This window comes from Nicotiana attenuata, unplaced genomic scaffold, assembly GCF_001879085.1.
Source record: "Nicotiana attenuata strain UT unplaced genomic scaffold, NIATTr2, whole genome shotgun sequence".
NCBI classification, from domain to species: Eukaryota; Viridiplantae; Streptophyta; class Magnoliopsida; order Solanales; family Solanaceae; genus Nicotiana; species Nicotiana attenuata.
In genome coordinates this window covers 112324-184412 of record NW_017670348.1, presented here as the reverse complement: position 1 = coordinate 184412, position 72089 = coordinate 112324, and the positions used below count along the sequence as shown (strand labels likewise).

The following is a 72089-nucleotide window of genomic DNA, read 5'->3' as shown; positions in this document are numbered from 1 at the left end:
AACAAGTAAGGAGTTATAGTAGAGTACAAACTGCATATGCCTTTACGGTGTCGTTTCCTCTTTAGCCTTCTGTAATTATTATGGCCATGCAACTTTAACTATCTGCTGGAGGTCAGTTATCAAATCCAGTCTTTTTGTTAACTTTACCCGGCACTTTTCTTCTGTATTTCCAGATCCATAATTGTGTCCATGTTTAAATTATTGTTCCCCTCCTGTTTAAAAGACCTTACATTCGTTTACTCCATTTTTATTTAAGTCTCATTGTCTATGGTGTTTGTTTATATATCACTGTCATGTCTCTTTCCATAAATCTAGCATGTATATTCTAGTTTACAATCTCTTAAATGACCTATTCTGTGAATTTTTCTGCTATATAAACTGCAGCTCTCTTTCTTGCACCCATCAAAATACAAGTTTGAGCATCCGAGGTTTTGCTATGAGCGGCTAGAATACCTTGGCCAAAAAATTCAGGTACTATTTTTTGAATTAGTTTTCTGATAATAAAGAGGACAAAGTTAGCAAGCTAATATGCTGCAAACGATTGGCTAAAATAAGCTAGCTGTGATTCAGGAACTCCTATTCGCCTGTGCATGTATAAAATTATGCTGAGTATGATACATTTTTGTGGTATGTGCATCTGAGATGAGCTTAAATGGAACGGCATGGTCAGTGAGGATTCATATAACCGGCCGCAACTTGCTTGTGATTGGGGCATAGTTGTTGTTGTGCTCGTCTATGGCGCATAAGCTAGTTCAGAATGCTTAAGTCAGCCTGAGAGAGTGTCTCTGTAAATTCTGCTTTGTATGTCATCACCTCAGCTCATTAATCAAAAGAGGAAAAACAAAACTTGCTTCACTATTCTTGGAGGATTTTTTTGAAAAATACCAATCAATAACTTCAGCTCCAGTTGTCCATTCTTTCAGTATCAGAAATATGAAGCAAGAATGTTAATAATAGATTAAGATAGTACTTTAAACAATGAACTTTATATTCATTTATCCAAAAGCCCATAGATAGTATATTTATAATTTCTAAATATATCTATTATTGTCATTAGCAAATTCATCGAAGGAAAGCAGTTTATCTTTCTTTGTAGAAAGTTTTGGGAAATACCTCAAAAGAAAAACAAGAGAAAGTGACTGGCAAAGACAATGTTTAACTATTTATGTGGTATCTTGTTCTCTGTAATTATTATTTGATTAAATACTAATGGAATTCTGATCTATGAGCCATAAGTTCAGGTGGCAAAACATTTTTTTTATAAGATCAGGTGGCTAAACATTGTTTTACAGAATCCATAAATGGGCTGTAATAACTAATAATACAATCAGGTAAGGATGTTGCTTCAGACATAAAAAGGGAACTCAAGCTAAGGCATCGGAGTTTTGTTACGTTCTAACTTTGGAGTAGAACTTAACCAGAAGATCTTGTGAGAAGTGTTGAAAGGGGTTTTTAGAACTTCATTGGAAGATGGTAGTGCCCTCCTTGACCTCTCCATAAAGCAGTTTTTTCTATCTCCTGTAGAAGATGAGCTCACCCGTCTATGGGCACCTCTTAGGGTTAATAACCAAATCCTCCTCTGAGAGCTAGAGCTACAGAGTGTGGCAATGTCTGTAAAAAGGAAGAATTGTTGTATGGGATTACATTGCTGCGTAAAAAGGGATAGTATTGAGATTTAGTTGGTTTATTTGGTCCATCTGAAGTTCTGGATTTATATATACATGAAGGTATATATTCTGTACCCTTTGTCGGTAGTTTCTCAAGAAGTTAGTTTCAGCTATTAAAAGAAAGAATATTTTTATTGCATAGGATCTGACAATCTTGATCTTATCATATGGATTTCCTGGATTTTCTCGTTCTTGTGGACAAAGATCATATCAAATACAATGGTTCAGTGATTGTTAAACCATGATGTCTTAATGAACAATTAGGGATAGTAGCACTTGCACTGTGGGTCTCCGCATCCCAAATTGGTTCACCAGTTTAGCTGCAAAAGTGCTATATGTTAGTTACATCTTAGTTTGGCGACCGCTGACTATCCACTCTGCCTAAAATTATGGAAAGTAGTATTTTATCCTTTCTTAGAATTGCTGAAGTAGGTAGTTGTTTACTTTTTCGTAAAAGCGGTCCGTCCATTGTTAATCAAGCATTGGTTAGAGTGTAAAATTCATAAAGGTAGAAAGAGCTTAACTTCTAAAAATTGAAGCTCAGCGACAATGGTGTTTGCCCTTTTAGGTACTTGTAATGTTTCGGTCAGATTTCTTTGGTTGCATTGCTTTCTTTTGTTCCATTTTCTGGTTTGTGTTTGGGTCACGATCTCAATACAGGAAAAAGAAGCCACTTTTCTGTCCGTCGACAGGAAAAAGTACCGGTTTAATCTAGTTAAAGAACGATTGTTAATCAAGAATGGACACTCATGCCAGATAGACTTTCAAGTTCGGTGGTAGCAATAGTTGATGGTTTCCTTCTCGTGAAACAGGATTTGGTAATGGCGGAAAGGTTACTTATGAAGCATCTCGACGCTCCTGGGAGATGGTTGCAAGAGAAACACAGACGTATCTTGATGAACAAATTCTGCGGGAGATACTTGCGAGAAAAGTATCTCCATCGCTTTATCATTTATAGCGAGGAGGTTCAGGATGCATTCGAGCACAACCGTAGGCTCAGAAATCCAGCTACAACTTCTGTTCAACAAGCTATTCATGGACTCTCTTATGCTATATATGGGAAGCCGGATGTAAGACGCCTCATGTTTGAGGTTTTTGACTTTGAGCAGATCCAACCCAAGGTGGTATGAGTACTAACAGAGAGAGATTGTATTATCTGTCTAACCCAATTTGGTGGTGATGTTATATTATGTGTTGCATTAATAGGATTGAGATTTTTAGATATAAAAAAAGTCACAGGAGGAATAGCATAATACAGATTATGAACTCTCATGGTTAGTGTAGATTAGATGTATTGCTGCAGGCTTTGCATTGTACAGTGTTATGTTTCCAATGTCATATTAAAAGATTATGACAAAAGAGAGATGCTTTTCACTAGTCGAATGCAGATAGTGCCCTGTGTTCGCTTACTAATATAATAAGTTATATAAAGGAAGGATCCGACCAGATCTACTAGGTAGAGGTGAATTCAAGATCTAGATCAGTGGGTTCAAAATAAAAATAAGTACAATTTAGTAATGTGTGCATTTTAATTTTAACTTTTATGCATAGTGTATACATAGTTCGAGTTGAAAGTAATTAGTTTAGCAGACTTTTGGAAGTCACATGTGCTTGATTGTGCCAATGAGTTGATATTCTTATGGAAACAACGCATTTCACTTTAGACAGCACTAATGACAGCCTGAATTCTCTGAAAAGAGAGGGCATGATGATAAAGATACTTCCTCATTTAGTCTTCGTAGTTGGTTCCACAGTAGTGCTTCCTAAAACTTTACCAAATCGATGGGCTGATTTTACAAAAGGCACATATTTTGTGAAGAAAGTAACAAGAAAATGTCGGTTTGAAATTCTCCTCGCACTTTTTCAACCACAAGTTTCTGTTTGAAAACACTCATTAATTATCAAAGCTTTCATTGGCATCTGGAAGTAAAGAGATGTGGTTCTACCGAAGAATTCTAAATTAACATGTCATGATTCATTAATGTTTGGGAGTTACACGATTTTTGTTTAAAATACAATTTTTTAAAAATATATTTAATTATAAAAATATAACTCAAAGAAACTTTTTCTACCATTCCTAAACTAATATATATTATAAAGACGTTCAAATCTCAACAGAGATAAACTATTAGGTAAGTTTTTTTCATATGTCTAAACATTGGTGACAAAATTAAAATATATATGCTTGTGGAAGGTTGAAAGTATCCGAATGTGAAAGTTTGCTGATAGGTTATATGTGTATCCCTATTATGTTTTGATGATCTAACAAACTTATTGATAAGAACCAGATAAAGAATCTGATACACAACCTCAAGAACTTAAAGATCACCAAGTCTCCAATTGGAGAGACGGTCAACTCTTCAGGGTCAAAGGAACAACAAAGGGAACATATAGCTACCAGTTCCCGAGGAGAATGTACAAGTCAACTGCCCCAGCTGTAAAATTGCTGCCTGCACACGCTACAGTGCAGCAGTCAACTTTATGGGGAATGCCCTCTACCTAACTTGCTTACATTATTCAAGTGATGTCACAAATGAGATATTAACATCAAGCAAAGGTAACAAATCACTTACACATTCAAGAACTCATCAAGCATTCTCTCAAGCCCGTGTCAATCTTGCAAGTGATTCTCAAGGGCATCAAGAACGAAGAACAACATAACCAAGGACCAGTTCCATGTATTGAAGTTATTACATGTCCTTAGTTGTGTTGTACCTTTGTTAAAGCACTCTACCTGTAATTCCTACTTAGCTTAGTTAGAAGCATTGTGTAGGAAATCTTTATAAATCATAAACCCTTGTGTTTGTGTCTTGGCTAGAGTTAGTCGAGTTGTAAAGTCTTTGTAATAGAGATATTACAAAGTGGCTTGTAATAGAGTGTTACAAATTAGTGAGGATTAAGAGGTTAATTCCTAGGTTTAAAGTCTTTATAATAGAGTTATTACAAAGTGGCTTGTAACAGAGTGTTACAAGTTAGTGAGGGATTAAGAGGTTAATTCCTAGGTTACAATAGGTTGTAATATAAAGTTGCTCAGTAATGAAGTTGAAATTACCTACAAGGGTAGGTCGTGGTTTTTGATCCCGTGAGCTGGGATTTTTCCACATAAAACTCCACTGTGCCATTTACTTACTGCAGTGTGCGTGTGTTCTGTGGAAACTAATAGAGAACCTGGTTCTCTGTAGAGTTTGGTGGACCCTTAAATTCTATCAATTGGTATCAGAGTAGGTTCTTTCTATCAAGTTAACACCTAGAAAGGATCCTCATGGCTGCTCCTCCAAACTTCGAAGAAGGCAGTCTACTTACAGGCCACCAAGGTTCAACGGCCAATATTATGGATGGTGGAAGACTAGGATGCACGACTTCATCATGGCTGAATATTCCGAGCTTTGGGATGTCATCTGTGATGGACCTTTCGTCCCTACAAAAACCAGTGGTGACCCAGCGGTAACTGTTCCCAAAACAAGAAAGGAATTCAATGACGTTGACCGAAAGGCCATAGAAAAGAATTTTCGTGCAAAGAAAATTCTTTTTTGTGACATTGGTCCTGATGAGTACAATAGGATTTCAGCATGCCAATCAGCTAAGGAGATCTGGGAAGCTCTCCAAACAGCTCATGAAAGGACAACGCAGGTAGAGCAGTCCAAGATTGACATGCTAACCATAGAGTATGAGCTTTTCAGAATGAAGGACGACGAATCCATTCAAGATATGTACACTCGCTTCACATCTATCATCAATGAGCTTCACTCACTGGGAGAGATCATCCCCAGGAACAAACTCGTCAGGAAGTGTCGCGCCCCTTTTTCTCGCGAAATCGGGTTTCGACATTGACAACTCTTTTAAGGAAGGGTTTTAAAAAAAGAGAGAGTCGCCACCTAACGGATTAAGGTGCGTTAGGGCACCTATTTGCAAATAACTCTGATTAACCAGTTTGCGTCACCAAAGATCGGGTAAGGGCTCGAAATTACCTCGAAGAGAAGGTGTTAGGCACTCTTCGAGGTCCACAGCTGTGGGTCCCGGCTGAACTCAATTATATGAATTAGTCTAATAAAGAAGCGAGAAAATTATTTAATAGGGATGGGGGGTCCTAAGTTTTTTATCCTAAAGGATCACCCCATGCAACATAAATAATACTTTGTAACTCCCTCAAGATGGGGTGTTACTCATATTATTCAGCAGGCACAGACTATCATCTCTTGCTACCCGATTACTATCTTCAAGTTGTTACCTAAAGCGCACTAGTTCAATTATAACTCGTACCCTATGCGTGCACTACCCGTCCCTTACCTATGGTCCTGGAGGCGTTGGGACCTCTATTTTGGATGATTCTAGACTCAACTTAGGTTACTCAAAATTGTAAAACTAGGCAACATACAAAACAAGTTGTACTTTTCATAAAAGATCAGATAAAGGCTCAATTTAGCCTCCACACATTAGGCAGCAAATGCACGCAAACAGACTGGCGTATCGACAATTTTTAACAGTTAAAGGTTGTTAGGTCCTATAAACATGATTTCTATGTGATTCTGGATTTTAATTATACTGGCAGTTTATGAGAAACAATTTCTAAGTGACTATGTAATTGCCTATTGATTACAATTAAAAGCGTTTGAACCTATAAGCATGTTATCTAGGTGACTTATTCAGCAGTTGATAGTGATAACAACAAAAATGCGCAGAATTATTTAGTTACTCCTATAGGCATGCTTTCTAGTGACATTTAGCAAGACGCTATGCAGAGTTCCAATTTTAGTATTTGGCACAAATGATTGTTATCCCTATAGGCATGAATTCTACTTTTGGTGATTGGAACTGCTTATTAATTCCTAGAGATATGCATATTAACTAAGCGAGTGTGACAACTAATTAAAACCTATAAACATGATTTCTAAAGAAACAATTTTGAGTATGCTGTAAGTTGAACTTGGTTATTGCATTTCCTATAGGCATGGTATCTAATCATGCAATGGCAAACCCAAACATTTAGATAAGTTTTCAGCAGAATATTTCTTGGCGTAAAGTAAATCCTATAGGCAGGTTCTCTAACAATAATAGTGAACACCCGTAGACATGTAACTAACATATAATAGCAGAAAGACCTATCGGCATGTTATCTAACATATAATAGCAGAAAGACCTATAGGCATGTTATCTAACATACTATAAGAGAAAGACCTATAGGCATGTTATTTGACGTATAATAGCAGAAAGACATATAGGCATGTTATCTACCCCTTTTTCATACAGAATGTCAAATAAGCCCATTTCTTAATTTTATTATTGCCCCCAATTATATTTACAAATAATTATTACAGCCCAGAATCGAATGAATAAATTACAAAGCATATAGACTATAGAAAGCCTGAAGCAGGCCCAAATACATCTGGATAGGCCAGGTCCTTCAATCCACGATATCTCCAAAAGCCAATGTTCATAGTGACTAACAATGACTGATTCGCCTTTGTTTCAAAGACAAGCATACCAAGCCCAATCCTCTAGTGTGTCAGAGTTCCCAAGGGCTTCACGAACCCCGGGCAGTGCTCACACTAGAGTAGAAAGATCAGAACCAATTCAAGGAAAACTATGGGCCAAATCCTGGTGTGTCAGAGTTCACGAGGGTCTCATAAGAACCCTGAGCAGTGCTCACACCAGGAAGGCATGGCTTTCAGCCAGCAAAGAATTAGGATTCAGAAGAGTGCAGGACAGGATTGGGAAGTACACTTAGGGATAGAATCACACATAGAACAGAGACCAACACTTTGAAACTAAGCAGACTTAACAAGTTTAAAAATTAACAAAGTCACAAACTAATAATGACCAACTCATGAGCATGCTTTCACAAAAGACAGTACAGAATTCAAACTAGGGTAAGTCATAGAAAGGCAATTCATTGATCAATAATGAGTCAAGAAGCACATTAGCTAGCAGTAAGAACTAATAGCATGGTGAGCATAAAATCAGATAAATAACATGTTAATAGATTTAACAACAAACTAAGGTATACATGATGAACTAGTTTTTTAGGAAAGGTATCAAAACATACCTAATATTAAAAAACAGTCTTAAGTTACACATAATTAAGCAGGTTTTATCAATTAGTCTACTGAGTAAAACATGTCTAAAACACATAGAGCAATGAGTCCAATAACAGTAGCATACTGAACAAGTGACATAGTAGAGAAGTTTCAACAACTTACTAGTTCAGATGAAACAGAAAGAAGTTTAGCAATGCAGCAATGATCATCAACAGCAGCAAACAATAGAAGATTTCTGGCCTTGGCTTCCAGCCGGCCAGGAATCAAAACAGAATGATAACAGTATATAGTTTTAGTAGTGAGAAATACTCGACTTCTAAGTCTGTCTAAAGGGGAATGGGGGAGGGGTTTAAATAGCACTAGGCTAGGGCACACAAATATGGCAATAATCAATCAAGGAAACATTTCACGGTCAATTAAGGGAAGAAAACTCAGAACCTTATTTAAGGTAAGCCAGAAGTAACAAGTGCATAGACGCGTGAAACATATAGTCAGAGATTTTAACACAGTAATTAGGGACTCAAACAGATTTTGGGAATCAAAGACTCCTAAGTTTAGGGTAAGTGAAATTGGTCAACAATTAACGGCAAGAATCATAAAAACAGATAGACAGAATCACTGAAGGAAAAAATAAAATAAAGAATTGGAAAACCTAATTTTTAGTGTAAGTAAAACTGACTGAAATAATCAAAGGCGAAGTTATAATAAAGATGCATAGCAACATTAAAGATTTAACCAGATTTGGTTCGATTTTTAAGAATCAAAACCCCTAATTTTTAGGATAAAACTTAGTCAGAAATATCTATGAAAAATCATAATAGAGATGCACATAGATAGATATACGGAAATATTAAAGAGAGATATTTAACGAAAAATAGAAAAACTATAACAGATCTTGAAAGATCTTGATGGGTTTCCAATGTCTTAGCTTTATGTTTTGATGATCTAACAAACTTACTGTTAAAGAACCAGATAAGGAACCTGACACACTTGGTACATATTGCTAATCAACGGACTCCAGCTAATGTGAACTGCTACAACTTCAGAAGATAGAGAATCAACACAGGGACCTGATACCCTTATGTTTCCCTGACAGCAGTACGAAGTCAACTGTGTACAGCTGGAAAGTGACTGCCTGCACTCTACACAGAAAACAGTGCAGCACAGTTCTGCAGTCACTTGTCCTTTGACCAACCAAGTGATTACATCATTCAAGTGATGTCATCCAAGTTGTATTAACAAGAGCATTACAACAAAACATCACTTGAACATTTGAGAATTTACTTCAAGCATTGAAGCCATCTGATATTCGAGCATTCAATTCTCAAGTGCATCAAGAACAAAGTTTAACACTACTACAGACCAATTCCTAAATCTAGTATATTGTTGTCCTTAGTTGAGTTGTAACTTTGTAATTGTTCTTCATTGTAATTCCTAATTTGCTTAGCTAGAAGCGTTGCTTAGGAACTCCTTTGTAAAACTATAAACCCTTAGTATTTGTGTCGTGACTAGAGTTAGTCATGAGTTGAAATCTTTGTAATAGGTGTATTGAAAAGTGGCTTGTAATAGGTGTATTACAAGTTAGTGAGGGATTAAGAGTTTAATTACTAGATTGCATAGGTTGTAATCTAAAAGTTGCTCATAGTGAAGTTTAAATCCTACCAGTGTAGGTCGTGGTTTTTTATCCCCTTGAGCAGGGATTTTTCCACGTAAAACTCCCTGTCTTAGTTACTTACTGTTTCATTAGCGTTCTTAGTGGAAACTCATAGAGGACCTGGTCTCTCTATAGTTTGGTGGACTCATATAAACTATCAATTGGTATCAGAGCGGGTTCCTCCTATCAGGCTAACACCTAGGAAGGATCCTTCTGGCTGCTCCACCAAATTTTAAAGAAGGTCAGTCTACGTATAGACCACCCAGGTTCAATGGGCAATACTATGGGTGGTGGAAGATGAGAATGCATGATTTTATCATGGCAGAAGACTCTGAGTTGTGGGACGTCATATGTGATGGACCTTATATCCCAACAAAGAGTGTCGGAGATCTTCCATTGACGATGCCAAAGACCGGGAAAGAATACACCGATGCAGATAGGAAAGCTGTGGAGAAAAATTTTCGTGCCAAGAAAATTTTGGTGTGTGGCATAGGACCTGATGAATATAACAGGATCTCAACTTGTCAAACTGTCAAGGAGATATGGGAAGCTTTGCAAACAGCACATGAGGGAACCACTCAAGTAAAGCAATCCAAGATTGATATGCTTACCGCTGAGTATGAGCTCTTTAGGATGAAAGACGATGAATCTATTCAAGACATGCACACAAGATTCACTTCCATCATAAATGAGTTACACTCACTTGGTGAAGTCATTCCCAGGAAAAAGCTCGTGAGGAAAATTCTTAGTATCCTGCCTAGTTCATGGGAGAGTAAGGTGAATGCTATCACTGAAGCAAAGGACTTGCAGGAGCTGACCATAGACGAGCTAGTTGGAAATCTGAAAACCTACGAGATAAAGAGGAAGATAGACAGTGAAAGAAGAGAGCCAAAGAAGGAAAAGAACCTGGTACTCAAAGCTGAAAGCAATGACTCAAGTGAGGAGGACAGTGACATAGCTTACTTAACCAAAAGGTTTCAGAAGATGGTCAGAAGAAATGGAGGAATACTAAAAATGGGCAACTCCAGCAGACCAAAGAACTATGACCTCTGCCATAAATGTGGAAAGCCAAGGCACTTCATCAAAGATTGTCCTCTCATGAAGCAAGAGCACTCTAAATACAACCTTGATAAAGCAACAAAGAGGAACCCGGTTCCTGACAAACACTTTAAAAGGAAGAGATCTGCTGACAATGTTGTGAAGCAAGCTCTTGCAGCATGGGGAGATTCCTCCAGTGAGTCTGAAGAAGAAACTGATGCAGGTGACAGTTCCATGATGGCAGTTGAAAGTGAAGGAAATGAATATGATTCAATATTTGGTTTGATGGCTCAATCAGACGATGATGAAGATGATGACAATAATGAGGTAAACTTCAGGGATGTTCAGAGAAATCTGAAATCCTACTCCCTTAAGAAACACATGTCATTAGCAAGTGTATTAATTGATGCCTATCATAGTCTTGTAGAGGATAAAGATGCCTTGACCTTAGAACTAGGAGAAGCTGAACAAACTAGAGATGATTTGGTAATGTGTGTAGTTGATCTGAAGGAAACCATAAGCAATTTGGAGAATGAAAAAACGGTTTTAACTGAAAAATTGCTAGTGTAGAACATGAAAGAGATGATTTGGTGGTTGTAGTCGTTGACTTAAAAGAAACCATTGAGAATTTAAGTAAAAATAAGGATGCTTTAATGGAGAGAGTGACTGCAATTGAGGAGGAGAGAGATGACCTCTTAATAGTGATTGCAGACCTGAGGGAAACTATAGAGGAACCAGGAACTGAGTGTAGGCCGGGAAATTCTGAAAAAGGAAAAGAGGTAGCTAGTGAGGCACACATTAAGCTTGAAAACGAGTTGAAAGCTGTGAGAACTAGCTTGTGTGTTGAACTTGAGAAAAACAAACATCTCAAAACTGAACTGGAAAGAGTAAAAACTGATCTTGAAAAGTCCCTTAAGTGGACCTGGTCCTCGGAAGCTATTACTGCCATGTATGTTAATAATGGTGGAAACAGGCAGGGAATAGGGTTTCAAAGGGAGAGAACTCCTTACAACCCCCATAGCAAGTATGTTACCGTACCGGATAATTGGCTGTGTACCCACTGTGGGAATAATGGGCATTTCAAGGAAAATTGCCAAGCCAGGGTCCAGTCTATTCAGAAAAACAAAGTGTTTGCTGAAAGGTAACTACTAAAAGGGGACCAGGTGCCACCCATAAAAAATGCATGTTACCTGCATGGACCAAGAGAGTTCTTATTCATCCTCTTGCCTACTAAAAGGGACCCAAACTTGTTTGGGTTCCTAAAACTAACTCTTGATTTCCTTGTGCAGGAACAGTGAAAGGAAGCAGTCAACAATGGTTCATGGATAATGGATGTTCAAAGCACATGACCGGGAACACCATGGACTTTCTTTCAATAAAAGCCCTGCAAGGAGGGAGTGTATCCTTTGGCAATGGGAAAAAGGGGTACATTCTCGGAGTTGGAAAAGTCGGGAAATCACTCACTCACCCAATTGAGAATGTGTACAATGTCAATGGTCTTATATACAGTCTCCTGAGTGTTTCCCAAATTTGTGATAAAGGAAACAAGGTGGAGTTCTTGTCCAAGATATGCACAGTTACAAATCTGGTAATTGGTGAAGTGGTACTTCTGGCCAAAAGATACAAGAACATCTATGTTGCTGATTTCGAGTCTCTACAAAGTGGTGATCTGAGTTGCTTGAAAGTTGTTGATAATGATGCTGAACTGTGGCACAGAAGACTGGGGCACGCAAGCTTCTCTCTTCTGAATAAACCGATTCAGAAGGACCTGGTTCGTGGTCTGCCCATGTCAAAGTTCAAAGAACACAAAGTCCGTGATGCCTGTGCTAGAGGGAAGCATGTGAAGTCCTCATTCAAGTCAAAGAAAGATGTCAGCACCTCAAAACCACTTGATCTCCTTCATATGGATCTGTGTGGCCCTATGAGAGTGCAAAGCAGGAGAGGAAAAAGATACATTTTTGTGATAGTGGATGACTACTCCAGATTCACTTGGACTATATTTCTTAGAACAAAAGATGAAACCTTTGAAGTATTTGTAGCCTTTGTGAAGAAAATCCAAGTGAAGATGGAATCGAGAGTAGCATGCATTAGATCAGATCATGGAACAGAGTTTGACAATGCCAAGTTTGATGAATTCTGTAACGAGAATGGCATTACTCACAACTTCTCAGCCTCAAGAACTCCCCAGCAAAATGGAGTTGTGGAAAGGAAAAATAGAACTCTTGAGGAAATGGCAAGAACAATGCTAATCGACAGTGGGATTGCAAAGAACTTCTGGGCTGAAGCTGTCAACACTGCCTCCTACTTGGTGAACAGGTGCATGATCAAATCTCTCCTTAACAAAACCCCCTATGAGTTGCAGAATGGAAGGAAGCCCAAGCTGACTCACCTAAGAACATTTGGGTGCAAATGTTATGTTCTCAACAATGGAAAGGATCAGCTTGGAAAATTTGATGCCAAGAGTGATGAAGGAATCTTTTTGGGGTACTCTTCTCAAAGCAAAGCTTACAAGATATATAACAAGCGGACTCAGTGTGTTGAGAAAAGTGTTCACGTAATCTTTGACGAGTCCTATCCCTCCTGTGAGAAAATCAGCTAGGATGATCAAGATAGGGAGCCTCTGCTGGTTCCAGGTGAAGTCATTGACATGACAAACGGAAAGGCAGACATGATGAGTCAAGTGAAGGAGCCAAGTGGAGACAATGCAGCTTCTTCCTCAAGGGAACCAGGTACCACAATTACAACCACTGAAGCTCAAGAGAGAGTGGTTGATGCAAGGTACTCTACAGGTAGTTGAGAGTAGAATACAAGGGAACCAGTTAGATGTACCCAGCTCCTCTACAAATGAGCCTCAAAGGCCCAACTGGAAACACAAAAGCTCTCATCCTCTTGACAACATAATTACCCCTCTAGATTCCAGAGTGCAAACCAGATCAAAAGCCAGAAATTCCCTCACCTTCTCAGCCTTTCTTTTCCAAATAGAACCCAAAAACATCAAGGAAGCCTTAAAGGATGTAGACTGGATTACATCCATGCAAGATGAGTTGCATCAGTTCGAAAGGAACAATGTATGGCACCTGGTACCTAGACCCTCAGATCGAACCATCATAGGAACCAGGTGGGTATTCAAGAATAAGCTTGATGAACATGGAAACACTACAAGGAACAAGGCTAGGCTAGTGGTTCAAGGTTACAATCAGGAGGAAGGAATTGATTATGATGAGACGTTTGCTCCGGTTGCTCGCATGGAAGCTATTAGAATCCTAATCGCTTTTGCATCACATATGGAATTCACTCTGTTCCAAATGGATGTCAAAAGTGCATTTCTGAATGGATTTCTTAAGGAAAAAGTCTATGTAAAGCAACCTCCAGGGTTTTGAATGTCATGAACACCCTGAATATGTGTGTAAACTGGACAAGGTATTGTATGGGTTGAAGCAGGCTCCTTGAGCTTGGTATGAAAGGCTATCAAAATTTCTCTTAGAAAATGGTTTTACAAGAGGAAAAATTGACAACACCCTGTTCCTGAAGAAACGGGGGAGGAACCCGCTCATCGTTCAGGTATATGTTGATGATATCATTTTTGGGGCAACAGCTGATTCACTGTGTGAAGAATTTGCAAAACTCATGGGAAGTGAGTTTGAAATGGGTATGATGGGTGAGTTGAATTTCTTCTTGGGTCTTCAAGTGAAGCAGTCCACAAAGGGTACATTCATCTGCCAGCAGAAATACATCAAGGAGCTCCTGAAGAGATTTGATATGTAAGCATCAAAAGTGATAGACACTCTCATTGCCACTGCTACTCGACTGGACATGGATGAGTCTGGATCTCCTGTAAATCAAACCATGTATAGAGGCATTATTGGGTCTCTTCTCTACCTCACTGCCAACAGACCTGATATTGTCTTTAGTGTGGGGCTGTGTGCAAGGTTTCAGTCAAATCCTAAGGAATCTCATCTGAAGGCTGCCAAAAGAATCTTGAGATATCTTAAGGGAACACAGGACCTGGTCCTGTACTACCCCTCAAGTGACAATTTTAATCTTATTGGGTATGCTGATGCTGACTATGCTGGTTATCTTGTGGACAGGAAAAGTACTTTTGGAACGGCTCACTTTCTAGGATCATGTCTCATCTCATGGGGTACAAGGAAGCAAAACTCAGTGGCTCTTTCAAGAGCTGAAGCAGAATATGTAGCTGCAGCTTCTTGCTGTGCTCAGCTCCTATGGATCAAACAGTAATTGGAAGATTTTGGTGTGTACACTGACTGTGTGTCTCTTCTATGTGATAACACCGGTGCACTCAACATGGCCAAGAACCCTGTTCAACATAAAAGAACCAAGCACATTGATGTGAGACATCATTTTCCGAGAGACAATGTGGAGAAGGACCTTATTTGTATGAAGTTCTGTAGTACAGAAGACCAAATTGCAGATATCTTCACCAAAACATTGAGTAGAGAACATTTTGAAAGAAATAGACTGGAGCTGGGGCTATTGAAGCCTAATTGAGAACTTGATTCCCATCAGTTGGCTATGAAAGTCACCTTCAGGTAACATTAGCTAAAGTGTTTTCCGGTCAAGTCTAACTCACTTCAATACCGTTGTAGGTAGACACGTATGATGATTATAGAAGTTGCAGATGCACTGCATGGGCGGTAAAAGAGGACTGAAATTTTCAAAGACGGGTCAAGAACCTGGTTCTTGTACCACAGGTTAGTAGTCCTGTGCATTTTTTCATGCATATCTTAAAAAGGTGCCAAAATCAAATGCCATGTCATCCACCTTTTCAGACTTTACTGTCACGTCTTTTCATTTCAAATCCATTCCATCTCCTTCTGAAACGTTGCAACTTCCCACACACTACCGTCGTTTCAGAACCGGTTTCTCTCTCTCTCCCTCATAATTATCTTCTCTCATTAAAACCCTCTCTTCTTCTTGAACGATCATACTTCCCTCTTCAGTTTATCTCCAAAAATTCTCAACTGTATCCTTGCAATGGCTGAAAATAACCCGATGATTCCTTCTTCAGTTGAGATCACCCCAGAGAAAACCCTTGATTCTTCCGTCCCCGATGAACCCTCTTTCCCTATTCCAGTCTCAACCACTGAAAACACCCCCAAGCCAGATTCCCATCAACTTTCTAGTTATCATGCGACTCTCTCAGACCTCCCTCTCACTCCAAATGATGAGAACTTAGAATCCCCAAAATTCGATTATCCTTCATCTCTACCGACTGAGATTCTCACCGATCAAAGTAAGGGTGGAGAACAGGGTAAAGTTTCGCAGATTGTAGAGGTCTTAGAGGTTAGTGTTGATCAATCTCCAACAGTTCTTATTCCTGAGTTTGTGGTAACCATGGAGTCCCTAGAGAAAGAGGTTGTCGCAAACATACTGGTCGTATCTGCAAATAGAATAGTGCATGAGGTAATCTCTGGTGTGCCTGAGTCTCAGAGGAATGAGACACAAGGGTTAGTGGAAGAAGGCGCTATGCTGCTCTTTGAAAACTCTGCACCAGCAGAAACTACTGGGACTTCTCGTGAAGGACCTGACCCCTCTCCAGAGGAAACAGGTCAAGGATCCTCCTTCCAGGTCAGTTCTGCTCCTACACCCTCTCCACATTTTGCTGTTGAGCCCTTGGATATTCTGGTTCCTGAGATGAAGTCTAGTGATGAGGAAGACCAAGATAACATTGCTCTTAATGCTTTCATTGTCAAGAGAAGGGCAGTAATCACTCCTGAGTCTTCTACTAAGCGACCTAATACTAGGTTGCAAGCAAAAGAGGCTTATGAGTCTGCCCTACAAAAGAGCAAAAGGAGTAGTAAGAAGAAAAATAAGAGGTTGGTGAAAAATGGAGAAGTGGTATGTGACAAGGACATTCCTGTGGTGGAAGTCAATGAGGAAACAACAGAGGAACCCAGTTCCTTGGTTAAAAGATCTCAGAAGAAGAAGCAATCTGCTTCAGTGGAGGATGTTACTACCCCTAGTTCAAAGTTGAAAGGTGTTGTGAAAGGTGGAAAGTTGAAACATGTTGTGAGTGAACAATCTTTTTCTGATGAGGATGTGTTGGACAAGTCTAGTGGAAAAGAAAAATCGAGTGTGAAGTCTGGAAAAAGAAAGTTGGAACCTGTGAAGGAACCTGATTCTGCAAAGAGAGTGAAAAGTGAGACCAGGTCTGCTACAGAACGATTGAGGCACCAAAAGGTCTTGTGGGGTCGCACTTTTAACCCAGCAATTTCTGAGATGGCTGGCATGAGACAAGTAATTGAGATGGTTGAGTTTCAACGGTGGGGGCATTTATTCCAAATGGATGCGCCCAAGGTGTATGAGGATGAGGTCTAAAGCTTCTATGCCGACCTCTTTCCTGTTGACACTGACCATATTTGTGCTTTAGTTAATGGGGTGGATATTTTGTTTGATGTTGCTCTGCTTGGGGATATTCTTAAAGTCCCTACTGTTGGTATGTCTTCTGTGAAGGATGTGTGTGGGTCAAACTTCAGAAATGCTATTGTGAAGGATGATGCAAACCAGAAAGGGGAACGGGTTCACAAGAAAGCCTTGCTCCCTGTTTATCAGTTATTATTCGAGCTGGTGAACAAGGTTCCTCTACCCCGTGCTGAGAGGAGGTCTATGACCTCCAGATCCGACTTGTATCTGATGGAGGCACTGGATGGATTTACAGCTGTGAACTTGCCTGCCATCATGATTGAGCATATGCAAAAGGTGGCGACTTTCAAGGATGGAAACCATGGTCTTCCATATGGGTTTCTTCTTACGCACGTTTTTAAGTTCTTCAATGTGCCACTGGGACAGTGCAAAGTAGGGACCAAGAAGCAAACCTTCTCTCAAAACAACTTTGGAGAAATGTGAGTGTATCGAAAAGAATGGAGGGGTAGGCAGTACATCGACAATCTCTCAGCTCATAAATGCTCAAAACGGCGCAACTGAGGAGATTCGAATGTTGAAGGCGAGGAACGCTATCCTGGAAGGTCAGCAGGCCCAAGGGGCCCCAGGGTCAAATGAGGAGATAACTCGTTTGACCAAAGAAAATGCTGATCTCAGGGCACAAGTGGAGAACCTGAAGGAGAAACTGCTCACCGAGCAAATGTCGGTGAATGCCCGAATAGTCTAGTTCTCCAAACCCTTGCTGCAGCTTCCAAACCTCTCCTCCTAGTGTCCCCTAGGCAGGCCCATTCAGTGACCAGTTTCTTGATTTTATGTTTTTGTTTTTGATGACTATGGCAGTTGTTTTTGTTTCTTTTTTGTGATGTGAATGGGATGCACCTGTACTGCTCCCGCAGAAAACAGTCCAATCTTTGCCTTTGCTGTATAGCAAAGGCATATATTTTATAAAAACTATCCTCTTTTGCTATTTAATGCTTATGTTTCTCTATTTCTTTTTTCTATTATGTTGTGTGCACATATGTGGCATGAGTTAGCTAGGCTAGACTTCTTTATGCTGGTTGCTTGCTTGTGTATTTTTATGATGCCAAAAGGGGGAAGTATAATTAAAATAGGGATCTGAATAAGGGGGAAGCATAAAGTCAGGGAAAACTTGTGAAGTTCCTGTTGCTTCATCTGGTTAATTATGCTCTAAATGTGAGTTATCAATTTTTAAGTTTGTCATCATCAAAAAGGGGGAAATTGATGGGTTTCCAATGTCTTAGCTTTATGTTTTGATGATCTAACAAACTTACTGTCAAAGAACCAGATAAGGAACCTGACACACTTGGTACATATTGCTAATTAACGGACTACAGCTAATGTGAACTGCTACAACTTCAGAAGATAGAGAATCAACACAGGGACCTGATACCCTTGTGTTTCCCTGACAGCAGTACGAAGTCAATTGTGTACAGTTGGAAAGTGACTGCCTGCACTGTACACAGAAAATAGTGCATCACAGTTTTGCAGTCACTTGTCCTTTGACTAACCAAGTGATTACATCATTCAAGTGATGTCATCCAAGTTGTATTAACAATAGCATTACAACAAACATCACTTGAACATTTGAGAATTCACTTCAAGCATTGAAGCCATCTAATATTCGAGCATTCAATTCTCAAGTGCATCAAGAACAAAGTTTAACACTACTACGGACCAGTTCCTAAATCTAGTATATTGTTGTCCTTAGTTGAGTTGTAACTTTGTAATTGTTCTTCATTGTAATTCCTAATTTGCTTAGCTAGAAGCGTTGCTTAGGAACTCCCTTGTAAAACCATAAACCCTTAGTGTTTGTGTCGTGACTAGAGTTAGTCATGAGTAGAAGTCTTTGTAATAGGTGTATTGCAAAATGGCTTGTAATAGGTGTATTACAAGTTAGTGAGGGATTAAAAGTTTAATTCCTAGATTGCATAGGTTGTAATCTAAAAGTTGCTCATAGTGAAGTTGAAATCCTACCAGTGTAGGTCGTGGTTTTTTATCCCCTTGAGCGGGGGTTTTTCCACGTAAAACTCCCTGTCTTACTTACTTACTGTTGCATTAGCGTTCTTAGTGGAAACACATAGAGGACCTGGTCTCTCTATAGTTTGGTGGACTCATATAAACTATCAGATCTGAACCCTAGCTTTAGGGTAAATGAAGAAACGAGAAAATTTCAGAGATTCATACCATAAGAGAAGAAGAATGAACATAGATGGAAAGAAGTGAAGGTTCGAACCAGATTTGGTTCAAAGCAAGAGAGATCTACTTGCCATGTTAGGCAAGTGATTATGTAATACCATAATCGGTTAACCAGTAATAGGAGACGGCCAATAAGGTAAGGAAATCGTCTATGGATTCCATCTCTGAGTTGGAATCGAATGGGAGTGGGACTACGGCGCTAGGGTTTCAGAAGAGGAAGAGACCGTTTAGGAGTTTGAGGACGGTGGATGGTAGAGAAATGGGGGGATTAGGGTTAGGAGTGGTTAATTAAAAAGGGAAGGGTGAACGGGGACCGTTGATCTTGAAAGATCAACGGCCATGATTAAAAATGAGGTTTGGGTCGGGTATAGAAACGGGTCACCGGTTGGGTTATTGGGTTAGGGGTCATTTGGTTTGGGCTGGGATGTTGGGCTGGTGCATTTCAAGTAATTGGGCTAGGGGTTGGTCCGGTTTTAAATAAAAATGTTAGGCTGGTGCATTTCAAGTAATTGGGCTAGGGGTTGGTCCGGTTTCAAATAAAAATGAGCCAGATTTTAAATACCAAATTTTAACAAATAAATAATTTATAGAAAATGATAAAGGAGTACCAAAAATATCCTTTGTGCAATAAAATGATTTAAAATAGTTATTTAACATATTAAAAATATAAAAGATCATTTTCTGCATAAGTAATGTAATTATACACTAATATGGGCTATTATTGCAAAGATGTGCAATTTAGCCTAAAAATGCAAATGTAATTATGAAAAATGCACTAAAAATATTTAAATGCTATGTTGGCATAAATGGTGAATTTAGATGATTAAATCATCATAGAAATAATATGAAAGCTATAATAAAAAATGCAAAAAAAATAAATTAATTTAAAGCCCTTAAAATTATAGAAAAATTATGAAAAATACTTGTGCATGCTTCTAACTCCAATGATAATGCATGTGCACTATTTGAAAGTATATATGTATATTTAAAATATATGAGGGAAAATTGGGTATCAACAGGAAGATACTTAGTGTATTACCTGGTTCCTGGGAAAGCAAGGTAAATGCTATCACAGAAGCAAAAGATCTGCAGAAGCTGAGCATGGACGAACTTGTTGGCAATCTGAAGACTTATTAAATGAAGAAGAAGAAGAAGAAAGACAATGGGAGAAGAGAGCCGAAAAAGAAGAAGAACCTGGTCCCCAAGACGGACAGCAATGACTTAGGTGGTGAGGATGCTGATATGGCCTATCCGACAAAAAGGTTTCAGAAAATGGTTCGTAGAAATGGAGGCATTCCAAAAGGTGGCAGCTCCATCAAGCCAAAAGGTTATGACCTATGTCATAAGTGCGGTAAGCCAGGACACTTCATCAAGGATTGCCCTCTTCTCAAGCAAGATCAATACAAACACAACACTGACAAAGCAGCTAAGAGGAACCAGGTTTCTGACAAAAGCTTTAAAAGAAAAGACGCCGCTGACAACGTTGTGAAACAGGCTCTTGCTGCATGGGAAGACTCTTCCAGCGAATTCGGAGAAGATGATGGGCAAGGTGACAGCTCCATGATGACAGTGGAAAGTGAAGCAGCTGAGTATGACTCTATTTTTGCCTTGATGGCGCAGTCTGATGATGATGGAGATGACGACGATGATGATGAGGTAAACCTTCTGGATGTTTAAAGAAATTTGAAATCCTATTCTCAAAAGAAGCTTATATCTTTGGCAAATGTTTTAATTGATGCTTATCACAGTCTCATTAATGATAAAAATGCACTAACCACGGAACTAGGAGAAATATAACACGAGAGAGATGATCTAGTGGTGGTTGCGATTGATCTAAGAGAGACCATTGAGAGTTTAAAAAGGGAAAAAGATACCTTGACTGAGAATTACAAACATAGAGCACGAGAGAGATGACATGTTGGTGTAGTTGTAGACCTAAAGAAAACAATTGAGGAACTAAGAAGGGAAAATAGGCATGTGAACACTCAAAAGGGAAAGGAAGTAGCAAGTGAGGCACACCTTAAGCTTAAAAATGAGTTAAGATCAGTGAAATCTAGTTTGTGTGCCGAGCTTGAGAAAAACAAACAACTTCAGGAAGAACTAGGAAGAGTGAAGAGTGATCTTGAAAAATCACTTAAGTGGACCTGATCCTCTGATGCTATCACTGCCTTGTACACAAACAATGGGGGAAACAGGCAGGGAATCGGGTTCCAAAGGGAAAAGACTCCCTACAACCCTCATAGCAAGTACGTTACTGTACCTGACAATTGGCTTTGCACTCACTATGGCAACACTGGACACTTCAAAGAAAATTGTAAGGCCAGAATTCAGTCTCAACAGAAAAATAAAGTTTTTGCTGAAAAAGTAACTGCTGCTAGGGAACCTGGTCCTTCACATAAAAAATGTATAATGCTTGCTTGGACCAAAAGAGCCCTCATTCACCCCTTTCCTCATTACAAGGGACCCAAACTTGTTTGGGTTCCTACGTCTAACCCTTGATTTCCTTGTGCAGGGAACAGTGAAAGGGAGCAGTCAACAGTGGTACATGGATAGCGGCTTCTCGAAGCACATGACTGGAAGTACAAATGATTTCCTTTCACTGAAGGCCTAGCAGGGAGGGAGTATCCTTTAAAAATGGAAAGAAGGGATACATTCTGGGAGTTGGAAGGATCGGGATGTCTCTTTCCCACTCAATTGAAAATTCGTACTACGTGAAGGGGTTGAAGTATAGCTTGCTCAATATTTCCCAAATATGTGACAAGGGGATCTTATCTGTCTGAGTGCTGTTGATGATAATGCTGAGCTATGGCACAAAAGGCTGGGTCATGCAAGTTTCACGTTGCTGAACAAATTGGTCAAGAAGGACCTGGTTCGTGGTCTGCCCAAGTCACGCTTCAAGGATCATAGGGTGTGTGATGCATGTGTAAAAGGAAAGTAAGTCAGATCCTCTTTCAAGCCCAAAAAGGAAGTTAGCATCTCAAGGCCACTTGATCTCCTCCATATGGATCTATGTGGACCTATAAGGGTGCCAAGTAGAGGAGGAAAGAGGTACATATTTTCGTCATTGTGGATGACTACTCCAGATTTACATGGACCTTGTTCCTCAGAACTAAAGATGAGACTCCAGCCGACATAGAGGAACCTAGTCCCTCAATCACAATATCTGAATTAGAAAACAAAGTGTGGATGTTGTACATGGAACTCCAGCTGTTGAGGTGAGGAACGAGACACATGGATCAAATCCAGAAGAATCTGGTTCCTCTCTTAATAAGATTCAGGTGTCCAACTGGAAGCACAAGAGCTCACACCCTCTTCAAAACATAATCACTCCTCTTGATTCAGGAATTCAAACCAGATCAAAGACAAGAAACTCACTTGCCTCCCAACCTTTCTCTCTCAAATAGAGCCCAAGAATAATAAGGAAGCATTGAAAGATGCAGACTGGATTACAACTATGCAAGAAGAGCTCCGTAAATTTGAGAGGAACAGTGTGTGGAACCTGGTTCCATGACCTGCTGATAGAACTGTTATAGGAACCAGGTTGGTATTCAGAAACAAACTTGATGAGTTTGGAAGCACGTTTTTAAACTCGACAACGCTTTGTGTGGGTTAAAGCAGGCTCCCCGTGCTTGGTATGAAAGGTTGTCAAAATTCCTTCTAAAAAATGGCTTTACAAGAGGGAAAATTGACAACACTCTTTTTCCGAAGAAACAAGGAAGGAACCTGCTCATTGTGCAGATCTATGTTGATGACATCATCTTTGGAGCAACAGTTGACTCTATGTGAAGAATTTGCAAAACTCATGGGAAGTGAGTTAGAAATGAGTATGATGGGGAAACTGAATTCTTTCTTAGATTTACAAGTGAAGTAAACTCCCAAGGGGACAATGATAAGACAACATAAGTACATCAAGAAGCTGCTGAAGAGATTTGACATAGAGACATAAAAAATCATTTACACTTCCATTGCCACAGCTACTCCTCTAGACATGGATGAACCTGGTTCCCCTGTAAATCAGACCATGTATAGAGGTATCATATGGTCACTTCTGTAGCAGACCGGATATTGTTTTTAGTGTGGGTCTTTGTGCCGAGTTTCAATCCAATCCAAAGGAATCTCATCTGAAAGCTGCCAAGAGAATCCTAAGATATCTCAAAGGGATGCAGGACCTGGTTCTCTATTATCCCTCAGGAGATAACCTTGACTTAATAGGGTATGCTGATCATATCTGCAAATGCTATGATCATTTCTACATCTGCGATCATTTATGCAAATACTATAATTTAAAATTTGTTACAATGAGATAAATTTTCTTGGATAACCCTTGACTTTGGGGCACGAAGGATGACTCTTGGTGCATGTTGCAATGAATAAAATAATAATTAACAAATGTTTACTCCATAAGTAACGAAGCAGAAGCAACAATGAAAACTCGATATAAAACGAAATAAAGTTGAAAAGTTCAAATACTTTACTTACGAAAATAAGTTGCAATTGCGCGGTGATGCTAAAAACATTTTATATGTTTGCTGATACTAGTAACTTATAAAAATTATCTTATGTGATCAGTTTAAATTAAAAGTGAATTGAAAGACTAATTATTTTGTAATGGGCTCTTTTATGGTGTGAACAAATTGAAAGTGAATTGAAATACAAGTTATTTAGGTTATTTTAACAGAAAAAATATCTTATCATCACTTGTTTGCCAAACATATTAACAAATTTTGTTCAATTTCAATACTTCTATTCAAACGTGTGCCTAGCTGCTGCTGCTTATTTATAAATTTAGCTTCACTAATCCAAATGAACAAATAGCATGTTTGGACGTGCTTCTAAAATCAGTTTATTTTGTAAGTATTCTTTTTTCTCAACAGTACTTTGATTAGAAGCAATTTGTGTTTGACTAATCAATTTGAAAAATACTTTTCAACCGCAATAATGTTTGACCAAGTTTTTAAAAAGTGCTTCTAAGTATATTTCTCTCAAAAATAATTTTCAAAAAGTACTTTTGTGAGAAATTAATTTTTTCTGCTTTTCAAAAATTATTTCTGCTTCTATTCAAAAGTATTTTTTTTCCACTTCTAATAGCTTGACAAATAATCTTAATTTTTGAAAAAGTACTTTTGGTCCAAAAAAAAGATTGTAAGTCGGGTCCCAAAAAAATACGAACACAAAAAACAAAAAAAGCCGCTTAGACGCACGTTCAGACCCAAACTCACAAATTCCTTATAGCCTGTTTGGCGAAGCTTCTCCAAGGTTAAAAGTACATTTTTTTTTTTCAAAAAAGTATTTTTGTTTTCAAAATTGAAGTGTTTGGCCAAGTTTTTTAGAAGAAAAAAGTACTTTTCAGTAAAAGCAGAAGCAATTTTGGAAAATCAGAAAAAATAACTTCTTACAGTATTTGAAAAATACTTTGAAGAAAAATACACTTAGAAGTACTTTTTATGATTTGACCATATACTAATTAATACTCAGAAGTACTTTTTAAATTATTTAATCACACACACCAAATATACTTTTAAGAAAATATTCTTAAAATATGGTGATTTTAGAAGCTCGGCGGGCTATTAGTCTCACACCCACCCACACATTGGTCCAGGTCCAGGGACCAGTGCATCAAGCTGACACCCAAGTGGCCAAAAGTCGATCTAACACTCCCCACTTGTTAGCGCTCTCCTCTCCTCTACCATCTATAATATATGCTGTACTACTGAGAATCGCTGTTGATTACTTCACCGGCGGTGGCTTCACATGGAAGATCATGCCTTCAATTTCTTCTAGTGTGCGCCGTCCTTGTTGCTTATCGTGCTCCTCTTGCCTCGCCTCCTGACCTCCTACAGCCCGTCGCTACTTCTGCTACCGGAAATTTCGTCAGTTTTGGTAAGATCAACAGCTCTGAACCGGTGATTGACGGTAGAACTATGTCAAAAGCTCGTGTTTACACCGATGTCAATGTGCTTCGCCCGAGGGAATATTGGGATTATGAAGCCCTTACTGTTCAATGGGGGTAATTTTTCTGCTTCTTTTATTTATCTCTAATCACCTATTAATTGATGATTTAAATTATGTAATTTATACTTCTGTTTTTGTTATAGGGATAAATGCTTTAAGTGTTATATTGAGAACCTTAATTTTATAGAACTTTTGACTTAAAAGACAATTATTTCAAGCTCTGTTCCAATTTGTGTGATGGTCTCTCACTGGGCCAATTTAAGTGATGATGTTTGACTGGGAACCAGCCTATTTGACTGTGTCCCAATTTATATGCTGATGTCTGATTGGTGTTAGTGGAGTTTTAAAAAGAAATGAATGACTTTTGAAACTTGTAGTCTAAAATAAATCATTAGATGTTTGTTTAGCTGCAAATTATGTTATTAAGAGTGAAATGAGATGTTTAAAGTTAATTTTTTTTTATAAATGTAGTGAGGTATCATTCTTTTTGGGACAAACTAAAAAGGCTTAAATTGGGACGGAGGATATTTATTTACCTATTTTTTGTTAAAAGGATAGGCCCTTAAGTGTCAGATTTGAGAACCTTAATTATATAGAACTTCTGTCTAAAAAGACAATTATCTAGTATCGGGAACGAAATTCATGTAGCCCAACCTGACTAGTATGGCTTGAGGTATAGTTGATTGATTGATTGGCTGGTTGCTGAAGGAAATTAGTGGGTGTTTTAGTATGGATGTTGGTTTGGCTGATAAACTCCTAATCTTGAATGACAAAAGCAAAAGAAAGCCTTTTTTCCCAGCATTTTTGGGGAAATCATTTATGATGTTTTCTGGTTGATTTGAAATGCTTGCAAGGAGGCAAGTTTCAATCTTTTGCATTACGTTCGCTGTCGTGAGTATACTTTTCTTTGTTAGGTTAAAGCCTATGGCTTCAGGGTTGGGCTCAAAAACTCACAAAGTTTTCATTTCTAACATGTTGAAACTTTTAAAATTAGCTGGGAACAGATATATTGCAAATATTACGCATGTATGCTACATTTCATTTCATTTGTGGAGGCTGGTGCCTGGTTACTGTCTGTTCGCACGAATCGTTGTGCCAGTTTTATCTAGAAGTAAATCATTTTGTGTACTCTATATTAAGACAAAAGAAATTGGAGGGCGCTATTAAGACCTTGTCTTACTAAAATGTAAGCATAATCCAGGTCCTTGCTCAACTACTTGCTAAGTTGCTATATGTGCCAATGGTGAAAAACATTTCATTTGGCATTAAGTCATTGGTGATTTACTTACTTGAGTACCGAACAATTCAAAAGAGACTATAAAACGTTGTGTTGCTAAATTGAGAGCATAACAACAACAACAACAAACCCAATAGTTCCCATAAGTGGCCACAAGTGGGGTCTGGGGAGGGTAGATAGTATGAGACCTTACCCCTACAGTGAATGTAGAGAGGCTGTTTGCGGTAGACCCTCGGCCCGAGGAGAAATGAGAAAAAAGCAATAGCAACAAGCTAATTGAGAGCATGTTTATTGCAAGTATAAGATCTCTGTTTCAGGGACATCAGCAGGCCTCCTATGTCAATAGATCTAGCCTCCTCAAATGGTATTAAGATGATAGTACAATTAATTTCATTAGATTTTGTTTCAGTTCACAATCCTCATTTTGACTAGTTCAACTTTAATGCAACCTATGATGCTGTATTATTCTCATCAATTTTCCTCATGTTTTATTATTCCAGTGATCAGGATGACTATGAGGTTGTTAGGAAAGTTGGAAGAGGAAAATATAGTGAAGTTTTTGAAGGTATAAATGTTAACAGCAATGAAAAGTGCATAATCAAGATCCTGAAACCTGTTAAGAAGAAAAAGGTATGAATTTTTGTATTTTCAACTTATGTTACTGGTATTGCATGTAACAAATGGCTTCTTTGTGTTTTCGTTGAGTAACTTCTTTAAAATTCTGCTTCACAAAGAAAAAGGAAACTAATCCTTCTGAATAAAAAAAATTCCCTTCTCCAAAGAAAAAGGAAACTAATTGTTATGCTAGAAAAAAGAATTCCTGTAAAATTAGTCATTTCCTATAGTGTATAAAGTTCCTGCCATCTTATGTTCTGCATAGTAATATCTGCTGACTTAACATTTGTGGAAAATCATCTATGTCAACAGCCTCATAGAAAAAGTTGTATCTGTCTCATGAAACTCGTCTATGGTCATCTATTAAATATCTATTCATATGTGTTGATTTAGAGTCATGGCATATCTGATAAGTAGTCAAGTAGGTAGCTTTGTTCGTGTGTACCTCTGTAAAGAGTACATCAGTTTCATTCATAGGAAATGTCTGTACAAATTGGTTACTTCCGTCATGTGGAATATCTAAAATATAGGTCAACTTTTACATGCTTACTTATATATATATATATATATATATATATATATATATATATATATATATATATATATATATATATATATATATATATATATATATATATTCTCTTCTTTCCTCTCTAATTCTGTACTTCTGCAACCTAATGATTTAGTTGGAATAAGACATGCTTTTGAATTGTTATTTGATGGTGTTATGTAGATCAAGAGAGAGATAAAAATCTTGCAGAACCTCTGTGGCGGACCAAACATTGTCAAACTCCTTGATATTGTCAGAGATCAGCACTCAAAAACTCCAAGCTTAATTTTTGAGTATGTGAACAGTACAGATTTCAAAGTACTGTACCCAACATTAACAGATTATGACATCCGGTACTACATATATGAGCTTCTCAAGGTAAAAGGATATATCTTTTAGATCATTCCTATAAACAAAGGTTTTATCTTTTGATTGCAGCCACTTTTGCTTCCCACTCCCTTGTCTGCGTCATCTCTGTTTCCTTTTTTCTTTCATGTGACTGAAAATATTAGTTTTATGTATGTCTTATTATCTAGCCAAAAGTTTGTTTCTTCCGTACATTTCTTTGTATGTTGGCTGTTTGCTGTTTGGTTTGCACGAGGAAGAGGATTTTGGGAGTCCCTTCCAATTTTATATGCTGAATCACTCTTTCTAATGAGAGATAAGGTTTTGGAAGCACTTGAATTTTGAGTAGATAAATTCTCATTTTCTTTTGATTGAATCTGTGGAGTAAATTCCTCAGCATTCATGTCTTAACTCAGTTACAGGAGATTATGTAATTAAGTTCTTGTCCAAAATTAAAATTGAATTCTTTTAACATGATTATTTTCACTAATTTATCGAAAAGGAATAAGAATCTCTAGACAAAGAGTTATGCAACCTGAAATTTCTTGAGAACATGCTTTTCCTCGGTAAATTTTTGAAGTTCAGTAGCTTCTCATATGCACTCCAATCTTCTAATTGATGAAAGAATCTAGAGTAATGATGTACTGTATTATCAACATTAGCTCTTTAAATTTTATTTTCCTTTTATTTTATGATGGGTCCATTGGTTCAAGTTACGTTTTACATGCGGTTGTTTGGAATTGCGGATTAGTAACTTCGCTAGCACAACCCCTTGTTTGGATACTTTGGCTGTTTGTTTGCAGCTAAGTTGCTCCGACATGGCAGTTTAGGTGCAGCACCCGTGTCGATACGACTCTAGTATGGGTGTGGGTATGGGATTTGTACCGGATGTGGTCAAACAATTTTAGGTACTTTGACCGACAGATTAGAGACGAGATACAATTTGATTCCCGAAATCAGAACTAAAAATAGGGTAACTTTGAAGAAAATAGCATACCTTATCTAGGAAATCAATTTACTTATCTACAACTTGAGAATAAAAAAGAAATCCACTCTTTACAAGCTATACATAAGTATTCCACAAAATTTCTCATAATTTAGAGATATTTTTATATTTTTCTTTTCTTGAATTATTTTAGTAGGATCCCCGCACCAGTATCCGTACTAGGATCCGCATCCCTGAATCTTATAATTTACATCTCAAAGGATTAGACCTCTAAATCTGCACCTATGGCGGACACCCATACCCGTGTCCGAGCAACTTAGGTTTGCAGATTATTTTAGGTATATGGAATAGACAGACCGATGGATTTTATGAAGGCATTATTTTGATGTAGAGTAATCTTAGACTTTGAAATTGCTACTATTTTAGAAGACGAGTGTGGAAGAGAAGTGAAGAATATGGGTAATGAAAACTCAAAGAATTGCATGTACCACGAAATGTGTACAATAATCTGGTTCTGATGATAGGGTTAAAGTCTGTCGTCAGTGAAGAATAATGCTTCTGCTTACTCTCGTGTACTCAAGTTTTTCCAGTAACTGCTTGATTAATTGGAGGTAAATAATGTTTTCAGTTTGAATCGTGAAAACTTTTGGAGCTGATTTCTTCCTGAGAGACCTGACATACAGTAGATTTGCATAAATGTACCAAAAGGCAAGAGCCAATCGCCAATGCTGGGATCCTGCTGTTTCTATCTTGAAGCTACTTCTTCCTTGCACATTCATCGCCAATTTTGTTAACAAATAGCTGCTTAGGTCCTATATGTTCTATTCCGGTTATGCAGAAGAAAAAAATGATCTTCTTGAGCTTTCACTTGCTGCAAATGGTTTGTGCATAATAGGGACCTTAAGTAAAATATTTGCAGTGTTTCTTGTTTCTCAACTAGCTTATACATGAAAAGTACATATCTATCTTGTTCTTCGAAATGATTTTTAATTTTCTCTGTGTTCGTTTCTCTGTTCTTTTTCCGTTATGGTTCTCTCTTTGAAAGGGAAGGGTTTAAAAGGAGAAAAAAGAAGATGGACTTTTGCTTCTTTGAGTTCAATGTAACGAATGTATCTTCTTTTTTTATTTCAACGTAACTAGGTCTTGCAAGCACCAGTAGGCTCGTATTAACAAGGGAAGTGGGAAGTGGTGTACTCCAACCTGTGATGACCTTTGTTTTAGAAGTCTATTTCAGTTTCATATTGATGTTCAACTGAACCATTCTCTAGACTAGCAACTTGCTAACAAGAAACCCGTAGTTCACACTTCACTCTGCATATAGAGTTCCCCATCCCCCCTACTTCTAACAATAGAGCTTCTTGAAACAGTTGTATTGTTTGCTATTGTCCTCTTCCTTGTGTACATCATGTGGAGGAAGTGGGAAATTGAAACTTCTTTATGAAACTGCAGGCACTAGACTATTGTCATTCACAAGGAATAATGCATAGAGATGTCAAGCCACATAATGTTATGATAGACCATGAATTGCGGAAGCTTCGCTTGATAGACTGGGGTCTTGCTGAATTTTACCATCCAGGAAAGGAATATAATGTTCGTGTGGCTTCAAGGTAAGGAATAATTTACTAAAACTGATTGGGGTAACAGGTGCAGTTGCTTTGCCAGCAAAATATGTCTTATCTACAGTTTCCCTTGAGCTTTTGGTTTGAAAGCAAGTCATTCCAGTAGGTCTTTGTTTAGTTAGCTATTCAGTTATGAGCCACAATGCCTCACAGAACAAATGATATTTATCATCTATCTGGGGTTGGCTTTTGGAGTTCATATTTTCAACTTTCCATCTCAAAAGGTTTATTTTGTCACTTCCCGACCATGAGTTGTTGGTGACTGATATGTTAGCAGAAATATGCTGCTGGGTTGCATATTATCTACTCTTGGAGTTGAGATTGCTAAAAGCAGCTCTTGGAGTGTAATCTTTAATGGAATGTATCATTTCCAGTTTGTAAGTTGGATGGACTTGACAATGGAACAATCTACTACTGCTCAATGTTCCATAGAACAGTGCTAAAACAATCAATTCTTACTTGGAGGAAGAAAATGTTTCAGGTTAAATAAGAACCAGTACAAGGTTAAGCTGCCTCATAGTGTAAACTTGTGGTACACAAAGTATCAATATGTTGTAGTGGTCATTGTTGGTTGTCTGTATTCCCTCTTAGTATATAAAGGCTAGTGTAGCAAGTTCGAATGTCTCTTTGCTTGTTTTTCAGATACTTCAAGGGCCCTGAACTTCTTGTTGACTTGCAAGACTATGACTATTCTTTGGACATGTGGAGTCTTGGATGCATGTTTGCAGGAATGGTGAGAAACTTTAAGCCATTACATGGTGCTCCATTCGTTCATCGTTTTTTCTGTATTTGAGGTGGTTGGCACTGAAACTAGGTCCCCAAGTTTTTACGGAGTGCATTTTGTATTTTTTTATCCTCTTATCATTGCGGCTTACTAGGCCTATTATTCTTTATGTAGATTTTCCGCAAGGAACCTTTCTTTTATGGTCATGATAACCAGGATCAGCTTGTCAAAATCGCTAAGGTAATACCTCGAAACAAAGTCTCCAACTTGGTCAACAGTCTGTAATAGTCTTGATGTTAGGTTAATCTTATTAACATCAGCAAATAAAGTAGTCAGTTGTTAGTAAAAGCTGAAATGTTATCATTGATACGAGTACCGTTACCTACTTGATCTGGAGTTGACGGAGAAATTATCATTTTAGGTACTTGGAACTGATGAGTTGAATGCATATCTGCACAAGTATCAACTAGAACTTGATCCTCAGCTGGAGGCTATGGTTGGGAGGTATGATTTAGGCTCTCTTCATTAAACTAGTCAATAACTATCTAAATGAATTACTCGCTCCATTCCTCCTCGCTTTACATGGTTGGTCCTTAGAGGAAAAGGATTTACATGGGTGACTTTTTCGGAGTCTGGGAAATAAAGTTTGAATGAGTTATTATATTTGAGTTTTGTAGAGATATGTTAAGGTATATCGTTGGACAATTTGAAAAAGGTGTAAAGATGTACAGAGAAAATTCAAAGTAATGTAGAGCAGGTTACACAACATTTAGCTTTTTGAACTTTGGTGACTTTGTCATTTAAGGAAATAGGTTTCTTTTTCCTAACATACAAAAATAGCTAGTGAGTCAAAGAAAAAGGGATAGAGGAGTACTAACATATTGTGAGCTGCAACTAAATACGGTTGCTGACTTACTGAGACAATCTCAGTAGCTAGCTTTCCAAGAGAAGTGTGAAAATAGCTAGTCACTCAAACAAAATGGCATGGAGGGCGTACAACTAAAAGGGTTGCTGAAACGGAATAGTGACATCTGATTGCTGTCAAAATCTTCACTTTTCCTGCAGACACAGTAGGAAGCCATGGTCCAAATTTATAAATGCAGATAATCAGCATTTAGTGTCGCCAGAGGTATGTGATTTTCTTTTCTGTGGTAATTTTCTTCAGATAAAACCACTTTGGGTTTGCTAAAACAAATAATCTTTGCTCAGATTTTGATCCTTTAATTTTGAGGTGTAATTGCAGGCTATAGATTTTCTTGACAAGCTTCTCCGTTATGACCATCAGGATAGACTTACAGCAAGAGAAGCAATGGTAATTCCTTATAATTTTAGCTACTATTTGGGGTGATAACTTTTTTCTTGTGTATGTTTTTGCCTGCATAACCAATGAGTGTTGTGCTGTTCCTATGTACAGCAACAAGGGATTAGGTGACTTTTGAAAACTACAGCATTAAGACCAGAATATTAGGAGTTAAAACATGATAAACTGTTTGCTTGTTTCTTCCACGAACGGGAAGATGTCTTAACCCCTTCCACTGTATGTTTTATTGGCTCAACATGAGCTTGTTTATTTTTGTTGTATCGGTGGGACACATGCTAGGGGACAAAGAGTGTTTTGCATGCATGAGTCTGTGTAATTGTCCTAATTTTCAATCTTGTATTTGATATCATGTGTCTGTACTGGTTCAATGTTTTCTCGCATAAACCTAATGTCTAATTTTTCTCCCTGTTTCTTAGGCCCATCCTTATTTCCTGCAAGTGAGGGCTGCAGAAAATAGCAGGATGAGGACACAGTAGCCTGTTGTAGTGGTCTTACTGGGAAAGAAGAAAATGTGGTGTAATGTAGCATATATTTCTCTCTTCATCTACTTGGATTAAAGTACAGGGTAAGATGAACTTAGAGGGCAGAATTTCATCATGGAACATTTCATGAGCAATTGGTTTCAAAAATCTACCTCTCATGACCTTGTTGACGATTGCCAATGTTCCCCCTGCCGATTATGAATTCTCTTCATTAGTCTTCATATTTTTTGTATCCAAAGCCATCTTCCATGTGTGGAGTGTATTGTTTGAGAATTGAAATTTACTGAAGCTTTTTTACTGAGGAACTTTGCCAAGTTGTCCACTGCCTTGACGCTGGCACATACTGGTAGAATGCATTGCGTCGTCGGTCGACCTGCTCGTTTGTGTACTTTATTACTTGAGGTATAAGCTCTCTTTTTTGTTCTCTCAGGGTTATTTTAGGAGCTATAATTGCTTACGAGTGATTCACTGGCAAAAGAATACTTGGAGTCTGATTGTTGTAGCCAGACTTCAGTTTTATGTTGTTAACATTTAGTCTGAAAATGTTAGGAAAGGGAAAGTACAAGTTACAACGCGAGGCGTTGAAGTGTTTGCTTGGCTAGTAAGTAATAAGGAACTGAAAAAACAAGAAGAGAGATGTCTCCTCTCCATGTCAATATTGTCCATCTAAAGTTGGACAAGAAGCTTAAGTCATTTCACTTCCCTTCAAACACTACCAAACAATTATTTGGGTAAGAAGAATACTCCTAACCAATATTTTCAAATTTCAACCATGTACTCATGGATACCTATTCAGGGAATACGAGACCAAAATTTATCAATTTCAGGTACAAACAACCATCTTCCGATAGAGTCGCCCATTTGTTAATTGGAAAAATGAAGTTTCTAATTCGGAAAATAAACGAGAATCAATGTGCTTAATATGGCTAAACTGAAGTATGAGTGTTACCAGACAGGCTAATTTAACTGGAGCCACTTTTGTATCAAATTAATGGAAGTTAGTAAACAAGCTAGCAAAATTAGAACACAAACAGTCTCTTGGATAATGAAAAGGAAAGAAACTAAAAGTTTACAAGTTTGAAACATTAATAATGGCAAGTTCCTTCTTTCAAAATAAAAATAAAAATTAATAAAGAGTGGGACTAAGGAGAGGTATCTCAGATTCTCAATAATCAATCATCGTTTCTTCTCGCATCAACCATGAATAAAAACATTCCTTTTTTTAAATGGTGGTGTCCGATTCAGTTTGCAAACATCTTTGACGGTTACAACAACAACAAGAAGCTCGGTGAAATCTCACAAGTGGGGTCTAGGGAGGGTGAAGTGTACGCAGACCTTACCGTTACTTAATGAAGGTAGAGACGCTGTTTCCGAAAGACCGTCGACTCAAAAGAAGTGAAAATGAATTACTTTGACGGTTACATGTACTTAAATGATTTTGTTCACTCAAGAGTAGACAAATGAAAAGAAATTCAACTGCAAAATTGATTGTTCAATGTAGAAGCAATTTTCTTGATGCTGACAGTATAGAGTACTTATCAAATTCATATCTAGCAGTCAATTATATATCACATAGTAGTGAGAGTCAAAGTTTCTTGACCTATGTAATGAAATATTGCCAAGTGCTCTATGCACTATATCAACTTTAATAACTAATATGATCTGCAACTTGAACAATCTTTTTCCCCACATTATCACCTCGGAATAGTCCTATAAATGCAGAGGGGATGCTTTCAACACCATGTGAAACATCCTCAATTGCCTTCAGTTTTTCAGCTCGAAGATACTCAGCTCTCTTCGACTGAAAATCAGCATACACTTTGAAATGATCAGCAGCTAGGAATCCTTGAATGGTAATCCTCTTATACACTACATCCATCATGTCAAAAGCTGTTCGTTTGCTGGCGTTTGTGTACTCGGAAACTACCCCACAAACCGCTATTCTTCCAAACATGTTCATGTTTGCTACTGCTGCTTCTAGCATTTTACCACCCACATTGTCAAAATATATGTCAATCCCTTCACTGAAGTACCTATTGTTGGGTTCGAAAATAACAGGGCGTCATGCGGAAGCTACTAGTTGCAAACCTTGAACGGCTATAAATCAGACACAAAGAAAAATATACTAAAATATGGTTTGACCAATTGTCCTATATATGAAAAAAGAAAACGTAAGATCCTATTGAGAGAAAGTTCTCCCCCTAAACAAAACTCTCTAAACGACTACATTTTGGATGCTATTATATGTTCTAGTTGTGAGAAGGATGTCTTAAATTTATAGATGTCCAAAACTTTTCTCCCAAGACAAGGAATAACCAAATATGAAAAAGTATTATATTTTCCTTTCAGGAAAAATAAAAGCAATCATGGTAATACTTTGACTTTTCTTTAAGAGAAAAATAAAACTCAAATATAGTAAGAAAATCAGGGCACAAACCCTAACACCTATAATATGTAATGAAAAGGCGAAAGTTAAATACCAGTTATCCAAATGAACTTCCAAATTTTCATGTAAAGGGAAGATTTAAACCTTTTGAGACAAGAGTTAAGATCAGATTCTTCCTTATAGTTGAATGCATCATCAAAACCAAGTTTTTCTTTTAGCAATTGTACCTGTAATATAAATCAACTCAGGTTTCACATCTTCCATCTTTTTTTTTTTAAAGATAACAAGAACTACATTTTGAGGGAGCAAATATTAGCAGAGCCAACAATATAGCATCCAAATAGTTTAGCATATTGTCCAACCAACTGTCCAACTGAACCACATGCAGCAGAAACAAAAACTTTCTCCCCCTTCTTTGGCTTGCCCACCTCAAAAAATCCACCATAAGCTGCTAATCCACTGAATCCAGCCAAAATTAATACTACAAATAGCCGTCTACCCAACTGCTTAAACTAAAAATAGCTGTTAGAGGTATAATATATGCATAATTTATGTATTATATGTGTATAATTATGTATAATCAATGTATAAACTATGGATATGACTAGAAAAAGTAAACAATGAATATGGACGGCGGTAAAGATCCCTTATTAAATTTAGAACCCTGAAGTCGTTGCTTCTAAAATCCAAAACACATTAAATTAACAAGAAACAAAGAATATACTCCTACTACCTTAGTAAAGGACAATGATTTTGATGGAACATAACATAACAACAATAACAAACTAGTTGTCTGAGGAGGGTAGTGTGTACGCACTCACATCCTGGAAAGTCAGAGAGCCTGTTTCTAATAGACCTTCGGCTAAAAGACAAGATGAAAAGAATGATTTTGATGGAACATTTACCAAAAACTCCGACGTGGTAAGACAAAGGAAAGCCCATGAGCTCCAATTTATTCAACAATGTGCCCTCTTTCATTCTGGTGTATTCTCCCCAGCTAAGAAGCCCTGTTACTAAGTCACCTTTCTTGAAACCACGACTCTCCCCACACCATAAGTATCAATTGCCTGTTGCCACAAGTGAATAAGTTACGTGAAAAAAATCAGTAATAGCCTGATGTACAATTGCTAACTAAAAATTAGCCACAGTTTTAGAAGTAATCGATATTAGCCACTTTTTTCATGTAAAAATAAAATATGAACAAAAACAATCTTAAAATCTGGGAAAATTCCAGCATAATATGCTGGAATTCGATTTTTTACATACGAGATTCCAGCATAATGTGCTGGAATTTCATAATGTGCGCAGGAGCTCCATAATCCAGCATATTATGCGGGAACTTTCCGTGTTTCAGCTAGGGTATTTTTGTCCAAATTTTATCTTTGCACAAAATAGTGACTATTTTTCAATTATAAATTCGAAAACTAGTTATCCCATGCTATTTTTATAGCAATTACTTACCGTAATATAAATGTGAATAGGAATTTCATAATGTGCTGGAGTTCCAACATAATACGATGGAAGTTGATATGCAGGAGCTCCATAATTTAGCATAATATGCTGAAACTTTCCGTGTGTTTCAGCTCAGCGGCGGAGGCGTTTATATGCAGGAACTCCATAATTCAACATAATATGTTGAAACTTTCCGTGTTTCAGCTCAGTGGCGGAGGCAGAATCTCCACGAAGGGGGTTCAAAAATTCTTTTTGTAGCAAGTGGGAATTGAACCTATGACCTTATGAAGATTTTGACCCTCCTTAACTACTAAACTACACTTTTGGGTTATGTTAAGGGGGTTTAAAACTTAATATATAGAGGTAAAAAAACAAATTTTGCCTTATATATACAGTGTAATTTTTCGATCCGCCCCTGTTTCAGCTACGGTTTGTCCAGATTTTATCTCCGCATAAAATAGTGGCGATTCTTCCATAACTATGCAAACGCTGAATATTTTGCAATTATCAATCAAAAAACTGGCTAACCCATGTGATTTTTACGGCAATTACTTACCTCTCCAGGAGTAATGGCAATTGAATAAGTTATGGCTTGTTGGGAGGAATTTTGGCTTTTCATCCTGTTTATTTGATATGAATCAATTGATACATAGAGATTCTTCACAATAACATCTTTAGACCCTTGCTCAACTGAAAGGGAAAGATTTTCATTCTTTATCTCAAAGTCTGACTCTTTTGGTGCACCACTTATGTTATCTTTAATTGCAATATACTTGTTGTTTACCTCCATAACTACAGCTGGAGCTAACAGGAAATAACCCTTTTTGGGGTATTTGGTAAAGAAAGAAGAAGCAGAACAATGTAGCTTACAACATTTTCAGACTATTTATCTGGTCTTTATTTATGGCAAAATACAAAATCAATGGATCGGACCGAAATAAGGCCGAAACTATTTGTATTCGCTAGCTAAAAAGTATAATATATATATATGTCTGCTATTATTATATATTTCTTTTTATTTATAGGTACTGTCTAATAGTTCGTTTGGCCAAGCTGCAAAACTCAGCTTATTTTGAGAAGTGCTTTTTTTCAAAAGTGATTTTCTCAAAAGTACTTTTGGTGAGAAGCAGTTTGTGTTTGGCTAATTAGTTTGAAAAGCACTTCTGAGCAGCAATTAGTGTTTGACCAAGCTTTAAAAAACTGCTTCTAAGTGTATTTTTTTCAAAAGTGCTTTTGGAGAGAATGCTACTTTTTTCTGCTTCTCCAATACTGCTTCTACTTCTCCTCAAAAGCACTTTTTTTCCTTCCAAAAGCTTGGCCAAACACCTCAATTTTTGGCCAAAAGTGCTTTTGGCAAAAAAAAAAGCAAAACAGGCTATAACACTACATATATTATTGATTATTTTGGAATTCTTTTACACCGCATAATTTAGATAACTTAGACCTAATATTAGGTCATGACAAACGACCAAATAATTTATGACAGAGCCAGCATTGACAAGGATTTCGTATACTTGTCCACTAGTAATGTATTCACTCCGTCCCGATTTACGTGAAAATCATTCCTTTTTAATTTATTCAAAAAGAATATTATCGTTTTAAATTTAAAAATAATACAACTTAATAGTTCACATTGTATCCCTAATAAAATGATTTATAACTACATAAACAGAGGCGGATCCAGGATCTAAACCCTATGGGTTCAATTTTTAATATTTTTAGCATTGACCCTATTATATTTTTAAAATTATTGGTTCATATCTACTATTTTTGTGATTTTAATGAATTTTTACATATAAATTTTTATTCTGTGTCAAAAGTTATGTTCAATTGAACCCGTACCTAATGCGCTACATCCGCCGCTGTACATAAGTGATATTTAGCTTAAAGTGTATATATATATATATATATATATATATATATATATATATATATATATATATATATATATATATATATATATATATATATCGCCTCATGTTTTACTCGTGTTTCGTGGATTTCGGATGTGAAATGTATTGATTTATGCTTATTCGGGGTATTTTTATATGTAGGAATCATCCTGAAGCAATTGGGGATGAAATGTACAACATTAGAGCCAAAACAGACAAAAAAAAAAAAAAATTCTGTTTTCGGCGCCACAGGTAGCGCCCCACGCCACCTGTGGCGCCCCATGCAGAAAGGTGAAATAACCAGCGCCAGGGCCAGCGCCCGCCACTAGGCTGGACGCTGGTGACAGGATTTTATCCAAGTTTGCCCGGGACAAGGTTATTTTGGTCCAAGACCCCCCTCCCCCCCAACTCGTATAAAAGCAAGTCTAAACCTAATTTGGAGGAGATCTAAGATACTTTGAAGGAGAATTCACGTGGGGGAACAAACACCACGCTTGGAGGAGGTTTCTAACTAGTTTTTCTTCTCTTCTCTTCCTTTGATCTCATAGTTTATTTGTTCTAGAGTTTTTGGTGCTACATGAACGTTGTAGTTTGAAGCTTAGATTGTTCTTATATATTATCATATTGGTTTATTTATTCAATCTTGCGCTTAATTATTTAATTGCTTGATCACCAATTGAATACTATCTACGAATCTAGGATTGAACTCGGGAGAGGAATTTTAGATTGCAATTAAGATTGAATAGAGCAAGATCTTGAACTCGAGTATTGGGAACGAATTTGCGGTTAGGATAAGAATATACCTAATCGCCTTGCATGATTATTATATAGGAATTATTAATGCGTTCTTGTTAATTCTAATTTCATAGGAATATAGGCGTTAGGTTAGCTTGAATAGGCGAGTTGTACTTCGGGAGAAGGCTACGAGCAATATTAACCCCGTCAATCAATAAACTAGATAAATTAATTGCATAATTTAGGTAGAAAACTCAACGGGATTGTTAGCCAACCTATAACTCTAGAATATTCTCTCCCATTGAATTTGTCTTTAAGCTTATCGTTGTTTTCTTTAATCTCTTACTTTGTTACTCTAGATTAAATTTTAGTTAAATATTCATATTTTACGATTCGCTTGAATAGATTAATTATTTGGTTTAATTTAGTTGATAGTTAATCACAAGTCCCTGTGGGTATGATATCTGGACTTACAATCCTATATTACTTGTCGACCACGTATACTTACGTATGCGTTTGGGAGCAACAAGTTTTTAGCGTTGTTGTCGGGGACTTAGAAATTAACTATTCTTCTAGATTAGATTTTTACTTTTTGTCTATTCAAGTTTTAAATTTTAGCTTAGTTTAATATTTTATTATCTTTGTTTACATGGAATCTTGGGAAGATAATTGGTCGAATATTGGTTATTCTTATTGTGGTGATCCTTGTCCATATTATGGAGGACCACACTTGTGGCAAAATTGTAAATCTCAATCTTACGGGTGGAATATTTATAATATGTGTGGTGGTTGATCACGCCTAACTATGCCTCATAAAAAGGACTAAGCGGTCGTTGTAAATATATTCCGGTTAACAAGTCCGGAGTCGAATCACACAGGGAATTAACCTATTAAACACAACTCCTAGACTCGCACAAATTCACGCAATCAATCTTCAGAAATATTAAATAAAAAATTGGATGTTTACTAACTAAAGATCAAGTAATGAAAATGCAGCAATTAATATATAACTACGAACAGGTTGTAGACAAGATTTGGAATGATGTAGGGTTATGATTTCCCCTATTGTCGGAATCCTTTCAGCTACATTTCCTATAAATTTGCCTAAATTTTCTCTACCGATCGTGAGCGCTTTGCGTGTCGTAGTTCTCTTCCGAGTAACTACCATAATTTACTAGCCATATTCTTCCAAACTACGCTGGCTGGCACTAAGTTACGGCTCACTCGGATCGCACCAAAGTTTCGTTATTCCTAATCCCACCTTTAAACCCTCCGTATTGATACCTCACATACGTGAGGAGTGATGTTGTTCAACAACTACCTAAATATGCATTCTCTCCCGAGCAATACACACTAAATAGGCACAGTCGATTGAGAGCTCTTCAATCAACCACAATATAAACGTAGTTGAACAAATAGAGAAAAAACTACGGCAAATCTATATTAAACATAACAGGAAAATCATGCTCCAATAGGTTACATCAAAATCATAGATTAGAAGTTTAGCTACTCATAGTAACAATTTCCCAAGTATTTTGCATAAATAAATTACAAAGTAAAGATGAAGGAATGTAGAACTCGATGATTCTTTTCCCCAAAAGTTGTTCCACGAGCTATTCTTGCCTTAGATGGCAAAATTTCTTCAAAAGTGGTGTTTAATGACTATTTCTTTTATTAAATATGATGAAGGGAGAATATTGATTTTCATTTCTTAGCAAGATTTCCCTTTATGGCCAGCAGCAAGATGTATTTTTTTTTTGGTGTAAAAGATAACTTGCATTAATTAAAAGTTACGTACAGGGGTTGGTGCTCGTGCACCATAGTACATATACTAACATTAGTTACGTTATTAGGTAGATGTGAGGTCTCATTCATAAAGTTAACATGTTGATGATCCTCATTACTGGTAGCAGCTGTTGTTGTTCTAGCTATTGTCAAAACGGTAGTGTCAACAACATCTGTATCTACTAGGTTACTAACAAAACATGGCTGGCTATTGTGAAAGGCTGCTTCTCTTGCATCTGGGATAGTGTGCGACATACACTCGTTCTTTGAATAATTATTATCCTAATAATATAATTAATTAAGATAATATATTTACCCAAACCTGTTTATTCCGTTTTATTTTATTTCAACCCCCACCGTTTCCCAAAGAAATCCAAAACAATAATCCCTGAAAGAACACTGCTGAGCGCTTGAACACCGGCACCTCAAAAAACCCACTTACTCTTTTGTTCTTGTTAAATTATTCCATGTGCGATTTTATTTGAGTCTCGCAATTAATAAACTAAAAAATATTTTTTTTTTTGGTTAATAAGATAAAGAAACATTACTCCAGCAAAATTGAGAGAATGAATGGCGATTTTGGCCATGAAGTGTAATCTTGTGTTGGAATAAATCGATTTCAATCTCTACTTTCTCAGAAGAGAAATAATGAAGAAGAAGAACATTCAAGGCTTCATCTCAAAGATAGGCAAATAGCGGACAAAACAAAGTTAGCATAAGCCACATGGGATACAACGTGGCTTCATCTCAGCTGTTGCACATTGAGATGATAGATTTAATCTGGACCGTTCAAAAGACACTCAGATTCTAGATGATTCTCACATGCACACAAATGTCACTGCAGAAGGAATAATTAGTTTGTTATATTATTAGACATAGACTAGTAGAAATAGGACAAGTGTACAAAGTTAATAGGCTATTCTTTTATTTCTTATTTTCTTTTCTAGCAATACATGTGTATAAATACATAGTCCTTTGTACATATTGATCATCGGAATATACAGAAAATTTCTCAAATCCTCCTCTCAATTTTCTCAGAAACTATCCTCAGATCAGTTCAGTCAGTTGGTTAATCTTCTGAATCAAATACAAACAGGACAGGGTGCTCTTCCAGAAGTTAATGCAAACTCTGCTGCTGGTATATTGTTTACTAATTCTCCATCCTGCTATTCAGTTTCTAATTCTAACCTTTCCAACTCATGGATCATAGATTCAGGGGCAACTGAGCATATCTGTTTTGATGCCAACACATTCTTATTCTTAGTACCATTATCCATTCCTCTCATGGTAAAATCACCTAATTCTTCTAGGGTAAAGGTTACTCATGCTGGGAGTGTTTCTATTTTTCCAAGTTTAGTTTTGGAAAATGTTCTTCACATTCCTAGTTTCAAGTATAACTTACTCTCAGTTTGTAGGCTTTGTCAAAGATTCAAATGTCTCTTAGTTTTTACTTCTTTTGGATGTATTTTGCAAGGCCCTCTCATGAAGAGCCCTCAAATTTTTGGTGAAGCTAAGGAGGGATTTTACCTATTGGAGCCTAGTGTAACAAAACCTAGGATTTTATCTTCAGAACTACTACATCTTTGTTGCCTACATCTTTTTGTAGTTAAGTTTCAGCTCCTTTTCCTTTTCCTATATTAGCAAAAACAGAATCTGATGTAAACTGTGGCATGTAAGATTGGGGCATTTGCCTTTCAATGCAATGAAATATATCATTTCCATTTTATTTGTTCCTGATTCTGTGTGTCATTGTGATATATGCCTCTACTTTGTCACACAACAGAAGAAAATTTAACCTTAGGGCCACAACATGTGTATTTCTGGGTTATCCCAATGGTCAGAAGGGATATAAGCTCCTGAATCTAACAACAAGGAACCTATTTGTATCTAGGGATGCTCATTTTATTGAACACATTTTTCCTTTTACTCATATAACTTCAGATAATCCCTCTTCTATGCACCATGGTACTACATTCCCTATACCTCCCTTCCCCACTGATGCTCCCACCCAACAAACCACCACTGTGCCAGAGGCTTTTCCCACACTTGATCACTCACCTAGTTCTACCCCTCGCCAGTCTACTCCCTCCCCTATTCCTTCTATCTCACCTGTCCCTCCTTCCCCTCCAGTTCCTCTTAGGAGATCCAGTTGAGATAATATAGGAACTCTACCTAGTTATCTTAAAGATTATGTTTGCAACAACATCTTTCTCACTGATGTCACCACCTCTTGTCTCACCTCTCCTTGTTCCCCTTCCCCATTTTCTTTCTCCGCTCTTACTAGTTCTAATCAGCATCTCCTTCACTCAGTCTCTTCTATTTCAGAACCCACAAGCTATTCTCAGGCTTGTTCTAACCCTGGTTGGGTGCAAGCTATGAACTCTGAGCTTAAGGCATTAGAAGAGAACCATACCTGGGATGTGGTTCAACTACCTACTGGCAAGAAGGCCCTACCCTGTAAATGGGTTTACAAGGTCAAACAACATGCTGATGGCACTATTGAAAGACTCAAGGCACGATTGGTTATCAGAGGTGATGTTCAGAGAGAATGTATTGATTACAAAGAAACCTTCTCTCCAATTGTCAAGATGACAACAATTAGATGTTTGCTCTCTATTGCAGTCAAGAAAGATTGGTCTATCTCTCAATTTGATGTGAGCAATGCATTTTTACATGGGGAGCTACAAGAAGAGGTTTATATGAAGTTTCCTGCTGGTTTACACTCCCCAACCCCCAACCATGTTTGTCGACTTAACAAATCTCTTTATGGATTGAAACAAGCCTCAAGGCAATGGTATGCCAGGCTTGCCGGAGCACTAAGTTTCAAGGGTTTTTCTTCTTCCCTCAATGATTATTCTCTATTCTTTAAGAGAACTGGACCTCTAATTTCTATTGTTGCAGTATATGCAGATGATCTTTTGCTTACAGGGGATAACATTGATGCATTGACAGATCTCAAAGCATTTTTACATTCTGAGTTTAAAATGAAGGATCTTGGGCCACTTCATTATTTTTTGGGCATGGAAATTTTAAGAGAATAAAAGGGGCTGATTGTTACTCAAAGGAAATTTACCATTGATTTGCTCCACGAGTTCAATTGTTTCAAACTCCCTTTAGTTTCTTCACCTCTGGATCCATCTTCCAAATTAGTTGCTGATTCTGGCCCTCCTTTGACTGATACTTCTCTTTATCGTCGTTTGGTGGGCAAGCTCAATTATTTAACTCACGCGCTCCCAGATCTCTCCTTTGTCGTTCTCACTCTCAGCCAGTTTATGCAACGTCCTTGTATTGGTCATTTCTCAACTACGTTGCGTGTTCTTCGTTATCTCCGCTCCAGCCCAGGTCAAGGACTATTTCTCAATTCTCAGCCCGATTTTGATCTATTGGCTTTCTGCGACGCCGATTGGGCTTCTTGCAGTGACAGTCGCCGTTCCGTTAGTGGGTTCTTTATCAGTTTGGGTGGCTCGCCGGTGTCTTGGAAGTCCAAGAAGTAAGCTTCTGTTTCTCTTTCTTCTGCAGAAGCAGAATATCGCTCCATGCGTCGCCTTGTTGCACATGGTTGACTCGTTTGCTCACAGATATCTCCATTCCTCCTTCACTGTCGGTTCCTATTTTCTCTGACAGCCAGGCTACCATCCATATTGCCCGGAATCCCGTGTTTCACGAAAGGACTAAACACGTTGAACTCGACTGCCACTTTGTGCGGCAACAATTTCTCTCCGGTCTCATATCCCTTTCTTTTCTCCCCTCAAAATTGCAACTTGCTGATTTATTCACCAAACCCTTACCCGGGCCTGCTCACAGATCGATTCTTGGCAAGTTGGGGGTGTCTTCTACCCCCTCCAACTTGAGGGGGGATGTTGGAATAAATCGATTTCAATCATGAAGAAGAAGAACATTCAAGGCTTCATCTCAAAGATAGGCAAATAGCGGACAAAACAAAGTTAGCATAAGCCACATGGGATACAACGTGGCTTCATCTTAGCTGTTGCACATTGAGATGATAGATTTAATCTGGACCGTTCAAAAGACACTCAGATTCTAGATGATTCTCACATGCACATAAAATGTCACTGCAGAAGGAATAATTAGTTTGTTATATTCTTAGACATAGACTAGTAACAAAAATTATTTTAGAATTAAAGGGCCAATTTGGAAGTAGGAGTTAGAGAGAGAAGCTCCCCCTTCTCTCTAAATTCAAGACTTCCTCAAATAACTCAACCGTCACTACCATCCTACATGGACACAGATTCAGATATGATACTCATTCCCCCCAAACCACCTGACTTAAATATCGATGCTACTACCAAGATTTCTGGATATCAAAAAAATTCCTTTAAAGACCAACTTACCAAAGGAACTGAAGAGGCGGATATCACTTTCGAAGCAACCATTCCCCTTCCCAATGGTTCTGATTAATTGTTCCTCCCTAATGTATCCAGAAGCTATCATAACTGGGAAAGGAAAAATCACCCTTTCTCATGAGGATAAGGAACACATGTATATGCCTTGGAGATATTTCTTAATTATCAAATTACAAGGTAAACGAATTCTCCATCAAACCCTTAAAAAAAAGGTCCAAGAACCGTGGAAAGTAAATGAAAACTTTCCTCTAATCGATCTGGGGGCATACTACTATATTGCAAAATTTCAAAAACTAGAAAGCATGAATCATGTCCTACAAAATGGGCCATGGTTTATCTTTGGTTTCTTTTTATCCTGTCAAAAGTGGAAACCAAATTTTGTAGAATCCACTGCTAAACAAATATGCACAGCTGTATGGGTCCGGCTACCTAATTTGCCTACTGAATTCTATGATGGGATCATTCTCCAAAAGATTGGTAACTCTATAGGGAGACTATTAAAAGTTGATGCTTGCATTTCCTCCACCTTGAGAGGATGATATGCTAGGCTTTGTGTTGAGTTGCCAATGAACAAACCTGTTGCCAAATTTATACTTATAGAAGAACACAAACAAGTTATTGAATATGAAGGAGATAAAATACTATGTAAGAATTGCGGTTCATTAGGCCACACAGTAGGCCAATGTTCTACGATGGTAAAGTCACTGCACCAGCCGGAGAAATCTGAAGATAAATCCGACCAATTACGAGACACTCAAAACTCCACTAAAACATGCAATGAGGACGACTGGCACACTGTTACTTTTCAGAAAACAAGAAGGTCAGTTAAGAAAATTCCAAATGCAGGGATGAAATCTTCCACGGAGGCAGATATTGATGTTAAGTTATTTAATGCCTCTACTGGTAAGTACATAAACACCCAAAAGTTAAATTTGTTAATAAATATTCTAATAACTTGTCTTTACACAAGGATGGTAAAAGCCACATCCAAATGGCCAGTTCCACTAAAGCCATAACAAACGAGAACAAGGATAGTTTTCATCTGGAAAACAGCTTCTCAGAATTGTGCAATGAGCACATGGTTTTGGATGCTAACCCTCCTGAAATTAATAGTTTATTATCCATTAACCTTGACATGCACCAGTCCACGTGTATGCTAGAGCATACTAAAGATGATAATAGCAATAATACCCCTACTAATCTTACTACTTTAGTACCCAATTTATCTTCTAATAACACTCAGCCAAGTCATATCCCTAATAACACTAATAATACTAATTATTTTACCCCTAAAGAATCCCCCACTAAAAACAAAAACCATACTCCGCCTGCCCTACACTTGTCCAGTGAAACACATCCAAATGAACACATGGACAAAGCCACACGACAAGTGGCGGAACAGTGCCATGCAAAATCCACCCCAAAATCCCCAAAATCTTCTTCTAATACTCATACGCTAGCCTATTCAGAATGCATGCATGTAGATGCAATTATAACCTACCCCTCAAACCCCCCCATCTTAAGTATAGACAAAGATCCCAAACATGCCAAGGCTTCTATTGAATAATCGAAGGAGATACAGACTTATACAACTCCTTCGTCCACCAAGGCCACTGAATATGGAAAATCTCCCACCACTACCACACCAACTCCCAAACAACCCAATAATTTATGTCCAACCACCATTACCTCAAGACCACCACCCACTATCCTGGATAGAGATAGGTCTAATGGGGCGAGGTCTGATGTTCAATACCACCATCAACGGGCAAGAGAGTGTGATATTAATCCAAAACCCAAGATACTTGGCACAACTAGTGTTAGAGGGCCTCCATCTGGCCATGAACAATTACATGAACCATGTCTGGGTGAACAACATCTTACAACCCTTAGCCTCAACAATGAATCCAAATCTAGTCCAAGAAATGAGAGCTCAATGGAACCTACCCCCTCACTTCAATCCCGTTCCAATTCTTCCCCAGAATTTAGGCCTAGACCTACCCTTCTTCCCCCCGGAAGCCCTAACAGCTGTGAACCCTATCTTAATGCAAAGGGATGTTCCTCAACCTCACCCACACCCACAGAACCTCAACATGGAAGTCCCTATGGGAGAATATCAACCTCAAACCCCCAGTGGCTCCAAACGTAGAAAATCACATGGAAGAGGAAATGATAGAGCCAATAGATTTGATAGGGGAATCAGTGGTGGAGTTGGGAAACCTAAGCGAGGTAAAGGTCTTTTTATTCAAAGAAAATCAAGAGAAGAAGCATATCCTCTCTTGCCCACAGAATCTTTTCAAGTGTTCAATGGACATTCGCCCACCCCACGATCCAACAGTGGGGAACAGGGCAATGATCCTTGTACCAACACTGAGGGGGAACTCGAATCCTACCAGGGAAATACTAGAGAATGGTCATAACCCAACCCCAAATGTCAACATGTTTAATCCTACAAATTTTATAATATGGAACATTAGGGGAGGAAATAATGAGGACATTAGATGAAACTTCAGGGATCTCATTGACACTCACAGGCCATGTATGGTAACACCGCTTGAGACTAGAATGCAATCCCATGCACCACTTCTACACGAGTTTGGATTTTCTGAACTCATTGAGGTACCAGCAGATGGACAAGCTAGAGGCATGGTTGATGTTCTAAACGTCAATACCACAAAAGGGGGGGCTGATTTGTGTGGTACTCAATTTTTCGCTTGAACTGCTTCTGGAAGGACCTGGTTCTTCTAGGTGTACTTATTACTACTGTTTGCGGAATTAAACGTACATAAAATAAAGAACACAGAGATTTTACGTGGAAAACACCTGGCTCAAAAGGTGAAAAAACCACGGCCTACTACTCAGTAGGATTTTCCCAAACTTCCACTAAAATCACTGAGCCAACACTACATTTACAAAACTCGTTGTAAACCTAAGGATTAACTCTAATCCCGTTGCGGCAACAAGCCTCTAACTGCTGCGACAACTTCAAGTTAACTCTAACTTGAATACTCAAAATACCTATTACAATTGCTTCTAGATAAAGCTGAAAGGTACAATATGAAACACCTACTACAATTGAACTAGAAATAAAGAAAGACACATAAAACTCTTTATGGAGCTGGTTCTTCAATCTGGTTCTTGTAGCTTCTGGTTTGCACACTTGAATCACACACGAACTGCTTGCAAAAAGCCTTGCTATTTTGCTCCCAGTTCACGTTTAACTTTGAAGTTTTTGTGCAACACTTTAATGTGAGAACATCCTGCAATTTATAGAGTTAGTAGATGAAGAAATAACTAGAGTTCTGATGCAACTCTTCCTTGGTGGAAGAGTTCTAGTTGATTTCAACTTCTAACTCCTTCCCTATCTTGGATAGTGTTCTCTTTGATTAAGGACTCTTTCTCCTTATCAATTATGCAACCTTTTCGATCAGGAGATATTAAATACACCAAGTTAAGCTTATCTCCTTCACGTGCATCCCACATGCTTAAATCTGCCCGTTTTTGTGAACCTGAGGGATGGACCACTGGATGGACCTGGTTCATCATGAGTTCCTTTGTTAGTCTTCAAAACTAACCTTTACTTGGGCCAACAATGGTGCTTCTTTGGGACCATACCAAGGTGACTGTCCACAATGTTGTACGTAGAAACCATGAAATACATGCAACAATTGAGGTTCGTCCTACTAACCTTAAATGGCTTTTTTCATCTTTATATGCTAGCACTAATACTGTAGATAGAGATATTATGTGGAATAACTTGAAAAATATAGCTGACTCTCATAAGGACTCATGGCTAGTAGGAGGGGATTTTAATGATGTGTTTAGTGCTAATGAAAAAATTGGTGGGAGACCCCTTAATCGTAGACGTGCTTTTAAGCTCTGGGATAATTTGAATTACTGTAAAATACAAGATTTAGGCTATAAAGGATGCAAATATACTTGGTCTAATTGTAGGTTTAGTAATAATAACCTAATCTTGGAACGTTTGGATAGGATTTTTGGTAATAATGAATGGATTCAATATTTTCCAAACGCTTGTATTACTCATCTACCAAAGACCCACTCTGATCACAACCCCCTTCTTATTAATCTTATCCCTAAAAAGAGTCGTTTACTTGATAAACCATTCCGACTAGAACCATACTGGTGCAAACACCCTCACTTTAAAATATTAGTTAGAGACTCTTGGTGTAACAACTCTTATAATCAGGCTTTGTCAACCTTTAAAGATGCTGTCATTAGTTGGAAAAATATTACCTTTGGAGACCTTTTCAAAAATAAGAGAATCATTCTTGCAAGACTTAAAGGTATCCAAAACTCCCCTTCCTACTATCATAGTAAATTTCTTCAATCCTTAGAACACTCGTTAATTCAAGATTATAACAACATTCTTCGTATTGAGGAAGATTACTGGAAGCCTCGCTCTAGAATTCATTGGTTAAACGAAGGCGACGCTAACACAAAATTCTTCCATATTGTGGCTACCAATAGGAAAAGAATTAACAAGATTAATTTCTTCAAAAATGACCTAGGAATGTGGATTGATAATCCTGAAGATATTATTAACCACACAAAAGACTATTTTGAAAAAGCCTTCACATCTTCTCATATCCGTAGCAATTGGAGACATATTAAAAATGACCCTAGGTGTTTTATTAACTTAGATTTATCCTTCCTTGACGACCCCGTCACTCACTCTGAAATTACAAAAGCCTGTTTCTCCTTTAAACCCTATAAGGCACCCGAGCCTGATGGTCTTCACACCTTTTTCTTCCAAAACTATTGGAATGTTATTGGAAATTCTGTCACTAGTCTATGCCAAGAAGTTTTCAAGACTGGCACTATCCCTGGAAATATTAACGATACTTTGCTGTGCCTAATTCCTAAATTCCCTAGTGCAAATAACTTAAATTTTTTTAGACCTATAGGGCTTTGTAATACTGTCTATAAAATAATTACTAAGGTCATCTCTACCAGACTGAAACCCTTCCTTAATAATTTAATTAGCCCTTCCCAAAGTAGCTTTCTAAAAAATAGGAAAGCTAGTGATAATGCCATTATCACTCAAGAATTAATTCTTAAAATGAATAAATATCGTGGTTATAAACACAACATGATTTTAAAAATTGACTTGGAAAAAGCTTTCGATCGTTTAGAATGGTCCTTTGTCTATAGAGCTTTAAGATTTTTCAAATTCTCTCCTAATATTACAAAGCTTATAATGAACTGTGTCTCTTCCAGTAGAATATCCATCTTGGTTAATGACGCAAGAACTAGTTATTTTTCACCAAGTAGAGGTATTCGCCAAGGTGATCCTATGTCTCCATATCTTTTTATCCTTTGTATGGAGATGCTCTCTACCCTTATCAACCATAAAGTTGATCTAGGCTGTTGGGATCCCATTACAATTGGCAGCAATAAGCACCATATATCTCATCTATTTTTTGCAGATGACCTAACCCTAATGGCAAAAATTAATGATAAATCTATTGAAGCCATTAATGACTGTCTCAACTCCTTCTGTCACCTATCAGGGCAATCCATTAACAAAGCTAAGTCCAAAATCATTATATCCAAACACTGCCCTAAGCCTACACAAGCTACCCTCTCACAAATCCTTAATATCAAAGTTAGTAATTCTTTCGGAAAATACTTAGGTTTTCCCATTACAAACTCTAAACCCAGGGCCAAAGATTTTCAATTTGTCCTTGACAACATGATTTCTAGACTCAGTATATGGAAATCAAATTTACTAAGCATGGCTGGTAGATGTACCTTAGCAACCTCCTGTCTAAACTCTCTTCCAAATCACCTAATGCAATATACCCTTCTACCGGCTAAGATTCTAAGTAAAATTGACAAGATCCAACGAGAATTTATATGGGGTACAAATGGAACCTCAAAAAAACTTCATCTCATTAAATGGGATAATATCACTCAAAACAAAAAGGATGGTGGGTTAGGTATTCATGTTGCAAAAAAGAAAAACCTAGTAAGCCTAGATAACCTAACTTGGAGACTCCTCCAAAATATTCAATCCCCTTGGGCTAAAACAATACTAGGTCTATATGGTACAAGGAAAACACTGAAAAATAATTCCTTTATATGGAATGGTATTGTTCTAGGCTGGGAAATATGTAGCAAAGGGATTACTTGGCTGCCTCATAAGTCCTCAACCTTGAGTGTGTGGAATAATCGTTGGATTCCCAAATTCAACTCTCTCCGTCAATATATTCAGGGTCCTTTAACCCTCCAGGATGAAGCTCTTAGCATAAAGGATATATGAAAACAAAATACTTGGGAGTTATCTCATCTTTCAATGACCCTAGAACCCAGAATCATCAAGAAGATAAATGCTACTCAACTCACAAACAAATCCCACGATACTCCAGTTTGGGCATTGAACCCCAATGGTCTTTTCACTAGTAAATCTTGCTACACCCTTTTAGACAATCAGTTTGATTGCTACAAGTATTACACGTGGATTTGGAAAACAAATTGTCCAAACAAGATAAAATTTCTATTGTAGAAAGGCTACCATAATAGACTTCCAACAAGAAGCTTCTTAAACCATATTGGCATTAACATAGATCCTATATGTTCTACTTGTAAAACTGATAAGGAAACTATTAATCATATTTTTTTGGAATGCATGGCAGTCCGACAACTATGGTCATACTTAGGAATTGATCCCAAAATTCGGAACGGTGCTTTAGATTGGCTAACTCATATTCATGATCACAACTCATCTTTTATAAACCCTATTATCACTTGACATGACCTATTTCCCTTTGTCATTTGGACTATTTGGACTAACAGAAATAACAATTTATACAATAACTACACGCATTTGGCTAGCCTTCAATGTGCTATTAAATTATCAGTAGAGTTCAAACTTTTAACTGGAAAAGAAAATATTAGGCCGGAAAAAATTCCTATAAAAGTTAACTGGAATAAACCCCCTAGAGGTCTCATCAAACTTAATATTGATGGTTCCTTCAATGACGACCAATCACTCTGTGGTTTTGGTGGGGTGTTCAGAGACTACTATGGCCAATGGATAGTTGGCTTTCATGGGAAATCCCCAGGAACATCCGCACTTCAGGCGGAATTAATGGCCCTGAATATTGGCCTGAAAACTGCCATTAGGCAAGGATTTACAAGATTAGAAATAGAAACAGACTCAACCGATGTTATTAATTGTTTGGAGAATGGAATGATATTATTAATGAGTGCAGGTTGTTAATGGGGCAAGTGAAGGTCCAGGGAGTGCATCACATCTTCAGGGAGTCCAACAAGCCGGCACACATGCTGGCTAAAGAAGGACTGAATGACAACAACAACAGGGATACTAATGTTATCTATTATGCTCCGTATTTTGTAACCAATATCTTGAAATTAGACTATGAAGGAAAGACTTATGCAGTTAGGTTCCTTAAAAAGGATGTTTGCTCTAGGCTAGCAGCTTTTGGTAACAAAAATGTCCTAAGGGACATGTTATTGGTTTGTAATAGCCAAGTAGGTAATGCCCCTCCGGGCAATATGAACAACACTATGTCTACTATTTCGTGATATATATATATATATATATATATATATATATATATCCCTGTTTGTCAAAAAAAAAAGACATAGACTAGTAGAAATAGGATAAGTGTACAAAGTTAATAGGTTATTCTTTTATTTCTTATTTTCTTTTCTAGCAATACATGTGTATAAATACATAGTCCTTTGTACAGATTGATCATCGGAATATACAGAAAATTTCTCAAATCCTCCTCTCAATTTTCTACATCTTGACGTGAATGATGATTTTGTGTGTGGTATAATTTGTGATTTTAAAGAGATTGAATTGAAAAAACGAGATGATAATTAAGATTCCCAAGTTTTATTTTTTATTTTTCCATCTCAAAATAAATTTTTATGCTGTTAGTCTATAAGAAAATAGGGAAAATTTTATTTTGTCTCATACAACTGACACTAGTTGTATGAGGCATCTTTTTTGTCTCACAGTTTTGTGGACCCAGATTTTTGCGGACCCAGAAGTATAAGATTGGGGTCCACAAATTTGTGAGACAAAAAGGAGCCTGACACAACTAGTGTAAGCTGTGCGAGACACACAATAAAACTTCTCAGTAAATAGGGTACGGTTTTGTTCATAAATGAGTACTTTGTCCCCATCTGGTAACTCCAGGTAAGCAAATCGGGCAAAAATGGAGAAAAGATAGCTGAAGAAAAAGAAAGAAAAAAAAGAAGAAAAAAGATAAAAGAATAAGAAAAGACGTGCATTATTTAATCACCATTTGACCATTTTTCTATCCTTTTATAATGTAAAAATAATTCCTCTACCATGTCACCTATTAAAGGGGAAACAAATTCAGTTTGGACAAGTACAAGAAGGAAAAACGACACCCATAAACTCACTTTCGGAACAAGTATAGGGAGCAACTTATCTATTTTTCCAATTTTTTACATGGGCAGTAATACATCGAAGGTGGTTACAATAAGTTTAGTATAGACAATTCGGGCGAAGCCACCTTTAGCAAAATTACACTGTGTATATAAGTAGAATATTAATTTTAGATATATAAAACCTATATTGAACACCCTCTGTTGGAATTTTTTTACTTTTTTCAAGTTTGAACACCCTTGAAAATATTTCTGGCATCGCCAATGATAGACAATTACCAGTGTAACTGTATGTCACCTCGACCTGATTGCTTAAAAAAAAAAATTCTACACTCTCAGTGCACAAAAGTTAAACTCATAGAAAATACTCTCAAATATTTGAGATCATATTAATTATCTTTAGCAACCAGTTACAACACACAACAATACAAGTTATTGAGCAAGATTATAAATGCAAGAAAAGAAAAAACTCCTAGTTCTTGGACAATTACTGTACAATGAGCAAGAAAAGGCATGCCCATTTTCCTTAAGGCATACAGTTTTCCATCGAACTTTTGAAACCCAGCTTCCAAGTGTTTGCTGAGAACTTAACTAGATAACTAAAATAACTAAACAGAAGCTACATTCGAAAACGAGCTATCGATAACCTTTTCATGTCCAACTAATGGCCACTGGACTACCAACTACATGCTTGCCATCTGACCACTCGATTCTACCAAACATATTCGTAGTTGATGGAGTTGAAGGAGCAGCGAAAGTCACAGTATATGACTTCTGCTCGTTCGCACGAGTAAAAACCAATGTTTCAGGCTCAACCGAGACTTTCACTGAGTTGCTTGGTGAAAAAACAGTACTAACTTTGTATGTTCCTGCTGGTCCAACATTAGTAAGCGTTCGTGTATATTTAACGGAGCTAGAACTGCTTCCACTGCCTGCAGTCATTTGTTCTGGAAATACAACAGCAAATGAAGGGTAATTCAAATCAGTGACACTGTATTTCTTACTTGTTTCACAGTTGTAGTTTCTTCTAGCAATGCTATTGATCTGGATTGATGTGTAGTTCAAGGCACAGAGGAAATTCAGATAATCATCAGCCCTCAAGTCGTAAACAAGTCCGGGGTTTAATGCTGCAACAGGGTCTACATGTCCTGCACCATGATCAAACGGCGTGGACGGCTTTCCCGTCGAGACATCTTGGAGCGCACCGCCGTTCTTGTACACTGTATAAGCCGTGGTCATAAGAGCCGAGCGAATAGCCGCTGGGCTCCAATCGGGGTGCACTCCTTTAAGCAAAGCAGCCAAACCACTCACGTGCGGGCAAGACATAGACGTGCCCGATATAATGTTGAACCCAACGCGTCTTGTGTCCTCGGCCAACCCTGTCGGACCAACCGCACCTGTCCACCCTGCGAGGATGTTAACACCTGGTGCTATGATGTCCGGTTTGAGAATTTCCTGCGTGATTGAGTTTGGTCCTCTGGAGCTAAATGCAGCAACCACTGGTGACGGTTTGATCCCCACCTTAGTTCCCTCGAAAAGAATTGTGGCTGTTGGATTAGGATCCGAGGTTAAGTATTTCTTGATTGCTTCTCCTGTCGTCTGACCAACCGTCGTTGCTGGAAGCAAATGGGCATCAGCCACCAGTTCATCCCCATTGGCGGCAGTGTTAGCCAAAATCATACCAACCCCACCGGCTTCTTTTACTACAGAACCTTTTTGGACTCTCGGGTTTATCCCGCGGTCACATAGAACAATTTTTCCTTTAACCTTCTCAGGAATTAAGGTACCCGTCATGCAAAGATTTCCATTTGTAGTATTACTAGCATTACCAGCATACACAAAGGGAAGCATTTTACTTAGTGACAAATCCCCTTTGTAGAGTGAAACACCAGAGAAATTCTTACCATTGCCTAGGCTTACATATGCAGGAAAATCACGGTCCAATGTTCCTGCACCCACAGTAGTTATCCACGGCGCTACATTGGACAAACTATAGGGACTAGGACCAGCGTTACCTGCAGAGCAACAACAATAATTACGCCTCAATCCCAAGCAAGTTAGAATCGGCGATATGAATGAATCTTCATTGTTCATGTCGCTCAGTTTTAAACTAGTCTGGTCTAGTATCAAAGAAAATGTACTAATAATTAAGAAGTACTAGAAGTTCTTCATATTTTTCGACTAGCATCATTACCTGCTGAGCAAGAGACTAGAATCCCTTTCTCCATAGCAGCAAATGCTCCAATTGCGACACTATCTCTATAATAATCTGAATTGCCACCACCAAGTGATAAAGAAAGCACATTCACATTATCATCAATGGCTTTATCCATAGCTGCTAATATATCAGAGCTAAAACAACCACCAATCCAACAAACTTTGTACACAGCAACTCTAGCACGAGTTGCCATTCCGCGAGCAGTTCCAGAAGCATACCCAAAGAGACTAGCGCCCTGAACAACTGAACCAGCTGCAGTAGTAGCAGTGTGTGTTCCATGTCCGTCATCGTCCCTTGCAGATTTCGACTCTTTGGATACATCAACAGGACCCAAAGTGGTCTCATAACCTTTCGAGAAGTACCTATCAATAGACATAATATGATTAAGCAATTAAAAGTATATCTTATCTCTAATAACTTGAGCTTTTAGATAAGTTGAGCAAAATCAGTGGCAGAGCCAAGAACTTTTTATTTAAATAATTCTAACAAGGAAATTCAAAAAAGTGCAAACTTGTATTATCAGTGGAATACAACAATTTACATACACAAAAATAATTCATTTTTAGCCTATTTGTACAGTGTAACTTTCTGATGCATGGGATTTAATTAAACCCTCTTCAACACACTTGCCATGCATCTAATCACAAAATTAAACTGTGTTAAACCAAGCAAAAAATTCCCAGAATCGAATTTCACAGCCAACAAGAAAAACCATAAGAAGAATCAGACCAACATGTGAGAGGACGAGTTGACATATAATAATAACAACTACAATTGACGTCTCAGTCCAAAAAAAGTTGGAGCCAGCAGCTATATGAATCCTCACAAACCACGATTTACAATAACAATAACTGGGTTCGGAATTCTAAATTACTGGGTTCTAATTAGTAAATTGTAAATAATCAATGAATTGCTCAAGACAAATACAAAACTAAAGCTACTGGGCTCGCCGAACCAGTAGCCAGAACGCTGGCTCCGCCCCTGCTCCTACAGGTGGGTCTGGGGAAGATGAGATATACACAGTCTTACCCCTTATCCCTACCTCGGAGGGGAGAGGGGAGAGGGGCTGTTTCCAATAGACCCCGGCTACAAACCACGATTTGAGATATAATATAATTAAGTAATTAAAAATGTCTTATCTCTAACCGCATAAACTATTAGAAAAGTTTTACCTTGCACCAATCAATTTCCTATTGCAATTTGAAGAACTGAAATTGGTACCAGATTCACACTCTCCTTTCCAAGAATCAGGAACAGGTCCAAGTCCAGTATCATCAAAACTCTTGCTTTCTGGCCAAACTCCAGTATCAAGAACCCCAACAATCACATCACTCATCGCATTTGATTCTGGAAAAAAATCAGCACTTCTATCAAGACCCAGAAAAGATGGTGTTCTTGTCGTGTGAAGTTCATATTTCATCTCCGGCAAAACAGACAGAATCCCAGATTGTCTCTCTAGTGATTCTGCTTCTTGAACAGTCAGTCTTGCTGAGAAACCATGTACAACGTTGTTGTAAACATACAACATTTCTGCTGAATCAGAAACTGATTTTAGTGATGAATCATACCAGTGTTTATGGTCTTCAAAACTCTCTGGCATTTGGGATTTTGCCACGTGTACTATGTAAGTACTCTTCTTATTACTACTACTTCCTATTGTTGCTACTGATAAATGGCATAGACATAGAAGAACAAGAACAAGAACTACTAGCATTGTAAATCTTGTCATTTTTTCTGGAATTGCTGTGTTTTTGCAAATCTTGACGTTGTTTTTGCTATGTAAATATATAGGATGAGAAAGAAGAGTAAATATGAAGTGTGAAAACAAGAAAAGTTGAGTGATGGGAGTGAAAGATGGGGGCGGTGGTTCTTGTTTGTTACTGTGAATGATTGGGTTTTCAAACAAAAAGTTTCAAAGTTCCAGCCTTGCAAAAACAAACTGACATACAAGTAAAAGAAAGAAATAAAGAAACAAAGAAACATTTCACATTCAAAGGAGACATTTGTTTTCTTAACACAATCGATTAAGGTGTCGTTTGGAAAGTAAGTTATGTTTGAGATTATTGAGATTAATTATGCTGGAATTAGCTAAATTGATATTATTTTTTATTAATTGTTTGATATGTTGTATTAATTTTGTAATTGTCAATTTTACTGTTTTATTCAAGGATAATTTATCCTAGGATTATTATTTCATTCTTTGGCAGACAAAAAATATTTCGTATTATTTTTAGTTCTCTCATAATTAATACAATCAACAACAATAACAACAACAACCCAGTAAAATTCTACTAATGGGGTCTGGAGAGGGTAGTGAGTACGCTGTTTTCGAAAGACCCTCGGCTCAAGAAAACAGAAAACGCAAAAGGAGACAATATTAGTATCACCATAGAAATCATAGGAAAAATAGGAACAACATGAAATACACAAGAAAGATGCAAAGCAAAGCAAAAATGATAGCTAGGAAATAGGTCATGCGCCGAAAAGCAAAATAGTAAGACAACGTTGCAAAAACGATCTACTGGGTTATTTTTGTTTATCCGTCGTATAAACGATCCCCTAAGGGCTCGTTGGTATGAGGAATAATGAATAATTAGTTTTGAGATAAAATTTAAGAAGAGTTTATCCCATGTTTAGTTGGAAAAAAATTACGGTATAATTAATTTCGAAATTAATTAATTCCGAATTATAGTATTTTTTTTTATTGTTATTAAAAGGTGAAATAACTAATCCGAAATAACTAACCCCGAAATAATTAACCCTAGAATAACTTTTTTCCAACTAAACCGACCCCTGAGACGATAAAATAGACATCCTCAAAAGACACTCACTTTATCTATGCAGTAGTCACTCACTCAGTGCTAATTGCTTTATATTTTCTTTATATTATCTTTCACTTTACCTCTTTGTGTAAGAAAACTCAGAAAAAGAGAAGTCTGATATAATTCCCCATTTGTTTATACATTTTTTACAGACTGTGGTAACAGAAGAATGGCAGTATACATTGGTCAAGTGGCGGTCCAATTAGTAAAATAAATTTGGAACATGGTGATAGTTCACGGGTTTTTAATTTGGGAGTTACTAAAGGTAGATAGTAGGTGATACGTGGAAGTTTTATTATCCAACCAACTGTTTTTATTGTCTCCCTCCTTTTCAATTTTTTTGACAGCTCAGTTTATAATGGTATTCACCTACACTTATTTATGTGACATTACTTTTTAAATTTTAATTAATAAATAATACATCATATATTTGAGATACATGATTTTATAATTATAAAAATATTATGATATATTTAAAGCATAAAATATAAAAATTAGTATTTCTTAAATTTGTTACTCAACTAAATTGGTCAAATAAAATAAAATAAGAGGAGTTAACTTAGTATTACATTTGATTGTCCAAAATGTATTTGTACTATCAATATAGTATAATTTGTTATACCAAATTAGTTAGTATTTTATTATATTATCCACTAATATTGTTCATTATGTTTTGTTAAAATATATAATTAAAAAAATTGATTCTATTATGAAAACTCATTTGAAATTATCACACTAGTTTGTTGTCAGTGCAGAAAATAGATAAGGTTTCGTAGGGCAAGAGTAGTACCATATAATTAAACAAGTGGAGACTCTTCCAAACTTTTATTGATGAGTCAAATTTTGTAATGTTGTTGGTATTGTTTTGTGTGACTGTTTCTTTTTTATGGTTTATATATTATTATTTTCTTTTAATAAATGAGGTGACGATACTTTTCTTTAAGCTGAGAGTTTATCGAAAATAATCTTTTTATTTTCACAAAGTAAAGATAAAGTTGCATGCACAATATCCTCTCCGGATCCAATTATAAAATTACACTAATTTTGTTATTGAGGAGTTAAATTCTATAGTTTCACTCTTTGTAAAGTTTTTAATATTGAATATATTATATTTTTTAAAATTGTAAGGTCAAACCTATTAATTCTTTAATAATTTTAATAAATTTTTGTACATAAATATATACTATTTTATAGTAAAAGTATCAAATTTAAATGAACTCAACAATATTAAGCTGCATCTGTCTCCGACAACTAGCTAATAGTAGAACTAGTATATTACCTAGAGTCTAGGACGATACTCCCTCCGGTCCAAAATAAGTGATTTTTTGGATATTTTCACACAGATTAAGAAATCCACCTTTTAGCATTAATTAGCAATGGAATTGACCATATTAACCTTTACTATCTCACATAAACACTTCTAACACATATTCCAACACTATTTATCCAAGGACAATGTAAGAAAAAAATAATTAATTCATTCTTGAAATCTGGAAAAATCACTTATTTTGGACCACAAGAAAAAGGCCATTTATTTTGGACCGGAGGGAGCAATAAGAAGTGACAAAATGTTTTTTCCCCTTCTTGCTTTTTGTGTATAGAAATTAAGAGACAAAAGGATGCACGTGAAGCCTTACGTGGCCAAGGTTAGTATTATAATTAAAATGACTAATATCACTATCAACTACTCCCTCCGGTTCACAATAAGTGATCAATTTTTTTTTATTTTGGTTCAAAATAAATGTCCATTTATATAATCAAGAAAGAATTCAATTTGTTTTTACAAAATTATCCTTATGTTCATATCCCTAAAAAGTTTTCTTACTCCTCACATTAAATATTTAATTAAGTGTAGTTTAATCATACTAGGTATTTTTGTATAGAATTTAGTATTTTCTTAATGGGCGCGCCAAAAATAAATTGGTCACTTATTGTGGACCGGAGGGAGTATGTCTTTAATGATGACAACACTGGTTTAAAATACTCCATCTGTTCCAATTAATGTGAACCTATTTCCTTTTTGGTTCGTTCCAAAAAGAATGACCCATTTTTAAATTTGGTACCAATTTAGTTTAAACTTACAATTCTACCCTTAATGCGAACCTTTATAACCACACAAGTACTCTGAGCCCCTTTTGTTTAGGACCACAAATTCTAAAAATCTTTATGTTTTCTTAAACTCCATGCCCAGTCAAATAGGTTCACATAAATTGAAACGGAGGGAGTATCACTTTGTGCCCCTAATATTAGTACAGTGTAGATTCTGAAATTAAAATGTACCTTAGGCAACTGGATATTTGGAAGACTACATCAAAGCCATCTTCATCACCGATTATTTGGAATATTTACCTAAGCCAATAATAACATGACATATTTTTTCATCATATTTTTTTATCGCCAAAGTTGTTTAATATGGATTTTAACTTCATTTATTACTTAATCATAATAAAGTATATTAATTTGATGTAAACATCGAATAGTTTTTACGTTAGTTATAAGTATAATTGTCCTAATTATTTTATATATTTTTCTCGAATGATTTATTTAGTTAACACTTCAGTAATTGAGATAACAAGAGTGGATTTGAAGAAAAAAAGTAATACATGAACCCTTTGTTCTAAAACGATAAACTTTTGAACCATTTGCCAAAACGACTCATATTATTTAGGAATACTTTTTCTTGCCCTGCGAATTATTGCTTTTTCCAGTCTTTGGAGCCCATGAAATAAGATCTAGGGTGTGTTTGGTACGAAGGAAAACATTTTCTGGAAAACACTTAAATGTTTTGGAAAACATTTTCTTTATCAATTCAATTTCCTTCAATCGGAGGAAAATGTTTTCCTTATCAAAAGAAGGGAAAACATTTTCCAAAGCTCTTTCTCAACCTTTCTCACCCTCACCAACCCACCCCACCCCCTTTCCAAAAAAAGGTCTTTTTTTAAATTTCAGTTTTTCCGTACCATCCACCCTACTAACCCCTCCATTCCCCCCCCCCTCCCGCTAAAAAAATATTTTTTTTACCTTAAATTTTTTTTTTTTGCAATTTCAAATTTCTGTTTTTTCATTTTTCTGCCACCACTCCCCCCCCCCCCCCCCCCACAATTTTTTTTTTACTTTTTTTTTTGTTAATTTAAATTTTTGTCTTTTTTCGTTTTACTGTCCCCCCCCAGCCCCGACCCCCACCCCCTGCTCCTCCCCCCCCCCCCGGAAAAAAAATTTAAAATATATTTTTTAGTTTTTAATTTTATTATTTATCGATTTAAAGGCTCAAAATTTTACAAGTTCCAAAATTATGAGTTCAGAGGTTTATGTGTTTGGAAGTTTACGGGTTTAGAAATTATAAAGTTTACGGGTTCGAAAATACGCGGTTTTTGCGTTAAAAAGTAAAGCATCACATTAGTTCCTTTAGATTGTGTTCAATTTTTAGAGACTTCGGGAAGGGGTGAGGGAGGGGGAGGGGGAGGGGTGAGGAGAGTTGCATAAAAAATATTTTCCTAAAAAAAACTATTTTCTATTCTCTAACCAAACAATAGAAAATATTTTCCGAAAAATGTTTTCTACTTACCAACCAAATAAGAGAAAATAAATGATAAAACCACTCATTTTCCATGAAAACATTTTCTAGGAAAACATTTTCCATGGAAAATATTTTCCTTCGTACCAAACACACCCCTAGTCTGATAGTTTTGCAGAGAAATTATTTTTTTTTTTCTCTTAAAACAAATAAACTTTGATCTAGACTGGATTTCGTGAAGGATATGCAGTATAAACTTATGACTATTTGGCCAAACTTTTAAAATTAACTTATTTTAAAAAGTGCTTTTAAAAAATTACTTTTGGTGAGAATCGGTTTGTGTTCGACTAATTAATTTGAAAAGTATTTTTGAACAACAATTAGTATTTGACCAAACTTTTAAAAAGTACTTCTAAGTGTATTTTTTTCAAAAATATTTTTGGGAAAAAAATACTTTTTTCTGCTTCTAAAATAAACCGCTTATGCTTATACTCAAAAATATATTTTTTTTTTCTAAAAGCTTGGCCAAACACCTTAACTTTGAAAAAAAATAAAAAAAAATAAAAAACACTTTTGGCCAAGGTTAGTCTAGAAGCTGTGGTTTCCTCCTAAGGTGCACCTTATTATCAATATTGTACTGACCTAAGAACTTATTATCAATGTTATTTACCTTAAAATTAAACCATTTCCAATTAGATGCTTAATCCAGTTAATCTTAATTCAAGAATTATTGAAATTAGATAGTAAAACGTAAAAGTATTAATCTTCTAGTTTCTTGCGGAGTTTATAAAACACTGGCGTTGTGAGACACTTCAAAACTGGAATAGGCGAATTATTTGTTTTAGCACTCGTTGTTTATCTGAGTTTTTGACCAATATTGTCCCTTATCTTTGACGGTAGGTTTATTTTGGTCCCTCAAATATAACCCTGAGCATATTTAGTCCCTTAAGTATACTAAAGTGGAGCACCTTTAGTCTCATTGACAGAATGTGTTCAAAAGCTAACATTGTTAACCAACTTTGATTCGTGAAGCAAATCTTCTGCTCTGAAGCAAAATGTTTCCTCTCCTTTTATTGGATAACGCAAATTATCACTTTAATTTCTCATTTTTAGATAATGTCTTCTAAAAATTTGACCTTGAATATAGCCCTTTTTTTGCCAGTTTTCAATTAGAAAATGACTTTGTATAGCCGCTGTAAAAATAATAGCAAAAAAAATGTATAAAATTTTTTTGTGTGTGTGTGTATATATATATATATATATACATTTTGTATGTTAATATATAATAATTATACAAATTTTATATACTTTTTTGGCTATTAGATGTAAATAGTTTCTGGCGCGGGCTAAAAGTAATAATACAATCTGGTTATTCGTTTACTTCTATAATATGCCTAGAAGTGATCTTGGCAGCTCTATTTGTTTTCAAAATTTGACTTTTATTTTTGGAAAAATCAACCGAAATTGTTAAAAGTAAATGTTTCAACGTTAAAATCTTAAATTTATCAGCTCTGTGGTATTAATGGGTGTTGGTCTATAAAATATTTTCGATAAGTAAATTAAAAAGACGGTGAGTGCCGAAACCAACCCCGTAAGTGATCTTGGACAGATTCTGTCAGTGAGACTAAAGGTGCTCCATTTTATTATACTTAAGGGACCAAATATGCTCAGGGTTATATTTGAGGACCAAAATAGACCTACCCTCAAAGATAAGGGACAATATTGGCCAAAAAATCTTTTTTATCTCATAGTTAGCTCTCTTTTTATACAAGTTATGACATTTATGAGTATTTAATTTTAGTTGGTGCTATTTTTGACTTTTTAGCAACCTAAGGTTGTAATTTTTATGAAAAGAAGAGACACTCCATAGATATTTGTCCAGATATTTCAACATACAAGATAATGAACCTTCCATGGTATTAATTGTCACATTACTTATTATAATTGTTTTTAGGGAAAAGGACTTTCCTCACGAATAGAAGTCATTTTGCTTACAAAATATGAACTTTTTACTTAACTCTATTATTAATCTTTAGGACTCAAATTTTTTAGCAAACCACTCCTCGATTTGCTACGATTATTGTTAATCCTTAACACATCTGATTACTAATGGTTAAGTTCCACTCTTTTCTCTTCAAGATCCTCTTTCATTTTTTGGTAATTAATGGTTGTACCAGAAAGTTATAGCAACTTCGGTTAATCTCTTCATAGCTTGGTTTAAGACGACGATGATAAAAATGATAAAATTAATTTTTAATAATTGTTAACAAGAATTATATATGGATGGGGGACGTTCGATCTTTAAACCTAGTGGTGTAAGTACTCTACGCCTTTGCATCAAATTTTCAAAAAATCAGAAAGTTGAAAGTTCGAATATCATAAAGGAACAGATATCATATGGACTACCAAGGCTTACATAATGCCTTTATTTCAGTTCTACTCCAAGGGAAAATGAAGCATAAAGATTTAAAGAAGCGGCTATTAATGGCAATGGCGGATCTACTTGGGTAATGGGTGCTTGACCACCCATTCTTTACTTATATAAAAAACTGTATACGGTCAAAATCGGGCTTGCCCCTTTTATGATTAATCGAGACCGGGCCGTGACATACCAGGGTTCGACCCCATGTCATATCGGATTGTGACACGAAGTTAGACGGCCAAGCTCGTGACTCAGGGGCCGATCGAGATCGAGGTCAGCCAAGGTTGAGACCGAGCGGGATAGAGATCGAGAGAAGCCTGCCAAGCCAAAATGACGGAAAGCCAAGATATCCGAGATCGGGCGAGGATCACGGCGGAAATCTCGGCACGTATCAAGAAGAGGCCGATTAATCAGCTAATCATGAGATTTCTTACCATATTTAGGATTGCATTAAAGGTAGGACTCCCCTACTATATAAAGGGGGTCATATCACTTGTAAAACACATCATACTCACGTTACATAAAGCAATATACTGCCTTTTTCTTAAGCTCTCAATATTCTGTTACTTTGTTCATATTCTCCAGCAAAATACTTGTTTGATTTAAAAGCGACCTAGCTTGAGGATCAAAGCTATACATTTCATTTGGTTTGCTTTATTTTTATTTAATTTCAATACCAATTTACGTTTTCTCTTAGTTTGTGCCAAGTAAAATCACGTGTCCTTAAAACCACAGTATAAATTCAATTGTTATCCGTTTTTAGGGTAAACAAAAACCTAGTAATTCATATAAATACATTAACTGAGCACCCAATCTTGTAGTAATTTCCAGATTAAAATTGTTGAGCACCCACGATTTGAAAATTCTAGATCCGCCACTATTTAACAGGGGAGATCTGTTTTATGGCTTATTATCTAACGAGAGTCAATCTCTCTATTACTCTAATGGCGATTAAGAACAAATAAGAAAGGAGGAGAAGGGAGAAGAGAGAAGATAAGAGAGAGAAAGGGAAATATTTAATTCATAATCGATAAACATTCAATACAAGACAGTTGTCATTATATACGAATCTATCCTGGGATTCTAACAACGCTATTCCTTAGCTAGGTACCTGTCCCAATTTTGATAACAAGCTATTGGAACTTGATTGAAATAAGACAACTAGGCTTAAATGACTAAACTGACAATTTTAGAAACTTCAACAAAGGACTCGATTACATAATGCTCCATCCGGTCCAAAATAAGTGATTTTTTAGCCGTTTTCACACAGATTAAGAAATTCACATTTTAACATTAATTAGCAATGAAATTGACCATATTATCCTTTACTATCTCTTCACATAAATACTCCTAAAACATACTCTAACACTATTTACTCCAAGGGCAATGTAGAAAAAAAATAATTAATTCGTTCTTGAAATCTGAAAAAATCACTTATTTTGGACCACAAAAAAAGGGTCAAAAAATCACTTATTTTGGATCGGAGGGAGTACTAATTAAACTTTAATAACTTAAATAATACTAACAACTCACTTGTGACAATTCATTCCCCTTCAAAACCTTGTTCTCAAGGTTCAAATTCTGGAAATTGAGACTTAATGAAGATATAATCTTCTCAAGTGTCTTCTTCAGGCAACATATTAGCCCACTAAACCAAAATTTGAATAGCAACCTTGTTTCCCTTCTTGATCATTCTTCTATCAAGTATAACAATAGGTTTCACTAATGGTTGTCCTTCAGGAGAGCAAACTGGAGGGTTAATGGCAGGCACTACCTGTGGTCCTATTTCTTTTTTAGCTGAGATATATGGAACAATGGATATATCATAATAGTAGGAGGCAATTCTAGTTTGTAGGACACTAGACCAATATTTTTGAATATCTGATAAGTGTGAGCACGTGATTTTTGCCCTAAGTGAATTATTCCCAAAAATTCAAACAAATGATTTCTTTCATTATTTTACCATTTTTGTGAATTTTGTGTTATTTTCTGTTAATTGTTTGTATTTTATTTGTGCATTTTTATTCATACGAAGAATATAAAAAAAATACTTGACATTTGTTTTTAGGTTTTAATTTCATATTTTAGGATTAATTAGTAGTTCAGTTGTTTTTAAAACAAAATATAAGGAAAATAACAAGAATAGTCCATTTTTGCATTTTTAATTGTTAATTATTGAATTTGTCATGATTTTACTTTTAAATAGGATTTAATCAATTTTGTAGGAATTAATTAGCTTAGTTTTGAAAATAAATTAGGTTTCATTCTAATTTTTGCATTTTAATAAAATCAGGAAAAAATACAAAATGAAATACAAAAACAAAATAAATAAAAGGAATAAAAAATAAAAACAAAGCAATTAAAAGAGGGCTGTTTGTATGAGATATCAAAATTGGGCTTTTGTTTAAATTTTGTCCTAGCCCAAACCACCCTTCCTGCCCCGTTATCCTTCAGCCCATGCCCAAAACCCCTCCCATTACCCGTCCGTTTCATTAGTAACCAAACGACACCGTTCAAGTTAGGGTAAATCCTGGCCGTCGAGGTCTGTTCATCCAACGGCCAGGAAGTGGGGATTGCTTGATATTTAAATGTCGGAAAGCCCTCACCCCCCTCCCCGCCATCTCGTCTCCCTCATCACACCCAAAAGCAGACCTGTGTAACGCCGTCATGAACCGCCGCCGGAAATCGCCCAAGGCGGCGGTCCGTCTCCAAACCACTCCAAATTAACACCCTTTGTTCCTCTTCTTCCCCTCTTTCCAAATTCGTGATTGGTTTCCACCGAACTTTACTCAAATGTGTCGAATCTTGGATTAAAGATTTTCCGGCCAAAATGTCACCTTTCCCAAACTCCACCAAGTTTACACCATAGGACCACCATAACCTCCTCTATCAAACCCCCAAGGCCCTAACCCTCGAATATGGCCGGAACTTCTCGAATATCGATTTGAAGTTTTCCGGCCAAAACCCTAGTTGCCCCAAACCACTACAAATTAAAACCATGTGATCCTCTCGTCTTCCTCATGAGGAATTCAGTGTCAATGGCGGTCAAATATCACCGGAATGATTCAAATTTCAAATCGGAGGGCAACAGAATTTTGAGCCCTCAGTTGAGTTTGGTTTTTCTTTTTTGCTTAATTCTCTTCTGTTTTCATACTTGTTAAATCTCTAGTCTAAAATGCATTTAATTCCTGTCAATTTTTGTTTTAATTCTGTGCCTGATTATTGGTCTGTTTAGATTTTATTTAGTTTGTCTTTAGGTCTAGCTAATCGTTAGTACAATTTCATTAGAATAAGATTTATTAGGTGTCGATATGGTTTTCTGATTCATCTCAGTTGGTTTAGTTTACCAGTAGATATTCTCCCTGTTTTCTTTTCTGATCATGATTAAGTATAAGTGGTGGTATAAATTCATGCTTGTTGAGTTTTCTTTTAGTTTAGTCTTGTTTTCTGATTTCAAATCCCGTTAGATATATGTTTTGTTGATTTTAATTCACCTCATTGCAATATTCAGTTAGCTTGCTGATTGTTTGGATTACTAAAACCTTTTAGTTAATTATGATTATCTGTTAGTTAATCAGGGGTAAGGGGGACCGGGTCAGTTAGCTTAAATGGGTAATTCAAGGGAAATAGTGAGGGCAAAATAGGGAGTTCAAATGGAAATTTTACAAATGGCTGAAACTAGAATGCTCTAGAGTCTTCTAAAATAGGACTTTAGTCACAATTTTAAAAGTTTAGGGTAGTGACTTGAGTAACAAGTTAATAAGTAGAGGGTTAAATAGAAATAAAGAGGGACTAAAAAAGAAAAACTGAAAATCTGATAGAGTTTCATTTTATGCCTATAAAAGGCATGCACCTTGCCTTCACACACAAGTTTGGAGCTCCAAAAATTCTCCCCAAAAGGTGCTCTCTAGTTTTCAGATCTGATTTTGAAATTCAACATTTAAAAACCCAAAAACAATAGAAAACCTCTAGAAAAATAAAAAAAAAATTCAGAAATACTGTTCCATTGAAAATTTCCAGTTAATTTTGAATTTTAGCTTCTGAATTGCATCATTTAGCCTATAGTCTGTTTGCTGATACATTCTGTGGTGCTTGGGTTGATTTCGAGTGAGTTTGGGTTCGTATAAGCTGATTTTGGTTAAGTGTTGGTCTAGTGATGCATTTTCGAGTCAGTGTGGTGTTATTCAAGTCATTTGGGTCAACTTCCAGTTTAATTTGGTGTCCTATCATCTGGTGATTTCATTTGAGAATTGCTTCTGGATTGGAATTGGCTGTGACTGTCAATTGCTACTGCTGATCTACTCCTTTCTCATTGTATTGCAATTTCCAGGTACACATCTCACAGTGTTTCAATGTAGCTGTCAAAATTGGAAATGAAATAAAGCATGGCTCACCTTCCTTGTTTCATGATTGACACTCATGAATACTATATATCAATTGTTAGCTAATGTGTGTTTGTTTGATATAGTTTAGACTCGATTTGTAATAAGATAAACTCTGAACTGTACTAGATTGCTGAGGTTAGATTTGAGTTTGTTCATTCTAGAATAATAGCCTTAGTGTAGAATAATTTGCAAACATCAGTGCATAAGTTTCTCTTCATGATAGCCTGGGCTTACTAAACGTGCTTCAATAGTTTGATTCAGAAGTCAAAGTAGGCGTTTTAACTTGGAGTCTCAACATAATTTTTAGTATTAGTTCATAGCTTAACAACTTCTCATGAGTAAGTGTTTGCAACTGATTACTATGTGAACTCGAAATGTGTTTTCCTTTGTTTTCAAGTTAATATTAGCGCTTGAGTAAAAATCAGTAAACAAAAAATGTTCAAAGCTGTTAAGTTTGGTCAGTGAGTTGGATAATTCAATTTAGATATAGGGGTGTGCATTCGAATCGGTTTATCGATAAATCGAATCAATTATTTGTTATCGGTTTATCGATTTCGAAATTTTCCTTATCGAGTTATCGATTTCGATTTCGATTTTGTCCTCTTCGGTTATCGGTTTATCGATAAACCGATAAGATATACTAAAAAGACAAATATGCCCTTATTTTATAATACTACCCTTTCCCTTCACTTAAGTCCCTAACCGGCTAACCCTATTTTCCTCCCTTCTTCACCGCCGCTTCTCTTCGGTCTTCACTGTGCGTAGACCCAAAACTAGGTGACTCTTCAGTCTTCACTTTCTGCTTACAAAGTACAAACCTAGCTCTGTTCTATCGCCACTCGTCACTGTCGCCGTTGATTATCGCCGTTTCCGGAAAGCTCTTGGCAGGTACCATGTAGAAATTAGTTTTTGTTTTTGGTTAAGAATGATTTATTCTAGTCAGTTCACGCTACTCCTAATTGATTATATTACCTTCTTATTAGTCCGGTCGGGTGCTTCTCAGTTCTATACTTCTATTGTCATTCTTCCCGGTTTCATAAAAGCTCCGGCGACCTCCGTTGAAATATACTCGTAATTGGAAATGATCTTACTCCTATTAAATGATGGTGTATCAAATGATTAAAAATTTCATTCATTGTAGGAGTGATAATTAAGTATTTCCTTTGTTTAAAATAGAATGGTGACTTCCCAAGTACGATATCAAATCTTTTAATTAGTTTTTTGTGCCAATTCATAAACTGATTTTTTAATCATTTAAAATTAGTTTTAACTTTGTGCAAAAATTAGTCATTACTAGTTTTATGATTCATCAATTGAATATAGTACTCTACTTTGCCAGTATTGTTCTTCAGTTCTTGTACTTGTAAGAAATCTCCAATGTCTCCAACTACAATTATTTTAGAAATATTTATTTACTTGATTACTTCTCAAAAAGAAAAATATTAATTCAGAGATATTTAAAGTGGGTTTTTATCTAAATACAAAACTAACAGTAGTAATTCAGAGGTATTTAAAGTGAGATTTGAAATGATACCAATGAATGAATAAGCTTAATTGTAAGATTTATGAGACAGAAACATTGATCTTGACAGTGGAGTATATAAATTGTCTCGACTTCAACTTCTACTAGTTTCGATCAAATTTGAAAGCCTGAAACTTTTAGTGCTTAATGTTCTTCTAAGTGGATACAAACCAAATTTGACAGTGGAGTACATAAATTCCTTTTTAATTCTTAATGTTCTTCTAAGTGGATACAAACCAAAGCTGAAAGCCTGAAACTTTTACTTGCAGTTGCGCTCACTTGACAGCTCTAAGACGAGATTCAATTGCGAGGAGTGCTGACTTCGTCTTGCTTTGCTTCATTCAACTCATTTAAGACTGTAAGTTATATTCTTCATTCACTTCATATGATAAAATTGATTAAGTGGTTGATGAAAGTAGAGGTTCTGAATCTACTGCTGATTTTGTTCATTAGAGTTGTTTTGAGCTGTTTCTTCTATTCGACTTTGCTTCTACTTGTTTGTAGTAATTTCTGAGCTTGTCTTTGTCAAGTTGCTTCTTTGAAAAGGATATGAGGTAGCTCACCCTTTTGAGATTTAGTTAAGCATTTATTTTGGTTCTGGTTGACTTGTTGTGGTATTGAAATTCCGGCCTCGCTGCTTCACTAAATTACTCTGAAGTGTTGTTGGTACATGGAATAAGCACTCCACTGTCAAAATATGTAATTTTGGGCTTTCAAGAATAATGACAGATGCAATTAGGAGAGATTCTACATCAGTTGGCACTTCTGAAGAAGTATCGATGGCTGCAGAACTGATTCCTAATGAACCTTTCACGTAATAATGTGACATTTTAAGCTGGAACTCTACAGCCTAGATATAGACCATGGGAAGGTGTGTGTACAAGCAGAGTGGGTATGCTAATTTGACATCGCTATTTCGCTAATGGGTTAATCGCTTTCTCTTATTGCTTTAGGAAATTTAACATTTTATTTCAAATGGTCATGTCAAAGCAATTGTTCTTTCCTCTCATTTAGGTAGTTTATATTGTTTTCGACGAGAGATCAAGATTAGAGATACCACGCAATCTTGTCTGCATATCTCAGTGGTCCAGCTTAGTCAAAAACATCAGATTTAATTTGCCAATTCCTTCTATCTTTCTTATCTTTCTTATATTAGCTTCTTTTTGTCCATATTAGTTAGGCGTATTTATAGCGATATACTTTCCGTGGAATCCCGCAAATTTTCTTATTGGTGTAATCGATAACCGAATCGATAAGCCCCAAAAATCGATAAATCGAAATCGAAAAAATCGAAACCTTATTGAAATGATAACGATAAGCATATATACAAATAGATAATCGATAAGTACTTATCGATAAGGGTCAAAATCGAATCGATA

The 72089-nt window shown here is 36.7% G+C and overlaps 3 protein-coding genes and 1 pseudogene across 3 annotated transcripts in view; 2 read left to right on the top strand and 2 right to left on the bottom strand.

Annotated features, from left to right (window-relative positions):
- LOC109238197 (ribonuclease III domain-containing protein RNC1, chloroplastic) overlaps positions 1 to 3044 on the top strand; it is a 6649-nt gene extending 3605 nt beyond the window's left edge. Inside the window, exons 4-5 of the mRNA XM_019404623.1 lie at positions 385 to 471; positions 2480 to 3044. Of these exons, the coding sequence (XP_019260168.1) occupies positions 385 to 471; positions 2480 to 2797 (405 nt within the window). The 3' untranslated portion in view covers positions 2798 to 3044. The remainder of the gene's footprint in view (positions 1 to 384; positions 472 to 2479) is intronic.
- A 21548-nt stretch (positions 3045 to 24592) lies between these two features.
- Positions 24593 to 33228, top strand: LOC109238196 (casein kinase II subunit alpha-2). Its single transcript, XM_019404622.1, has 10 exons — positions 24593 to 25020; positions 26703 to 26832; positions 27551 to 27745; positions 30108 to 30265; positions 30920 to 31010; positions 31176 to 31241; positions 31423 to 31505; positions 32067 to 32130; positions 32245 to 32313; positions 32739 to 33228. The coding sequence occupies exons 1-10, from the start codon at positions 24935 to 24937 to the stop codon at positions 32796 to 32798; spliced, it is 1002 nt and encodes a 333-aa protein (XP_019260167.1). The 5' UTR covers positions 24593 to 24934; the 3' UTR covers positions 32799 to 33228.
- A 1031-nt stretch (positions 33229 to 34259) lies between these two features.
- On the bottom strand, positions 34260 to 37577 carry LOC109238195 (annotated as a pseudogene).
- Positions 37578 to 54176: 16599 nt separating this feature from the next.
- On the bottom strand, positions 54177 to 58007 carry LOC109238194 (subtilisin-like protease SBT1.7). Its single transcript, XM_019404621.1, has 3 exons — positions 57218 to 58007; positions 56022 to 56407; positions 54177 to 55842 (listed from the first exon to the last, which is right to left on the bottom strand). The coding sequence occupies exons 1-3, from the start codon at positions 57772 to 57774 to the stop codon at positions 54479 to 54481; spliced, it is 2307 nt and encodes a 768-aa protein (XP_019260166.1). The 5' UTR covers positions 57775 to 58007; the 3' UTR covers positions 54177 to 54478.
- Between the last annotated feature and the right edge of the window lie 14082 nt (positions 58008 to 72089).

Bases quoted from the DNA above. Each gene is read 5' to 3' on its own strand.
- LOC109238196 (XM_019404622.1), top strand. From the start codon at position 24,935: ATGTCAAAAGCTCGTGTTTACACCGATGTCAATGTGCTTCGCCCGAGG. The intron at 31,011-31,175 runs GTGAGAAACTTT...TTCTTTATGTAG, and splicing joins GATGCATGTTTGCAGGAATG to ATTTTCCGCAAGGAACCTTT. The intron at 31,506-32,066 runs GTATGATTTAGG...CTTTTCCTGCAG, and splicing joins CTGGAGGCTATGGTTGGGAG to ACACAGTAGGAAGCCATGGT.
- LOC109238194 (XM_019404621.1), bottom strand. From the start codon at position 57,774: ATGACAAGATTTACAATGCTAGTAGTTCTTGTTCTTGTTCTTCTATGT. The intron at 56,408-57,217 runs GTAAAACTTTTC...GTCTATTGATAG, and splicing joins AGGAAATTGATTGGTGCAAG to GTACTTCTCGAAAGGTTATG. The intron at 55,843-56,021 runs GTAATGATGCTA...GTTGCTCTGCAG, and splicing joins TCTAGTCTCTTGCTCAGCAG to GTAACGCTGGTCCTAGTCCC.